General features: G+C 39.9%; 4 protein-coding genes across 13 annotated transcripts; 1 reads left to right on the top strand and 3 right to left on the bottom strand.

The window, feature by feature from the left end:
* The first annotated feature begins 20,395 nt into the window (after window positions 1-20,395).
* Window positions 20,396-47,163, top strand: LOC120717615 (target of Nesh-SH3). 9 transcript variants are annotated; one of them, XM_040005772.1, is made up of 24 exons: window positions 20,396-20,718; window positions 27,159-27,338; window positions 27,449-27,517; window positions 27,609-27,741; window positions 29,499-29,689; window positions 30,144-30,187; window positions 30,932-30,989; window positions 31,943-32,005; window positions 32,199-32,294; window positions 33,885-34,220; window positions 34,263-35,378; window positions 35,803-35,880; window positions 36,276-36,458; window positions 36,997-37,065; window positions 40,876-40,938; window positions 41,932-42,054; window positions 42,405-42,494; window positions 42,598-42,807; window positions 43,229-43,334; window positions 43,913-43,992; window positions 44,535-44,564; window positions 44,664-44,822; window positions 45,415-45,537; window positions 45,622-47,163. In XM_040005772.1, the coding sequence occupies exons 1-24, from the start codon at window positions 20,622-20,624 to the stop codon at window positions 45,735-45,737; spliced, it is 3,813 nt and encodes a 1,270-aa protein (XP_039861706.1). In that variant the 5' UTR covers window positions 20,396-20,621; the 3' UTR covers window positions 45,738-47,163. The 9 variants fall into 9 exon arrangements, with proteins under 9 accessions (XP_039861706.1, XP_039861711.1, XP_039861705.1 ...); XM_040005777.1 differs by having other exon boundaries at window positions 33,885-34,284; window positions 34,411-35,378; XM_040005771.1 differs by having other exon boundaries at window positions 33,885-35,378; window positions 37,000-37,065.
* Window positions 47,164-47,716: 553 nt separating this feature from the next.
* On the bottom strand, window positions 47,717-61,547 carry tfg (trafficking from ER to golgi regulator). The gene is made up of 8 exons (XM_040005808.1): window positions 61,414-61,547; window positions 59,095-59,308; window positions 58,863-58,946; window positions 55,228-55,374; window positions 54,273-54,440; window positions 54,009-54,155; window positions 49,028-49,120; window positions 47,717-48,921 (listed from the first exon to the last, which is right to left on the bottom strand). Exons 2-8 carry the CDS (start codon window positions 59,276-59,278, stop codon window positions 48,530-48,532), a joined length of 1,215 nt encoding a protein of 404 aa, XP_039861742.1. The 5' UTR covers window positions 59,279-59,308; window positions 61,414-61,547; the 3' UTR covers window positions 47,717-48,529.
* A 142-nt stretch (window positions 61,548-61,689) lies between these two features.
* On the bottom strand, window positions 61,690-63,523 carry jagn1a (jagunal homolog 1a). Of its 2 annotated transcripts, none has more exons than XM_040005830.1 (3): window positions 63,400-63,523; window positions 62,798-62,850; window positions 61,690-62,712 (listed from the first exon to the last, which is right to left on the bottom strand). In XM_040005830.1, exons 2-3 carry the CDS (start codon window positions 62,836-62,838, stop codon window positions 62,250-62,252), a joined length of 504 nt encoding a protein of 167 aa, XP_039861764.1. In that variant the 5' UTR covers window positions 62,839-62,850; window positions 63,400-63,523; the 3' UTR covers window positions 61,690-62,249. The 2 variants fall into 2 exon arrangements, with proteins under 2 accessions (XP_039861764.1, XP_039861765.1); XM_040005831.1 differs by lacking the exon at window positions 63,400-63,523 and adding an exon at window positions 63,024-63,387.
* A 1,498-nt stretch (window positions 63,524-65,021) lies between these two features.
* On the bottom strand, window positions 65,022-69,574 carry col8a1a (collagen, type VIII, alpha 1a). Its single transcript, XM_040005792.1, has 2 exons — window positions 69,133-69,574; window positions 65,022-68,379 (listed from the first exon to the last, which is right to left on the bottom strand). Exons 1-2 carry the CDS (start codon window positions 69,419-69,421, stop codon window positions 66,434-66,436), a joined length of 2,235 nt encoding a protein of 744 aa, XP_039861726.1. The 5' UTR covers window positions 69,422-69,574; the 3' UTR covers window positions 65,022-66,433.
* Between the last annotated feature and the right edge of the window lie 1,644 nt (window positions 69,575-71,218).

Raw genomic sequence — 71,218 nt, 5'->3', positions numbered from 1 at the left:
CTGCCTCCTGTAATTGCCCAAGTCTCTTTTGTCTTTTATTGTCTACACCCCCTTGTGAAAAATGACATGATAAAAGGATGTGATAAAGGCATGGTGGCTTGGTGGCACATAAAGTGTCTGCAGAATATATCTGATCTTAACCTTAGACAATTTAACCTTAAGCGAGGCAGAATTACTTTCAGGTTTGTTTTAACAGATTTTCAACTGTCATAACAATTAGATACCATTCATCTGCTTTAACAGTACATGTTAACGTCCAGGCTGAGGGTTTTGCATTAAAAAAAAATAAAAAAAAATAAAGTCTCTCCACTGAAGTTGACACATTGTGGTTTTACTGGGGATTATATGTCTTGACTGGGTTTTGGTTGAGTGCACTGACTTCCTGCTGGCTTGGTAGATAACCAGGAGAAATGCCAGAACATAACACATAATTAAACCGAAGCCAGCACGTGGTTTATGTGGTGGATTATGTTTTTAAAAAAATATTGTGTCTTTTATTATTTCACACAGATTTAGATTGTGGGAGGAAGTCATGGAGTGGTGTATGTATATATTTTTATTTGTGCTGTACATGCTACTAAGTTTCTTTTTTGCTTTTATTTTAACAGCTTCACTGTCTTGGACTGCAGCGGATGACGTTAGGGTGGCTTTCCAGCTCTCAGCACAACTCCAGAGAAGAAGATGAACGACTGCTGCCTCCAGCTGCTGTCCAAGGCAGCTGAGTTGGAGTGCATCTGATGGTGGGATGAGATGCTCTCTGGGGAAGCAGCTGATTTTAAGGATATGAACAACAACAACATAGCCAGCGAGGCAGCCAGTAGGGAAAGCACAAGATGAGAAGGGCCAGGGGTAAGCGACTGAACATTCAAAATTCAAGTGAAAGGATAGAAAACAAGTAAATCGGCGACAAATACCATTGTTCGCTGACATATTAAAAAAAGAAAAATCTAATATTGATCCACAATATACATGGGCGGTCAATACTATAGATGCATGGCCTACTCAAATAAGAGAAAAACTGAAAAAATATTGATGGATTTTACTAGCATCATAGAAATAAAATCATTCTTGTTTATTCCAAATCAGCAGTAACTAGAATGATGCGCCATCAGAAATGAGAGTTGAAGCGTCTTCATATCTTACTAAGAGTTAAAAAAAGCTTGAATGTATATTAAGTACCTGAAGCTAATACACATTTTTATTTGATATGATATATGTGCTGTTATGCGGAATGAATAAAGGCATATATTTCTTTTTTCTCTGCTTGGTTTAGGAAGTGATGAACTCTTTGGCCAACTGCTGATCTTAGCAGTGCTAAAAAAATCTTTTTGCTGTCTGGCCAATATTAAGAGTTGTTTGTGACAGACATATTGAAACCAGATGATCCTGTGCCCAAATACATTTTCCAAGTCTTCAACCAATGTGTGTGTGTGTGTGTGAAATCAAGACATTGCAGCTTGCACACCAACCTGTCAGCTGGAGATAAACAACTCACTCGTGTGATGTATCATGTATAATGTAACACAATATATTTATGTGTGCGACCTCTTCGTGTCCTCATTGTCCTTCATTCACTGATTGCTGAAGGATCTTTCTCTATGGTCTGTTGACACTGCGAGGTCACGGATCCATCTACTGGGAATACAGTGCAAACTTACTGTAAGTAATTGCGTCTGTGTGTGTGTGCGTACATATGTTTGCATGTGTCTGGATATGCTGTGTGCGTAGTTGGCCAGGTGGATTAAAGAATGTTATGAAAAATGTAAAAGACCTGCGAGAGAGAGAAGGGCCAGCTGGGGTGATTGTGGCACTTGGAAGCAGAGACACTTTTTCCAGTCTGCACATTAATCGCCTGCTTACAATTAGACCTAGATGTATTTGCTCTTCTATTCTTCTTCTGTGTGTTCAGAAACTACTAACCATACTAACTCAAAGAATTAAACTTTTATATTAAGTCATTTAGCGACATACCAGGCTAGTACCAGGTTGGAGCCCCTTTTGCCTTTAAAACTGCCTTAATTATTCATGGCACAGATTCAACAAGGTGCTGGAAACATTCCTCACAGATTTTGGTCCATATTGATGTAATAGCATCAGACAGTTGCTGCAGATTCATCAGCTGCACATCCATGATGTGAATCTCCTGTTCCATTAAATCAGTACAGTGACCTCACTGTCATGTTCAATGAATCAGTTTAAAATTATTTGAGCTTTCTGACATGGCATGCCATCCTACTGGAAGTTTAAACGATCATCAGTTGGTGCTAAGATGCCCAAAGCGTGCCAAGAAAATATCTGCCACATCAGTCTGAGCTGTTGATACAAGGCATCTAAATTCTGACTATACCATGTCACAGAAGATATCAAGACTTAACAGACCAAGCAATACTTTTACAGCCTTCTATTGTTAAATTTTGGTGAGCCTGTATAAATTGTAGCCTCAGTTTCCTGTTCTTAGCTGACAGGAGTAAGCATTGGAAACCGTCTCCTGCATACCTCAGTGGTTGTTTGACATAATGCTCCTTGAGGCAACGGTTCTCAGCACTAAATAGCCGGTGGGTGGCGTGGACCCACTTTGTAAATGCGATAACTGGGAAAAAGAGGTGACGTTAGGAGCTTCAATTTTTTTATTAATTTATTTATATTATATATTTATATATATTTTTTTTATTAACCTGTCCTGTCCTGCTTTGTTGTTTGAAACATATTTGCTTTCCCAAGAGGAACACTGAAGACTTTCTGTAGCCTCCTCGTTATTGAAATAGAAAAAGTAAAGGGTGAGAAAAAAGACTGGGGGTGGGGGAAAAAGTCAAGGATGAAGTAAACAGACACACTGGGTCTCCAACTGCTGCTTCTGTAACAAAGTAAACTAAGATGATACACAGAGGTACACTAACAAATATGCAATTTTGCTGTGTGTGTGTGTGTGCGTGTGCGTGTGTGTGTGAGGAAGAGCGAAAGAGGAATCCCTCAAACTTCAAATTGATAATTTAGGTGTATCTACCAAAAATCTGGGACGAGTTTGAATCTCATTGATCTCGACTTATTAAAGGTCAGACGTCAAGTTTGCTGAAAATCTTGTGAATGCGATAACTCAAGAAGGAAGTCGCCTAGGATTTTGAAATTGCTACCATAGGTGTGTCTGCAAGGGGCTGAGGGGTAACATGTATGTTTTACCCTTATGTCCTGCTTGCTACCACACTAGAGACTCTCACAGTGAGCTGAAATGAAACAGATGTCTACACATTAAGAGAATAAAAGGTCCGTGGTTCCTTACTTTTGTGAGGGACAGGATATCACCTGAACATTTTAGACTGAAATCTATCACTTTTACTTTCTAATTTTATTTTACTTTTCATTTTTCCTACAGTTATTGTTTATTTGCATTTCTAATGTGCTGATTCAAATTAGTGAAAAAATGGCCCCATAAACATAATTTTCTTCTGACAGCTGGATCAAAATCATGAGCCACCCCACAACTGGAACCATTTACTGTACATTCTTTCCTTTGTCAAATGTCCTATTTTCACACACAACACATTTTCCACATGACTATCAACGGCACTAAGACTAATTCAGATACGATGAGACGCGTTCTGTTTAACGTTTAAACATCTGTTGCTAGTCTAACTTAGATTTAGATTTACTGAAGTGTTATGTTTAGACCTCTAAGTGACAGAACAGATAATGAAAGTAAGACCTTTGTGTTGTCTGTTGTTATTGTTTATATCATATATTATGCTCTCTGATTTTGAAGATAATCACTATATATTTTCTAAAAAATGTGCGCTTTCAGTGTGTGGTGGCCTAAAAAATAGTGGTTGAATGTGCATAGACTTTTTTTTTTAAATTTAAGGTTTTAAATGTTATTGGAAAGAGTTAAACGTCAGAACCAGGTCTAGAGTTCATCCCAATGGTCTGGCAAATGCTCTAGCAGGTACTACCTGAGGCTGGCTGTTTCAAATCCTTTTTTCAGTGGCTGGAAACTATTTTAATGGGAAACACAGGGATGAATAAAAAAAAGAGTTAAGAGCTAGAATTCTCCTCTTCTCCAGGCCCAATTAGATGTTGGCCTGTTTCTGTCAGAAATCTTTCAGCAGTTTTTCAGGGAAGCATACTTTATGACACCGGCACCACATCTCTCGAGTACAGTCCCCTGAGAGAGCGGGAAAGAAAAAGGTTTAAAGAAATTCACAGTTCAGTTTTCACATATGCTACAGATGACCTGCCAGTCATATTATCCCGTTTGGTAATGAAGTGAAATATTGTGTAAAACTTGCTCCTGGTAAATTGCTGGATAATGTCCTCATTTGTATCAAATTAAACGCAATCAAGCATTAGCATGGTCGTTACAGACCTGGATCTGAATGCTGCCATGGAGAATATCTCCCACATGCTGCACATGCTGTCAGGTTGTCTGCAGTTCATTGCAATCTACTGTACTCCCCTTTACGTAGGGGCCTTTCTGGTGTGTATTTATTCACAGTTCGTTTTGCTGGATACAGTTGTTCATTTTTAGGTGATGTTAGGGTTTGTGCCAGAACTCTCTAATGGTTTTCACTTGTGTTTTTTACAGCAGAAAGTTTTTCTCAAAGGCAAGTGCAAGGACATATGGGAATCTAAATGTTAAAGCTCACTGATTTAGAAGTGCTCATTTACTTTATCCTTATGCTTTAACCTTTATGGATGTTTGATATGGTTTTCAGTGTTTGTGTGACTGAGAATAATGTTTATGTTTCTGTGGCAGGATCATAGACTAAATGGACTGGAATTTTATAGTGCTTTTCTACTATTAGTGACATTCAAAATTTCACACTGTACTTTACAAAAGTCAGTATTTGGTATGACTTCCCTTATTCTTCAACACAATCTCTCTTAGGGAAGTGTTCTTGTAATTTCTGTAATTAGTCTTCAGGAATAGTTCTCGAGATGTCTTGAAGGAGTTTCAAAGATGGATGTTTCTGCCTTTTGTTCTGTTCTCTATCAAGATGATCCCACAGTGCTTCAACAATGTTGAGGTCTTGGTTCTGGGGATGCCAATCCATAACCGATGGTGTTCCACTATGTTTATCTATCCTTCTACACTCTCATTGTCATCCTGAAAAATGAAGCCTTTGCCAATCATTTGTGTATTGTGTATTTTGTTGTACAGTTATTTTATTTTCAACTTTAATTTATATATTTATCTTATTCTTCCCAGTTAAATTTACCCTTCATTCTAATTTGTGTTGTACAGTTATTTCATTTTTAACCTTAATTTATATTTTATTCCTTCCTAGTTAAATTTACCCTTTTAAATTTTTCATATTTATTTCCTATCTTATTCATAGCCTTTTCCTTTTTGTTTTCTTTAGGTCACGAGCAGTTGTCCAAGCATTTCACTACATATCGTACTGTGTATGACTGTGTACGTGACAAATAAAATTTGAATTTGAATTTTGAATCAGACGATTTCCAGATGGGTGAAATCTGATGGTTCTGCATCCATACCATCAGTTTGGACAAGATCTCTAGCATCACTAACTGAAATGCATTACCTCCATCATGTTTTATAGATGGCTGTAGACACTCATTGTTGTACCTTTCTTCTGACCTCCTTCATTCATATTGATGACAATTTCACCCAAAAGTTCAAATTTTGATCCATAAGACCTATTGCTGCTGATTTTCGTTCCAGTTCTTGCGTAATTTGGCGTTCTTCATCTTTTTCTCACTGTTTCCCTTTAGAATAGCTTCTTGACAGCCACCCTTCCACTGAGACCATGTGTGATGAGTATTCAGTGATGAGCAGATAGTAGATCCAATGAAGGTCCAGCTGTATCTCCAAGGTCCCATGTCAAGTCATTGCTGATTTTTTTTGTCCTATTTCCCAAGGACAGGGCTTTTAGATACTGTTCGTCTGTTGTAGATAGTTTTGCCATTTCTTCCTTTGTCCTCCTTTTGTCCAGCTTCCCCAGTTTTTTAAGGACACACTGCACACCCAACTCTTTGACTAAAAGCTCCTGTTTTATCTAAGGAATTGTTCAATTATTACTAAAGAAATGGGAATAAATGAATTCAGTGAATGGGCTGCTAGTAACAAAGTGCCTAAAAATACAATTTAAAAATGTTGAGTTGTCTGCTGTGAGTAGACAGAACACTGGTTCATCTCTTGAGTTAGGTGCCTTTTTTATGAATGATTCATAGGTCTGTGTTGGTTTATCCTGTCTTTCTCCTCTCACCCCAAACCAGTCACAGCAGATGCCTCCCCAAAACCAAGTGCTCTCTCATTTTGTTTTTTGTTTTTTTTGGTGGTTGAGGTTTTCCTCTGAAAATGATCAGGTTCAGAGACTTGACTGAAAATGAGTGAAAAACTACCCAATGACCAAGTAAAACCTCTTCAGAAAACCCAGAGAAATTGTGAACATGTTTAAAAAAATTATATGAAAGTCTGGAAGTTTTGGAAGAAAAATAACAAATAAATGAGGCGTCTCCGTGTTTCCTGTTTTATTTTGAAAGAGTCTGTTCTTTGTTCACTGCATTTAGTTTACTCTCCCCTGTGTTGTCATTATGTTTCATTGTAGTCAGCTGTGTCCCCATGTGTCTCCACTTTCCCTGATCACCTCATGTGTTTATTTAGTCCTCAGCCTTGCTGTGTTCAGTGTCGCGTCGTCTGTGTTCTCACCCACCATGTTTGTATTAATAGTTTTCTGTGGCATCATAGTACCAGTTTCCCAGTTTAGTTATAGTTTAGTTTCGTCACTGTGCTTCTGCCTTGTTTGACCTCCATGTCATCAGCCAAAATAAAGGCTCGCTTTTCGTTTGAACTCAGTTTCGTGTCTTCGCCTGTGTCTGCACCTGAGTCCTCCACACACTTTCCACTCGGTCTGCCACTGTGGATCGTGACAATACTTCAGTTTTAATTACACGTTAAACATACTTTCAAATGCCAAATCTCTTTTCTTTTATATAAGAGTATGCTTTATAATCCTCCCCTTCAGAGCAGAAAACCGACACTGTGAGTCAATGTGAATTTTTACCATTGGAGAAGATTGAAAACATAGTAAACAACACAGACCACTGGCTCATGAGTTTCTCTCTGGCAATTTAAGGATATCCCTCTTCACCAGGAATTCTGCTTCAAGCAACAACTTTGCTTTACTGGCCCATCTTCAGCTGTCTCTTAGATTCACTTCAGATGCTGCTCCTGAGGAAAAACAGAGTGTTTTACTTAGATGCACCACTCTGTACTGATTGGGTTCATCATGGCCAGACCTGTGTCTGCTATGTGTTCTAAACAGTTTAAAGAAGTTGTCCTAATCTGATAGTGTTCACCAAAACTGTGAGGAAAAGATAATGTGATCATAGAAAGTGGCTATAATTAATATTCTTTATGATAAACAAATGATAATGCTGCTTTTTGATTATTGGGTGTACATAGGAAAGCGTTTTCACTTTCTCTTGCATGGTCATGTGTGACTGTGGTTTTTATCTTTATAAAGGTTTCTGGACAAGAATGTGTAGATTATGTAGGTGAAGGCCAAGATTTTTAAAACAGAAACAAGAAGCTTAGCCTGTTTAGCCTGCCAATAGTACTCTGACTGCTCTCACATTTGAGCAAGCTTTGGTAATATGCAGGTAAAAGGTTCATGTAATGTGCAAAAGTGGGCTTGCATTTGCTAAAATCTAATCATAAAAGCTTTGGTTGTCATTAGACAACCTACCCAGCAATTCATATGTTTTCTTCTGCTTATCTTTTCCAGGGTTGGGGTGGGAGCTCAGCTTGTAGGGCGAGAGTTGGGGTAATCTTTGGACAAGTCTGCCGCAGGGCTCATTGGAAACCCGCAGCACAGAATTGCCTGAAATCTGTCGCACTCGGTTTAAATATCTGCTGGCTAAACTGGAAGTCCTGGCATCAGATAATAGAAGATCGATTTTCTAGATTCAGGTATTGCAACTTGATATTTTGTTTCATTAGTTTTTCAGGGTGTACTTAGATGATCGTTTTCTGTGTATCTTTTGTGTATTATATTATTTCACTTCCTCACAACTGATCACTTTTTGGGGACAAGATATGGTGCTCTGATTGGCTGATATTTTTCTCTGTGAGTTAACTGCTGTACAGACTTTCTGGCTAATTCTGACCTTTTGCAATTGCAGTTTCACTTTTGTTGTGTGATTACGTTTCCAATGTGCTCACCTTATATATAATGACGACTTAATGGCCGTCATTTTATATATAAGGCCAAAGCTGTACATCTAAATTTCGAGAAACGGAGCATGCCAGTTTGAAGTTAGCCTCAATACTATGACTAAAATGCATTTTTGTGTTTCATTTTTGTTGCCTCACATTTGGTAATATTAACATCCACAGTCGTTTTTACAAGGTTGGCATTTATTGTTGATTGGCTGATTAAGAAGCAGTAATGTTTTTCCCGTCTCACTCTTCCGTGGTGATTGGGACCAGAAGACTTGTTTTTCAGTCCAAGATTGCCCATTCCGCCCTCACAGCTGCAGAGTTGACAATGACTGAACTGGGAACATTTTTTCAGGTGGAAACATAAAAATAAACCTAGGTCTTATCTATCATGTGACCTCTTGTTTCTTTATTTCTTTCAAATATACAATTCATGTTTCCCATCTGCCACATGGACAGCCTAAACAAGGGCAGTTAGAATAAACTGTGGGAAAAGAGTTTGAAAAGAGAAAACTGGACTTTCAGATCTGATTGTTTTCCTTCATATCTCATGCATTCCAAGACCAAATATGCCTTTGCCTTTGTTTCAACCTGGGCACAGAATCAGTTTTGTCTATTAACTATTGTTTTCTGTGGCTTAAACAATCCAATTCTTTCTATCTTTCTCTCTTCCTTTCCCTCGATCTATCATTCTGTGAATAAATTATAACCTTAACCCTGCCAGTGAACGATGCCGTAACCAGCACTGCTCCTGCGCCAACCCTCAACCCTTTGACATGAAGACAAATGGATTAAACCCTACAGGGACACCTGTGGTAAGTTATATGTATCTCCTGTGAGGTTGAACAAGTACTACTGTGTATCCATTTAGTGTGTCTTACTTCATCATCTGTCGTATGTTGATTTACTCTGGGTTGTATCCAGCTAAATTCTTTATTGGAAGAGCCTCTCTTATTTTTCTGCTTTGCAGTCCAGACAGTTTAGCAGATAAATGGACAGAAAAATGGAAAGAGGGTGCATTTGGTTGTTTGTTTTTTTCCTTAAGGTGTCACAGGCTTTAGTGTAAACTGTGGTTTTCATGTTCTGTTCAGCAATGATTTGATGATGTGGTGTGGAGTGGATAATTATTTTCCACTTCCCCAACCAAAGGCATTTGCTAAAGCTTCCCTTAGTTTGATCCTGTGATTTATTTCTCCTAACTCAAAGCAGCAAAAACAGCACAGAGACAAAAGACGGCTTTAGTATAGTCTTATCACCAAACCCGGAAAAAAAAAAAACTTATTTCAGTTAGAAATTATGTCTCCTTCATCCTTCTCTTTTAAAATTTTTATATATTTTTTATTTGTATTTTGTATCTGTTTCTCTGGTGGGTGAAGCTCTTTTTAGTTCTTTCTTCCCCCCTTTTCCTTTTGATGGCAAGTGAGAAGCTGTAAAATATTTCAAGGTGTCTCCTAACACCGATCATGGTGATGATGTGACTTTGTGATCAAAAAGAACCATTAAAGAACCATTAAAGAACCATTATAACAAAGTCTGCAGAAAGAAAACAATTTCCTGGTTGAGATGGTGGATGCTGAGGATGTTTGAGTCTCTGGCAAAGGTTATCACACAGTGGAGTTCATAAGGATGAAGTGACAATGACACAAGTTTAATCTAAGTTAAATACTTTCACAAATGTAAAGATGGCGTTTTATCAAAGAAATGTCAAACCTAATCCAAGTTTAACATAATAAGATTAAGTCATAAGGACAATATACTCAACTCAATATACTCAAGTGCTGAGCCAAGCTAAAAGGCCACCTCATCTCAGCAAACATTTTTTGTAAGCTTTATTGTATAGATGCATAGGTCTTTGCTGAATCTTTGCAGTAGAAACCCCTGAAACAATAAAAATGAAGTATTTTCAGTTAGAAAAACAACAGCTGAGCAGTTAAAGAACAATGGCTGACAAAGCAACCCAACCATGTTTAATTTACCCAGAATTCAAAGCAAATTTGTTTTATGAAACATAATCAAATACATCTGAATTGAGACGTTTGTTTGAACTCTTCACATTTGTTCTAAGCCGCAGTCTCATCTTTGTGAAATTTATGACTATTTGCAACACAAAAATGCAGTGTTAACTTTCACAAACAATGAAAGATGCAATGAAGCTGTGCAGTCGTGTACTGTGTATATACACATCTAAACAGTTTATTTGTTGATTTCTGAAGGCCTTCTGTTATTGCTCCACTGTGTGCACACCGACCTACTCTGCAGGACTTGTGTATTGTACAGGACCCTCATAGCCCGCCAATGTTCCACCATAAAACATTATTTCATCATGTGTCTTAACTTTAAAACAAAATGTGATGCTGGATTTTTACTCAAAAGACGGCAGAGCTGAGTAGTTTTCAGTGTTCCAAAGCCTGAAAATGATTTTACCATCGTGCGCATCTGCTTTGTGATTTTAAGTCATTTATGTTTTAAATAAAGTGCAACAATTGTCAAAGATGCATCTTGTATGTATAAGTGGGTTGTATTTAAAATTTGGATGGTTAAGAACTGGTGGGGTGATGGAGAATGTCTTGTTATAACACACCTCACTGACTTAAGTTGGATTTTTGTTAATGCATAATTATTATTGTTATATATACAAAGGACAATGTGTTTGTTATTGTCTGCTCTAGTCCCTGATAACTATTAGGAAAATGCACTTATTTACAAATCAAGATCAGTACTGTACCACATATGTGCCACATATCGAACACACAGGTTAATGAAAGTAGCTTTGCTTAGCACAAAAACAGCATGCTAGCACCAGCAGCTATGATGGTCCAAATTATCCTGGAAAAACCATCACCTGTAAGTGAAAGATTTTTGAGAGAAGTCATTATACTCAATGTCTAATGTGATGCCCTACAGAAGATTGAAATTGCTTTGTAGCATCTCATATTGAAATATGATAACTATTTTTTAAAGCTGTAGAGTGATTAGAAAATTTGCTGAAATTGTTGGTCACCGTTGACCATGCTACAGTTGCGTACTGATATTGACTTATCTTGGAAAGCTCTACAGTCATGGCCAAAAGGCAGGAACATCAGTGCCAAAATTAAATTTCATTTATTTGCTAACAAAAGTTTTTGAAACATAAAAAAATCCTCACAAATGTTTTTCATTATATCACAGAAATATGTTAAAAAACCCCAAAACAAATAAAAACGAAAGCAGCAAAATGCACAAAAGGGAAACTTTCTGTCACTGTAAGTTAATTTTCAAAGTACAGCTACAGTCAGGGCCATGACTGTGTCTGTTATATAAATATATTCAATATAGGATTGTTGGGGAGAACAATGAAATTGAATTTACATTAACTATAATTCTGTTAAAGTGTTGTTTTGCTTTTTGCCGTGTTTAAATTTAGTCGAAGTCGTCTTGCACTTTTAATGTAATGCATCTTCACCCTATTTAAGACTGCTCAAAGAATGCCCTGTTCTCACTTACAGGTGCTTCCTTCAAAGTTATAAATAAATAAACACATACATACATAAAGTAATCGTGACGTGGGATTACGAAATTTCTAGATGCTCTGGTACTTTGCAGGCAGTGGGCAGGAGCTATGAACGTAACACTAAGGTAACATTTGCTTATTGAATGATAAACAGTTTACATTTCAGGCGATAGGAAGCATTATTAGCGCTTATTTCATTTTCTTCAATTAATTTCTTCTGCTTTTCATAACAAATCCTGAAACAATTCACATTGTTCCATCATTAATTATGTGAAACCAATAAAATCAATAATGGTCTTTCATGTAGTTGAACCACTTTACATGCAAATACTGATTATAACATTTGGGAGGAAAGCGATTACACAGTGTCCGTAGTGTCTTTAAATGAAAATAAACTATTTGTATGGAGGTCACTGTTGATTGTTGGGAGTGAAAAAACTGTGCAGTAGCGGAGTAGAGCGTGTGTAAAAAGTCAGACTTTTCTGATGCTGACATGTGTGTGTTTGTGATTCTGTGTCAGAGCCAGATTCTCTCTTTAAGACTGTGGATTTGTCTAGTATCCTATCTGCTGTCAGCTCTAAGCTGCAGGCCTGATCCTCCCATGTAATGTGGTTATTTATCTTTCAGATGGAGGATCCATCCTGACAAGCTCTCTCACATACATAAAATACGTGCATGCCTGCACACACACACAGGCAAAGGCACACAAAATGAGAACCACATTGAGCTTTTGATCGCTCTCTTCTGCTCTCTGAGACAAATTTAAAAGTGGATGAATTATGTCTCTTTCTTTTCTCTGTCCTCTAGTTCCTCTAAATCCTTTTGCTTCATCATCTACATCGCTGCTGTCCCCCTTGGCTTTCCAGAAGAAAAAAAAAAAGATTTGCTAATTGCCACATGGCAGTTGGCAGCTACTCTTCCTGTCTGTCAAAAATCATAATGTGGCTGTGCGTCTCATTTTCAAAAATGGAATTTTTAGTCCCAGGTCTGCAGTATAAATGTGAACATTTTAAACATACCACACAAAAACCCTCCTCGTAGATTTCTTTTTATAACTTTAAAAATCTTTTGCAGATGTAGAAGGATGTGTGTTTGCATTTCATCTCTTATGCTGTTTGTTGGTTTACGTCACTTTTTAACATTGAATAGCACAATATTGTTAACAGTCCCTCGTTTCCTATGCATAGACTACACTTTGATGGGCAATACAAATATATTAATTAAACTAATCCTGAGGAAAACACTGCAGCCTCATGGCAGTGGGCATGCAGTACAATATGGTGATTTTTACACATGAAAAAGATATTTGTGTGCACACTGTGGGTGTGTGCGTGAAACTTCAGATGGTTATCCCATAGATTTTTCCGCTTTGCTGTAGAATGCAGAGCCCATTTATCTGCCTGGAAAAGTGGACTTCATGCATGACCGCACATCCTGACTGGCACATAATAAGTTTACAAAAATGTAACAAGGTCCACAGTTGGAGAGGTTCAATAAAAGTATCATTATAGATTTCATATTATAGCAACTTGGTGAGACAGTGATGACAGAAATATCTGATCTTTGTGGGGTGGCAAGAAGTGGAGTATCTGGAAGAATGAGCGTGTCCTTTAATGTGTGCAGTATTTTCATCCTTGAAATGCTCTGACCTGTTATGGGAGTCTGTAACTTAATAAGCCATTCTACTCATGGCATCAACAGGTTGGAAAAAGTGAGTGGAAAAAAAAAAATCTAAATTCTTGTCTTATTCCATACTCAAAATCACAACCAGTCCAAGCGAGGAAGCTTGCACACACTTGACTGAGCTGTGAAAGACCTACTCTTGGCCACGGCAGCAAACATTTTCCGACCGCCTGCACCTACTGGAGGCACAGAACTCGTGGAGGGTGCACAAAAAAGTCAAGATTTTGAAATTTTAATGTGTCACTTTGATATTGGGAAGAATTTGGTGAGGACTTCTGTGAGTGGTTTTCCACCAGTTTAAATGTGATCTGTTTTCATGGAGTATGGTGACCAATGTCCTGTGGATAAGAAATTTGAATTTTTTTCCCAAGTGTAATCAAGCTTGTGTAAACTGACAGACAAAAACTGATCTTTGCTTTGTACAACTGCTGTTTTGTTTTCTTTTTTTTGCACCCATTACTGACACAGGTTTTCCAGCTGTGTGGCGCATGTTGGCAGATCTGAATGATGATGTGCTGAAAAGCCGTAAAATGAAAGAAAGAAGTGATGAATCTGTGATGATAAAAGCAGCAAGGGGACAGTGTGACTTAGTTGAGAAAGGAATGTGGAATAAAAGGCACCAAAATAAGAAAAAAGGGCTGCACAGTGGCTCATGACAGTGTGCGGCAGAGAAAATGTCTGATTTTATTTTTTCCTCACCACAAAAATAATTCAGGAACCACAGGGATCCTCTGAACCCGGAGTATTTATTACTGCTGGAAATGGTAAATGGGCTGGTTCTTCTCATACATGCACTTTTTTTTCTGCAGTCAAAATCTTTCTATCTCAATGTTTTGGTAGCAGCTCAGGGTTATAATGACATTCATAATTATTACAGAGTAATTATGAACATCAACTAAATAAGTTAAGAACTTAAACATATAACCACCTCCTTCAAAACAATGTTGTAACATACATCCGTGTAATTTGGGGGTCTTGTACAAGTCCTCATATTTTCAGTCTCATGTTTTACACACCAGGATTAAATCCTTCTTCCACTTAGTGCTATTTTGGCCAGCTGTGCCATTTAACTTCAGTATTTAATTTGAAATAACCTCAAATTTACGGCACAAAAGTCAAGTTAAAAAATAATGAATAAATATTAAGCTACAATACATTTCCCAACCTTTTGGAGCCACGGCAAATATTTCACAGTAGAAAAATCGTACGGCACACCACCAAACAAAAATGTCACAAAAAGCCTATTGATAATTTTTCCCCACGCACCAGGTATTTGTCCACAGTATACCTTTTTTGCTTTCTTCTGACCACTACTCATGCTAGGGCCTTTATCTGGGTCGGAATTTTCTCCAGGACCCAGGTCAGACTGACCAGTTTTGTCTTTTCAAATAGTTTTCTATTGCTATTACACTCTGCATCCTCAGCATGACTATTATGTAGTTGCTTCTTCCTCTTCTTCTGTTTTATTGGCAGTTGGCAACCCATTTAATTAGAGCAGGTAGTTGTACTGCCCTCTAGTGGAAGAGAATGTAATTGTTCTGACCGTTACTCACGCTGATCGCTTAGATTACTAATCAGGTGGAACCAGATAATCTTCCACGGCACAGTGGTTGGGAAACACTGGGAAGAAAGGCTACTCTGTTACGTTTATTGAGATCAACAGCAGACTTTAAGAGTTTCAGAGTCAATAAGTATATGAAAATGACTTGGCTCTGTAACATGTTTTACAGCATCATGTACTGTAGGTCGCAACGAGTGACAGTCTTGTTAGAATTCATCTTTTTATGGAGGAGTGTGACTGCTTTTTTTCATTAGAGCATTGGTTGCAAAGCTAACAAACATAACTGTTTTTATATGTGCAAAACATTTCTTCAGAAATACTAACTGCAGGATTTGGCAGGCAGCAGTAGCGATGCATTACTGCAAATCAACAGTTTAAAATAAGGAGATGCAGATTGGGAAATGTAGGGAATTATGATGCCAAGTGGTTGACACTCAGGAGGAACAGAGCTAGGATTTTTCTTTTTTTTGTGAGTCTCCTGTAAAATCTGACGCTCTGAACCATTTATCTTTTATTTAGTTAACAGTAGTTTTCACTCTGAATCGCTGCTGCTTAGTGTTTCAATAAAAAGTTGTAACAGAACAGCTCAGAACATCTACCCCACCGTAGTGTGATTCGTACTGTGAGTCCTGAAAGTGAAAGTCCATTTCTATTGTTGTTTGTGCTGTAAACTGTTTCAAGAATGCCGCACAAAAAATTAGTTCCATCCAGCAAAATGCGCTCTGCCAAAGGGTTTACATACAAATATTGTTTATAAGCTTTGACTGTAATATTCATTCTGTTGCATTGCAACTCCTGAAAATATGAATTAGGTCAGTTGGTGACCACATATATTTCCTCTAGTGATAGAAACCAGACTGCATTCAACAAGGCAAGTGGGATGATGGAAACCAGAGAAATTGGTGGTGTTACAAGGCAGTGAGAACATTGGGTAAAAAGTTGAAAAAAAAAGGCTCTTTTTTGGATAAGATATTTATGAGAGGTGTGAAAAGAAAACTGAGGAAATATAAGCGTATAAGAATAAAAGTTGTTGTTGGTTGTGGTGGGGGTAAAGATGAAGTAGTAAATAAATCAATAGCATGGTGTAAATGGTGTAAATGCTTTAACCGAAGTATTGTACTCTTTGAGGTACTTGCATTTTTCTATTTACATTTCTTGACGTTTTTACTTTGACTCCATGACCTGAGAAACAGGGACTGTTTTGTAAGGCCACAATAATACGCTGCTCAATATTAAGTTTACCTCTTTTTAAGCTTATTGCTGCAATGCTTCACAACAGTCCCAGTTTCTCATTTGGACTCTTGGAAAAATGATTTATCTATGCCTGCTTTAGAGGGATTTATTATTCCGTTTTTACTCTATTACATTTATTTGACAGCTATAAATGCTAGGTATTTGTTGAAGCTGGGGCTGCACTAACCTTATGCTGTGCCTTGCAGGCAGTTGTGTTTGCCGTGACCATTTTAACTGGAAGGATTACCGCCAGTCAAACAGAAGAAGAACCCAAAACTGCACTTTGCTGGAAAAAAAAAGCTGTTCCAAGACTGGACAGACCTGCTGCAGACAGAGTGGAACTAACCTTATTTTGTTGATTTGGTATTAGTACAAGCAAAAGCATGGCTCGATATCAAAAACAATCACACTCACTTAGAAAAACAATCTAAGCTTGTCAGTGACAAAAAAAAGCACATTGACTTTGATGCATACAGTTGCCTGTGGGATTAACTCACAGCTGTTTTGCAGTTGCTGGTTATAGCGCTCATTGTTGGACAACATCCAGACATTTGTCCATGTAAATAAGCTGCATACAAAAGGGTAGAAAATAAAATATGTGATTTTTCTGGTTATGTAATGGAGGTAATGCACTTTTGGATGTGGATGTATATTAACCAGAGTATTTTTATACCCCACCGTACTCAGAGTAGTGGCAATACACTCCCGAGCTGCTTTTTTGGTTATGTTAATTTGCTCAGTAGTTGCCTGGCTGTTTTTTTTTCCATATTTGGTCCGTGGATATTCCTGTATGAACCCGCATTTACGCTGGCATTGTAAAAGGGAAAATGGCAAAGCTTTCATATTAACTTGATTTGTGGGTTTTAGATCAGAGGGGCCCAAGTTAGAAATCAAATTCTTTTGACCTGCTTAAGAAAGTTTCTTTTAATGCTCTTTTATGAATCAATCAATAATTTATTTGGTCTTTATCTGTCATGTTTCCATTCATCCGACAGAAAAGCAGTTTAAGGAAACTGGTTACACCCAGTCTTCTTAACTTTTTTAATTAAATTTTCACTAGTAGCCTATGATTCATTTTTGGTTTAATGGATTCTGACGTGATGAAGGCCAAAGCTATCTGTTCAGGGACTTCCACAGAAGAAACACCTCCTCTGGTAAGCAATAGCATTTCCCGTCTCGTGTGATGACATGTGGGATGGGATGGAGTGCAGTGTATTGGAGGGTGGAGATGTTTAAATACACACGCACATAAACACGCATGTGCTAGCAGATGTGTGAGCCTTGCACAAACAGTCTGTGTCTGTGTCTGTCTGTGAGGGCCGATATTCTTGGCTGACCAGAAATACGACGGGCTCAAGGAAACGCAGTCGAGCATGCACACAAACAGATGCAAAAACTAAACGCTGTGACTGTAAAGAGTGGTGATTTCAAAGAAAGCCCATGATGCAACGCTGTCACCATGTGTTAGTGATGCACAGGAAAATCATGTCCAAATGTATGACACATGGTTGCCAAAGGCAGTTGTTTTTTTTGTTTTTTTTTGTCAGCTGGTCTGTGCTGCACATGACTTGCAAAGAATGTATTTATAGAAAGGATGACGGCGTTGTTTCCAGCAAATGTAAAAGCCTTATTCTGTACGCTCACAACTTGTCGAATTTGGATGCACATTACGTCAACTTGTAGAGACTTAAGTGTGTGTATGTGTGACTAAGTGACATATTGGGGATTTAACTGGAACACACTCAGGCTGTGGAGACCTGCTGCTTGTAATCCCACATTTATTTTCACATTTAAACCACCAGTGTGGAACTTTTGTCTCCCCCTTCTGGTAGTGAGAGTATTTACACTAACACTGTCAACACATGACAAACTAAAGCCACACGCATGGTAATCCCTGTTTGGCCTATTTGTTGATTGGGTTTCTTGGTTTGATGGTAACCATTCTGCTGAATGCTGTGTTTCAATGTAACTAAAGCATTTTTTATGTGTTAAAGCTTTATGGCTGTATTGCTAGCCATATAGCTTAGCCATGGGTAATTAACACCGCCTAAAAAAATCATTGGCTACCCTCTGCCACCCCTTGGAGGCTGCTTCCAACCACTTTACGCTCCGTTGTGTGTTTTTTCTTGTTTTGTATATATTCCTCTTGTCTGTCTGTCTGTCTGTTTAACATTTGGCATGGTGCACCCATAATTTCATTGTACATGTACAATGATAATAAAGGGCTTTTCTTCTATTCTTCTTCTTCTATTCCTAAGTCAGGTAGTAGCCTACTTCCATTGTGGTTCATCTCTTGAACTCCACTCATGCAAACCACCCATTGCTGCATGTTAATGTCAACTCTGGTACTCTGTAACATACAGATAGATGTGTAAGTAAGTAAGTAAACTTTATTTATATAGCACCTTTCACAAACATATGTCACAAAGTGCTTTACAAGGTAAAAACATAATACAGTCATAAAATACACCATGAAAACCCTGGTCTAATTAAAAGCTTTTCGAAATAAAAATGTCTTTAGCTGCTTTTTGAAGGTCTCCACTGAGTCCAAACCCCGTAGAAATAGGGGAAGTGCATTCCACAATCTGGGTGCAACAGCTCGGAAAGATCGGTCCCCTCGGGTTTTAAAGCGAGTGTGGGGGACCACTAAAAGGTTTTGGTTTGCTGACCTCAGGTTACGAGTGGAGGTGTGTGTATTGAATCAGATCAGCAATGTAGGGGGGTGCCTGTCTCTGTAATGCTCTAAAAGTTAAAACTAGAATTTTAAAATGGAACCTGAATCTGATTGGTAGCCAGTGCAGCGACTTTAAAACAGGGGTCATATGAGCACCCTTGTTCGAGTGGGTCAGTAGCCTCGCTGCAGAGTTTTGAACAACCTGTAGGCGGGCTAGCCCTTTCATGTTTAGACAAGTAAACAGGCTGTTACAGTAGTCAAGTCTTGTAGAGATGAAAGCATGTATTATCATCTCGAGTTCACTTGTTGACACGATGGATCTAAGTTTAGAAATGTTCCTCAGGTGAAAAAAGCAGGTTCTTACTGTCTGATTTAAATGTGCACTACCTTGTGGTGACAGACATACTCAACATTGTTTGCGCGTGTATGGCCATTTATAGTTCTTTTTTCCATTGACAATCTTTACACAGATAATGTGATTGTATTTATAGAAGAAGATAGAAACAGACGCAAGGATCTTTTTTTGGAAACAACAAAAGTGCATTGGATGAGATGATGCACCTGATGGAATCGATCTTCTCAATTTGATTCCAATAGATTACCTATTCTGATTTCTGCTTGATTTGAGCACCTGACAATCTCTTCGTTCTCTACAGACCTATGCTGTTTGTATTCTCTTTTTGAGACTCTAGGTCAGGGGTCCCCAATCCCGGTCCACGAGGGCCAGTGTCCCTGCAGGTTTTAGATGTGTCCATGATCCATCACAGCTGATTTAAATGGATAAATTACCTTCTCAACATGTCTTGAAGTTCTTCAGAGGCCTGGTAATGAACTAAATATGTGATTCAGGTGTGTTGACCCAGGGTGAGATCTAAAACCTGCAGGGACACCGGCCCTCGCGGACTGGGATTGGGGACCCCTGCTCTAGGTCAGCAGTCAGAGAGGATAAAACTGTATGATATACGGAGTACATTTCAGCTGGAGTATTGCATAGAAGCTGAAACAGCTTCATCCTCAAGTTTTAATGTGACTCAGCTCAACTTTGCTGCACAGGATAGGGATACAAAATATTCAATGTTCATGCAGAGTTTATTTTAAAAAAAGATCTTTAACTAAGTGTTTGAGTTGCCCTCAAACATTTAGTTGCCCATTTTCCCCCTGGTCAAAGGTGACAGAAATTAAACAAAATCTAGGGTCTCGCAAAATTCAAATCCAAAGATTATTGCTCAGACAAAAATCTGATTAGACAAAAATTGGGTTTGACAATATGAATAAAAAGATTTTTAAACTTTCATGTAAATGTCATATTTGGGCCAATGACACTCTTAGAGGTCCTGAAAAGATTTACAGTGACGAGGTAACAAATGGAGAAATGGGGACACAACATAATGATCTAAGAAAAGAAAACAAGGCTGTGGAGGGTGGGTGGCTTGGAGAAAACCTCTCCATTTGCAGGGAAAGAGTGTGAAAACGAGAGAGTGCGGTGGAAAGGAGAGATGGGGCAGCAGGAGGAGAGTGGGTGGGTCTTGCTCCATCTGTCCCCTCCCTCTGATCCAGAGGTATAGATGGTGCAGGAGCAGCCTGCTGCATCCAGAAGTCCAGTCTAGGGAACAGCACTAGTCCCGAGAACCAGAAGCTCAGACAAGTATCCAGCCACTCGGACACGTCTAGCCTGATTCCTGCAGCAGACACTTCACTCAACCATCTGTTGCCAAATCAGTGAAAGCATTTATTTGACTCACTCGTGGTGTGAGATCTCTGAGATCATTCAGATCACTGCAGATCTGAGAGCCGACATCAGCAGATGATGAAGATGCAGCAGCACTCGCACATCTTTCTAGCCCTTATCCTTGCAGTCTTCATCTTTAGGATAGCTCTGTCTGGTCCCTCTGTGGTCAGAGGTAGGTGGTCTTTGCATTTGTCTTACTGTCATGTGCTTAAAAATCAGCGACGGGGGAAACTACTGATTGCATGACAAGTGAGGTATTTGTTACATATTTTAATGAGTGATCATTGTGGTTTTCTTCATTGTAGTTCTCCTTCTATAGTTTAAGATCCATGCAAGTGAAAATGAATGTAACTCTTTCTGTGTTAGTTGGACTGTTGTCTTTTTCCAATTGCATGCTGAGAAAGGATTAGAAAGACAATTTGATTTTGTTAGGAAGATGGATATTTGTTTCAAGGATGAATGACAGAAAGACTCATAACAGTACTGAGTCAACCTCTTACTGCATATCACCCTAAGTGATAAATACTCCTGTTTAAAGTGCCATGATAGTTCTCAAATAACAATTAAAGAAATTAACAAAAATGGGTGAAGCTGATAAGTGATAAATTAGACAAGAGTTTTAAAATGCTGTTTAACCCTTGCTCTAAATTGGGAACATAAATCAACCTGTCTCTCTAATGTCACCCTGTCATGCAAACTAATTAGATGCTGTGTGAACCTTTTTTAGGCCTGTGGTTTGTCCACATTCTTGATTTAATGAGCCCAAGTTTGGGGTCGAGGGTTACACTTGTAGAAAAACTGTTCCTGAATTCATGCCCAACAAGCAGATCTCAATAGTGCAGAAATTGGCCAGTTACTTGCACACATTGTCTCTGGCAAAAGATTTTTTTAAAATTAAATTTTTCTCATTAGAGGATTGTTACCAGCCTCCCTGAAAACACCACTTAAAATTAAATACATACAGACTCTTCAGATTTAAAAAACCTGCTGACCGAAAAATATTTTTGCTAAAGTGCCTCCACTCTGACATCTACAAAAATCAGTTTGAGGTCTCCAACTCATCAACACCACCCCGTGTATTGAGTCTTATGTCTGATTTGAGTCTTGCAACATTCTTGGAAAAACACGCAAATGTTTTACATGTTATGTAATTATCCAGAAACCAAAGTACACACACAAAGTAAAGCAAACTTTGAGACCGTGCTTCATAGCCTTGATGTATTTTGTGACTAAAACTTGGGTGCCCTTTAAAGATTTGGATGGTACTAAAAGTGATTTGGGGTGAGAGGGCTGGAGTTGGTGAAAATAAAGGCTGCTTCCAGTGTGTAATCTGCTCACTGAAGTTGGCTTACAGACAAATCTCAGTGTGCAGCTTTGGCAGCTAGATGAAAGGGGCTGTGTGTGTTGATGCTATGGGAACAGAGGGGTAAATGTCTGTATCGTTCTACTTGGACCAAAGATAAAACCTGGTTTGCTGAAAAATTAGTTTGCTTTATTGTCTGACAGATAGAGCAAAATATATGGATGTCAGTCTACTTTCCAGTGCTTTTAATTCTTAGTTATGCATTTGTGCTCTTAAACATTTTTCCCATCTGTATCTGAATGAGTTAAATCTAATGCTAAAATTATTTACCACTATCCCACTTGAAGACAATATATTGTATAGGATGCTAACTGCAGCTGTGCCAGACCAAACATGGCCTCGTGCAATGTGGAGATTAATGAGAGAGAAATATGGCAGGAGAGAGGAAAGTGGACGAGATTAGAGGAGAAGGCAGATGAATTCAAAGCACTTTAGGAAGTTAAAAAGAGGATCAGGTTGATGGAAAGATGGCTATTGAGTCATGCAGGATGGCAGAGATGGAGAAAAGGCGGTGAAGGACGAGATGGAGCAACGCCATAGGAACAAGGGAAAACAGCTGTTCCTTGCAGTTGAATCTGACATGGGGGGATATTAAATGTGAGCGCGGCGAGACCTGCATGGAAGCCAAAGTTGGGGTAAAAAGCAGGAGTCAAATTCCAGGCACAATTATCTGCTGCTAGGCTGCAAGGTACGGTCTCCTGCTGAATTACAGTAGATATTCTCTGGGCTGAATTATCCTGGTCTGGAGTGGTTCTCATTAGAGCCATTATAGGTCAGTTTTTCAAACACCTGCTGCTTTGGCTGGCACGGGGCTCTGAGAAATGTTAACACTCCATTTTGTTACATGAAAGTGACTGTTATACCAAGCTCCATAAAACATCTGTCTGTCCTCACAGGAAGAGGAAGCCAAGTCTCTCTATGTCTTTACTTCCAGGACAGAAATCTGAGAGGCCAAAATACTCTACACCAGATCAGAGGATACTGGGAAGGATATCATGTTTGTCTATATAGTTAACGCGGGCTTCAGAGCAATAATCACAAGCATTGTACTGAAATTTGGTTAGCTGTGGTATTCGGCTGCTCTGACTCAAGACAAACTAACATGAAACCACTGTTCTGTGTCACTTCCATCCACCAACACTACTTCAAACAAAGACAGCAACATTTCTTTTCCATTGCATTTTGAAAACAAAACAAGCCTCGCAGCCTCCTTCAGATTTGTTTTTATGGGGAGGTTGTGTTGGGTTTTGCATCTGTATTTATCATCCATTGGTTCTCAAATCAGCATGAGTGGAAAAGTCAGTCTATTTGTTCTCATTTAGTACAATCTACTACATCAAGAGAGGGCTGCTCATGGTGAAGATTTGTGGTTTGATAATGTCAGACATTTAATCATAATATTTTAAAGCCAACCAGCCATATGTTATGCAGATCCATGTTGCAATGTTTAATTTTAATGACCAAACATAAAAATATCATGTTGCACTCAGGTTGAAGCTTAAGAGAGCAACTGACAACCCAATTAACCTACTCTCTTCACTGCAGGATCATCCATCAGTGATCCAACACGGCCTCTCTGCAGAGCCAAGATTAAGTTTCCCATTTGAGGGTGTTTCTCTATATCCAGCCAGCAGGATTACGTTGTCTTGATATCGGTCCAGGGTGACTACGAGATGAATTGTTTGTTGTGTGATGTGGCAAAGTTTATTGCATAATCCGACAAGTTTATAGGCCAACTCCCAGTGTTATGATTGATGTGCTTATACAGTATTCAGTGATGAATGGGCTTCACCCCCCAGTGCGTGTTTGTGTGTGTGTGCAACATACAGATGAAACTGATTAAAACAGGTTGGCATAGTAGCAGCTTTTTTTAATCAGTTTTCTTTCATTCTTTTTGCAACTATGACATTTTCTCTTCTTCTCAGCATTGATCGTTATCGTTTTCAGACTCCTATCCTTCCTCAGAACATGGATTTTTCTTTTTAACCCTTTAAAGCCAGTTGGAGCGGGCACGCTCCGTTTTGCGTAACTATTTTTAAATCCCGGTAGCACTGCAACCACGTAAGCTTGCGCAATAATTTTTTTTGCATATGAAACCGGAGGAGTTGTACTTACATCTTATGCCATCAGCTTGTCCTAAGTCACAGTTTCCTTCCACATATAGCTTTGCAAAAACTGCATAAAAAGCACTTGCAGCAACAAAGACATAATATTCCAGAAACATGCTTTGCCGATCTGATCAGCTGTTTGTAACACTTCCTATGTCCATCACATGTCCGCCATGACCTGCGCGAAACCGGAAGTGGCACCATTTTGCGGAAATGTAGTTTTTTACCATCAGGGCCTTGTGAGCCTATACTGGTGTTTTTAAAAGTTATGTTTGACTTCATGGCTTTCTGTGCTGTTTCTGGGATGCTTAGGACTCATATTGCACTGCTGGAAATAGTTTATTTGGATGCTTATGCTGTTTTTTTGCAAATTTGCATTATAATATTTATTTTCGTTTTTCCTGCAGTATATAAAAATTGGTGTATTTCAAAAATAAAACCATGAAGACACTTAAAATAAATTTCCTGTGGTGGGAAACTATTTTGTGCAACTTTTTTGTATTTACAGTTTTGAGGGATAAGCCTCTTAAATTTCTCTAACTAGAAATATATGTTAAAAAAACAAAAACGATTTTCAATTTTTTTGTAGTTTATTGCACTTTTTTGCAATTTATGTAATTACTATGCACTTAATGCATACATATTATTAAAATTTGGGCTATAATGGTTGTATTGATGTATATAAACTTGAAATGCTCCCAAAAATGGCACCACAACATGTAAAAATATAATATAAGCTCTGGTGGACTTGGTTCTATGGTAGGTCTTAAAGGGTTAATATCACAAGCTTTTCTTCAACGTTTCCTTAAGTCTTTCTGCCATGATCTCCACCATACTCCTAGCTGGTGTAGCATGCTCTGCGTGTGTTGGTCTGCTCCTTCAGCTAAGGCAAACTAATCATTGCTCGCTGAAGTGAAATACCTACTGGCGTACCAGCACAGAAATGATACTTTAACACTCTAGGATATTGCCAAGAGATTTACTCAGTGCTGGATTAATCAACATCGGGTTAACTTATATGGCAAAAGGTTCATGTTCATACAAAAGTCCCACTCTCCAGCTTTAACATGGACCGATTATGTGACTCTTATTATTGATCCCCTGGGCAGAGCTGCAAAAGCTCCTCCAGCACGCTTATGTAACAGGTCACAGATCTAAACAGGAAAAAATGAATTTGTTGTTTTGGTTCCCTTTTTTGACCCTCCTTTTGGCCTGTTCAGTACTCCGTCCTTGGTTATTAGGGGTGAGATTTTAATTTCAGCTCTGAACTCTTCTAGGTGCATGTGAGAACACTAATGTCTCACACTGTTTGACATTAAATGGTCCATAACTTGCCAGCTCTTTGTGTGATGATGGTTTGCTCTGATTTAAGAGAAGCACAGGTAATGATGGTCTTGTGAGTGGCTGTCCTGTGTCCTGCCCCCCTCTACTTTATTCGGGCTACACCCTTGCCTAAATCAAAACAAGTATTTTACAGCAGCAAACGTAAAAGTAAAAGTTACATTTCATGTGTAAAAACAGCTTGAACATCAGTGCTTTTCCTTTTCACTGTACTTGATTTATTGTCAGCACTTTGACTGGATTCATTCCTAAACCTTAATTCATTTTTCTCTGGAAATACAGATAAGCCTTAACAGTGTGTAAGCGTTGCATGGGCCAGATGACCGGGCTTTGGGCAGGTTGTCATGGGGCAGATTCGATGTTTGCTTGTTCTGGAGTTTAAAACGTGTTGCCAGAAGTTTCCTAATATTTTATGCACTCTGAGCCCATCTCCCCCGCGCCAGTTTCTTGTTTTTATCGGAAATACTGATGTGAGAATCGAAACAAATGCAGATTTTATAGGAAACACATCGCTGGAAAAGCATAAGGGTATTTTTCAAATCCAGGGCTTCCCCCTCTTTCACTGTCAGTGTCTGTTTTGGCGTTTGGCTGCTTCCTGGCAGTATTCCTCCTGCAAAGTTCCACTATTTCATTTAACTGAAATATGAGCCAAGGACATGTGCTGTGGAGACTATGATACAAGTCGTAATCCAAGTAGAAAGCCCATTGTTTTAAACCTTGTAGACTATGAGCAATTTAGTGCATGTAAGCTCATTTGTGAGATCCACTGCAAAGAAATATTTAAAGATGCAGAGGATGACGTCACTGAATTAAAGCAGACTGACAGTCTTTCCATCATTACTGCTCACAGCGCATTATCCAAGTGTGCACTGGTGTTTTTGCTTTACATGTGCATCAGGCAAGGGTCAGTCACACTCCTGGAGCAGCTGCACTTGTCTCAGTTCTCTGATGTTTATTAGTATTCCTATTGTAAATTGGCTAATTGTTAGCATTCCTAGTTATTGGCTAGTGTGACGGGCCACATGACAGAGGCAAATAATGAGAAAAGGTAAACAAACTTTTCCACATATTGTGTTTGAAGACACGGAGAGTTCCTTTTTCCTTGACTTTATGATGAGGCCAACTTTTTCATGAATTTATGACACCATTTAATATAGATAAGCAGATTGTTTTAAAGCCAACACAGATCATTTTCCATGGGACGTGTCAACGCTGAAGGTTTCTTCTAGGTCACCATGAAAATACAGCCATGGTGTGCATTCTGGGGAAGCTCTCTTCCTCTCTAGTGCCTGTTCTCATCTAGCATTTGTCCTATCTGACTGGGACTGTATTCTTTGTGTTTGTGTTTGCCAGTTTTCAAATCAAGACAAGAATGTTCCAGCTTTGCTGATCTTTTTTTTGATATCTGAAATGATCAAAGATTGGATATGCACTGCTGTTTTTAAAAGCTGCTTCAGAGCACTTCAAAGTCCTTGATCACTGCAACAAGCTGCAGTATATACAGTTTATGATGTTTGTAGTTTGCAGAAAACAATAATGTTCTTATCAATTTGGAAAGCAAGCAGACATGTGCCTGCTTATGAAATCACAACTATTGTCTTGTACCTCAGTTGAACTTCAACCAGACAAATCTCTGCTTTTACTGTACTTGCTACTTTGTTGCTTTTGAAGTAGTGGACAGCAGAAAAGTCTGAGAAGGTGTAGGTACTGAAAATGACAGTTTTTGTACCTCTGCAGAAAAAAGAAAGAAACAAAAGAAAATGTAAAAGAAAATACATAAATCTGATGCTGCTTCCTCAGTGAGACGCCAAAACATGAAAGTCCGCATCAGCACCACAGGAGACACCATTGTGATGAAGTTTTTGCGTCCCAACACTGACACCAGGCTGGAGGGATACATCCTGGGATACGGCGGCAGCATGTTCTCCAAACAGTTCATTCAGCTGCCAGAAGATGGAAAACCATATGAGACAGAGTTTGGTAAGAAAGCCTGGTGATGTGCCCTGCAGGACCAGGTGTTCATCAATACATTGTGTTTGCTGCTGAGGCTCAGAGGAAATATAACCTGCAGTTTGTTCTTCTGCTTTTAGATGCTGAGCCCAAGTACCTTATAGCTGTCCAGCCTATTCCTGCTAACGAGGTGAAGAAGCAGTGCACAGGTATGTCTGCTTAAAGCAAAGGAAGTTATCACCAATGTGACTTGCTGAAAGTGTTTTTTGCACATTTAGTAAGATGCAAACCTTTTCTCAGGTAAAGTGGAATTGCAGAAGCCGCTGCACCTGGTCATTGGGTCGGTGACGCCAACCTCAGTTCTTCTGTCCTGGGGGACACTGCTGAAAACCCCTTATGAAGGCAACGTCATGAATGACTGTCTGGAGGATGGGTGAGCTTAAATGTGTCATTGCGCAAAGCAGGCTTTTCTTTAAAAAATGAGACAGAACCATTGTGACTTTGGTAATATAAACACAATATAATGTTAATATCTTATCATTTAGTCTGTTTTTTTTAATTTTGGCAGTTTGGCAACACTATAACCAGGGCTGAACATAAGTGGTCCGCAGGTGCGCATTCGCTGTCAAAATAAAAGACGCGCACCAGATAAGAAGTTGGAACGCGCGTTTGCATACATAAGATGTTCTGGAGGAGGACAGACATTTGTTCAGAACTCTTAAAGATGTCGAAGAAGCAAGCTCCATAAGCAATTACTTTGGTGTTCCTCCACCGCAAAAGAAGCGTGTATTCTCGGAATTTACCGATCTTATGTACGGAAACGCGCGTTCCAACTTCTTATCTGGTGGTGCGTCTTTTATTTTGACAGCGAATGTGCACCTGCAGACCACTTATGTGCCGCCCTGATTATAACTATGTCAAATGAACTGTTTTTTAATATAAAAAAAGTTTTGCTAAATTTGTTTAAGAATAATTTAAGAGAACCTTCATTATGTATGGGGCTATATGGAGTTTGTTGCTGTTTTTATTGTTTTTTAAGGTTTGTGGTGAATTTTTGAATGTTTATATCATATAGACATCAGATATATCCATATTTGGGAGGTATTAGTTGGAGTGATTTTAAAAATGTGTTATGTTTGCCAGCTCAGAGGTTTTGAAGTCACAGAAGCAAATTGGAGTATTCAATTGAGCTTTGTGCAGTTATTGCTATCAATCCCACTGACCCAGCTCCTCAGAAGTGAATGAGGACATCTGTTATTCTAAGGATATGTTATGCACCTGTCCCTTTTACTGCTTGCAATATATTACTGCTTACCAGTGGCATAACTGTCACTGCAGCCAAACTAGACTAAATGCTTGTACTTTTTTCCTAAAGTACCAGTCTAGGGTTTTGAGATTTTTTTGTACCAATGCTGTACTGTTGTTACGATGAGCTCAGTAACAGCTGGTGGAATAAATCTTTCTCTGTCCAATCTCTATCCTCACACACACACCTTTGCTGCAGAGAGTCTGGAATAAGTGCATAAACAGTAAATGAGTCCCTGAAGCCTCTCGTGTTACTTAGCAGTGGATCCAGGGCAGCCTGTGCACACAGGTGTTTAGGAGTCAACCCACACAACAGTGTGACACAGATTGTGTTTGATGAAGTACTGCTTTTTTTTAAAGTGACGGTTCTGTTGTTTGCAACAAATCTTCCAGTGGTTAAATATTATTTTCATATGTATGTCTTATATAAAGATTAATAACCATGTGTTTGTTGGTTCTGTTAAAGGAAAGGAAAGAAACTAAGTTGTGCCACAGACTCAAGTCAAGTCAAATCACGACCTCACTGTGCAGTTCAGATGATGGCAGCGATACACAGCAATAAATTTGATTGAACCATTTTCAGAGGGATTTCTGATTTTGACTCCATCTTTTAAGAAGATGGGTTCAAGGCGCCCCATGTAGCCAAGGGAAATCCAAGAGAAATGGAAACGTGGCATGGAAAGATTCATTTGTCACTTTGCTTAATGAAATGGAATTAATTGACAGCATCGTTAGCACGCGAGGTTTCGCTAAAAAGAAAATGAAAAAATATTACAACAGTAGCATCGTATTCTCCTTGTACTTCTTGCATCATGCCTCCAGATGTGATCATTAGTGGATGCATTGTGTGTGAGTTGTTCTGTTTGTTCTGTGTCTTGTTCTCAGACACTACACAGTGCGTTACCGTGAGAAGAACAGGAAGTGGAACTACCAGACCTGTCCAACAAGCGATACAGTCATTGACAAACTGAAGCCAAACACAGTCTATGAGTTTGGTGTCCAGCCAAATTCTAAGGATGGCACCGGTGTGTGGAGCAGGCCGGTTGTTCACAACATCAGCATGCCAGGAGTCGAAGGCAAGTTTGACTTCTTTGCTTAGCCATATTATCACCTTCTGTAGCAAATACCTCGAATCTGACTACAATTATTTTAACATCTTAATAAAAACATGGATTGACAGGTAGTGCTAGGAAAAAGGTAGAAATTTCTGGGACAAATGCTACAACTCATTTTCGTATAAGAACAGAGTCATAAGAATCTGGTTGTCTCGTTGTCTGAGAGCAGGTTAAAGACAATTCAGCATTCAGTCTGACATGTGCAATCCCAAAATCTGCTCTGTTAAAGACTAGAGGACTTCAGGGCTGCAGTGCATGTGTAGACAGGGCTTCAGTCTTTACCGATTATGTGAGCATGACAAGGCTACAGTGCAGTACTGCATTTCCAGTTACTGAATCGAACCATTTTTTTTTCTTTCACATTGTTTCTTCCACTGAAGTCACTTATTTACTGATTCTTCTCTTGTGTTTCTAGAGAAGGTCATCAGGAAAATCTTTAGGCCTCCAGTCAGCCCTGCGGTATGTAATGGACACAGCCAGTTTGTTATTGAAACAAACCTAAATATTCAGTGTTTTATTCTATTTTTATGTGGATACACGTGCTACTAGAGGTCGAATAGGCTCAGTATTGCAGTAAACAAGTGTGTGTAATGAAATGGCACAGGTATACTTCCATTTATCAAAGAAAACAAAAAGGAACTGGTTGTGCATTTGGAACGGGCAATCTGCTTTAGAGTCCTTGTACACTTTGGTGAGCTTATGCTATTCTCAGGGTTGTTTGCCTCATTAATTTTCCATCCAACTGCTGAATGGAAACGGCATTGATGCAGCCAGGACTGAGAGAGCAGTCAAGCCAAAGAGAGCAGTCTGCAGCTACAGCTAACTTGAGTGGGGATTAAAAAAAAAGGGAGATGAGTTGGAGGCACAAGGGAGGAGGGATAATAATGCTGAAAAGAGTTCAGAAAAGAAAAGTGGCACAAATTTTCTAACAGCGCGGCTCTGCTCTATCATGCCAATCTCACAAAACAGCACAGCTGTTGAGATTTAGCCTCAGGACTTGCCCTTAAAGGAAAGCTTTGAATAACAAGAGTCTCACTAGGGACTTTACCAACTTGACATGGTGTAAAGAGGCTATAGGTTATAGGTTATGCAACAAAGGAAAAGACATGGTACAGCCCAAATACTAATTCTTTTCACCTGTTATGATAGTCATAGACTAACACCCACTTTTTCTTCATGTCTTTTTTGCCTTTCAATCATCAGAAACCTGTACCTTCAGGTCCCCATTCCTTGCCCTCATTTCCTCACCTCACTTCCTCAGGTAAGCAAACAGAGAGACACTGCTGAGTTGAATTTGATGCAGAAGGCAGAATCTACTGCTGCTTAGAGATCTCTGTTTGAATTCCTTTCCACTGACCCCTACCTTAAGATTTAACACTGGAAATATTAATAAAGCCATAATTTATTGTTCTGCGGACAGGATTTCCCCATATACCTCCAGCTTCTAAAATAATTTTACTTAGCTGGGCATGCAAAGTACAGTTTTTAACAGTACTCAGCACTGTATTCCAAACATCTACAAGAACTTTCCACGGATTTTCCATCTTTTCTAGCTCTTCTTTCTCTTCAAGTAATGCCTGAGTGACTCAATAAAGTTATGAAGAATTTTCTGTGGGGGTGATATCATCCGTTGGACTCCTTTTTTTATGTTCCTTAAAGTGATTTGTCTTTAATGTGATTATATGTTTGAGGTTGTTGTCATACCACAGCATGAATTAATCTCTCTGATAATAAACAAGATACTCAAATGCTTAACACAATTCCACTGAACGCAGTCTAAAAAGATTAGTTTTGATTTGGTAAATCAATTAACTGTACTTTCTACAGCAATTATGATGGTGTGGAGTGTTGTAATGTTAGGCGGTGTACAGTAATGTCAAAGGGTTGCTATTCACTTCTACATTTTAAAAGACGGTAAAGAGCATTAATACGACAGAGGGATGAAATGTCAGTATTGCATTTACAAATTGTTTCTGTTGACACCAAAATCAATTAATGCACATTTGAATTATTTCCTAATTGTTTAATATTGGAGGATTAAACCAGCACCAAACATTTTTGTGTAAAACATTTAGTGAACTGACTCTTTCAAAACACATTTTGCTGTTCTTAAATGACTGACTAATCATGATCATTTACCGCTTTTCAGAAGTGAAAATTAGGCCATTGTAATTTTTCTCTCCTTGACTTTAATCTCTGCTTTGTCCTTGTCAGTCCAAAACAAGACCAGGGGCAGACTGCCCCTCTCCAGGAACATAGCCACACAGACGACTCTTGGTAATGATTTTTCTGACCTAAAACTGAGTTCAGAGGTCAGAAAGATCTCTGGACCTCATGTCTGACACTGACTTCTCTATCGCTGTCGTGAAAGCTAATTTTTATTATACAAACAATATTGCCCTGCACATTCTACAGGTTGTAGACCCATACCTTTTCTCTTGGTTATACTAACATACACTATTTTTCTTAGCGCCAACCACAACCACAACCAAAACCTCAACTACTACTAAGGAAACCCTGTCTACTCCTGGACCTGCACCTGCTGTGATCAACAAACAGCCAATTGGTAAACAGAGAATCATGGTTCTTTTTGAAAAGCTTCATGGCTCTCATTTCAGCTGTGTAAAATGATGGACGGAATTGCACTAGTTGCATGAGCAGCTGTCTGGGCTGCAATAATGTGGGTGATCTTGGATGCATGGGATTTTAGGAAAACAACAAAGCTTGCAGAGATTGTTGATGATGTTCTCAGGGTTCAGTTGTTGAAAGTTAGTTGAACAAGTCTGCAAGCCAAAACGATTTTATATTCCTGAGATATTAGTGACTTTTAATGAGCTCTGAGAACCTCATTAACTGCTGCTCATTCAAAAAATTGATTTCAGTCATATCATACATATTCCAAATTATATCTCAGATATATCCACTGTATTTTTTAAAAAGTTTTTTGTATTTCCATGTCTAGCATTTTTTTTGTTGGTATGTTAAACTCTTTATTTTTATTTCAGGATTCACAGTGTGGTTATTACCATTTTTGGATGATTAGAGGCTTTTGCTTTTAATGCAGTGGAGTTGGTGGCAGTGGAAATCTGCATGAATAAACTGCATGATGGAATTTTTTCTCTTCTTCCAACAGGAACTTCAACAAACTATGTTATTCCTTTTTCTTCCCTGTATTTCACTGTCGTCTGTTCCCTCTGTTTTACATTTATGTTCTCAAACACAGGGATATGCAGAAACGCAGTGCTGGAAATGTATTTTGAAACCATGAAGGTAGACACTGAAACACAAAATGGGATATAGTCAGTTCCTCAAGTAAATGGAGATCATTCCAAACTTTTGGCCGTGTACGCCACCATAGTTTAAAATTGGATAAAATTGATCTGTTACTGAAGTTGTAGCTTTAATTCAAGGGGCTAACTATAATTCGAAATTACATCCATTTTCTACACAGCTCCCTGTGTTTTCAGGATATGCTAGATGTTAATGGGAGCAGTACAGACCAAAAGAGTAGAGACTTTGGTGCATGATCAAATCAACTGTTTTTTGTTGTTTGTTTTGTTTAAATCCATGAATCAAAGCTGAACGGCATTAACATCACTGTTTCTGCTGAGATCCACTGAGGTGGTCTATAGATATAAAGTTGTGAAAATGGAAAACTTTAAAACAATACTATTGTTTTCCTCGTTTCCTTCTCTTCTTTTTTGACTTCCTCTTTTTCTTCATTCTCGCTCATTGATGGGAACATCTCATTAGATTGAACAACCAGGTTAGAATGGTCTATCAAACTTCCACACTAAGTCATCATAACCAGTGAATTTAGATGCTCATCACACTTAACCACAATAGCCTTTCCTGTCATAACACATAATACCTGCACAAGCTCTATCTGCCATTGAAATTGCACTTGGCCTATGAGACAAACATAGAGCAGTGTTGCTTGTTTTCTTTTTTTTTTTCAATAATTGCTCTGAGTAGCACATCAGTTGGTCTAAACTGTTGGCTCTCTTGCTTTTATGTCTTTCCTGGATGATGAAAAAAATATATATGTATATTTTTTTTTTTACATTTTGTAAATGGAACAGAAGATTATTTTTGAAATTTTACAGTACACAACTGTGGCTTCATGGGCATCTTTTCTTTTTCTCACATAACCCAGGAGGAGGAGACCTCTCCAGATCTGAGGTCCCATTAACTCCCAAGCTCCATCCTTTACTACATATAACAACCACCATGGCACCTGTGCCAGTAGTCCAGGCAAATGTGGAGAATCATGGAGGGCACGTACAACCTCAACCTAACTTGAAGCTCCAGCAACAGTATTCAGGACTACCAAAGCCCAAACCCCAACAGCCTCAAATGAAGCCCAGAGTTAATGCTCAACGTCTCCCAAAGCCCCATGACCAAACTGTGACACAACCCCACACAACACCCCAAATCAAAGTCCAAACCACATCAAAACTCCACATAACACCCCAGTCTATAATTCAGATCCAACCACTACCCCACACAACACCCCAATTAAAAGTCCAAACCAAACCACAACCCCACACAACACCCCAGTCCAAAATTCAAATGAAACCACAACCCCACACAACACCCCAATTAAAGGTCCAAACCAAACTACAACTCCACACAACACCCCAGTCCAAAATTCAAATGAAACCACAACCCCACACAACACTCCAGCAGAAAGTCCCGATCCAACTACAACCCCACACAACAGCCCGTACTAAGCTCCATGCACAGCCAAAACCCCTATCAACAGCCCAGCCTATATTTCAAACAAAACCTCAACTGCAAATCCAAACAACATTCCAGCCCAAACTCCACACCCAACCTCAACAACACCTGGCAGTATCCCAGCCTACAGAGCATACCCACCCCCTTTCACTGCCTCAGACAAAACCAAAACCCCAATCACATCTTCAAACCACACCACATCTTGAATCAGAACCACAGCCTCAGTCAACACCCTACACCAAACACCAGGCCCAACCACTAGCACAAGAGGAACATAAGACCCAGACACAGCCTCAGAGACAAGATCAACTAAGTTCCCAAACCACTCCTGTGCCATCTATTCAATCCACTTATCCAATACCCCAGCACATTCCCTATACCAAGAAAAGACCGCTAAAGACTCAAACTCAACCTCAACCTCATCCACAAAATAAATCTCCAAATCCACCACATAAACCAAAGACACCACAACAACAGCCAGGTGTAAGTACCAGGCGCAAGTCTGGAATCCAACCAGCATCAAAACCAAGCATAATTTCTTCCCATTCCAGACCCTCAACACAACCCGAGCCCAAGAACCAAACTAAGCCCCAACCACTCTCTCAACCAAAAAGGCAGCCCAAGCTTCACCCATCAACTCAACTTCCAAAAAGTCATTCAAAGCCAATAATTAGGGATAAGCAAAACTCTCCACCAAAAATTCTGCCACAGTTAAAATCACAACCTCCAAAAAATACCCAGGACCATGTTGTACCTCAACCCATTACCAAGCCACAGTTTCCATCAAAGGCCCAGTCACAACCCCAACTTCCATCTAAGCCCCAACCTAAACCTCAAGCTGGGCTTCAGCCTCACTCCAGGACCTACTCTGATCCCACCAAGGTCACCTCAAAGCAGGCAGTCCCTACGGGTAAAGACCCTACTTTTCAATCCACAATTTGTAATCCGCAATTTAAGCATTAAAACCTTAGCTATTAATTGTTATTATTTAATTTTTAATGGGGGCGGAATTAGTTTATGAAGAAACTGTTTTAAAGAAAGAGTTCTACATCTCTTATCTCAGAAGTAGCTAGAATGTATCTTTTAGTAAGTTACATATTTTGATAGTAATCCATACCTTAGTTAAACCCAAGAGGATAACTGCATGACATGTGTATGAGTTAATTCTTAATTATCGTGATCACAACTTTTGTCAATGCATTCATTTTGAAACCAACAACTGGCAAATAGTAGTAGGGTAAGCCCCCTGTAAAAAAAAACTAAAAAACTAAAAAACTAAAACTATGTTCACATGCATCTTATACCAGATATAAAGTGAGTTTTCTTTCACACAGCTCCTAGTCCACAAGAAGAGGGCAAGCCTCTACCAAGACCTGCCCTGGCTACAGAGAAGGCTGGTAGATACAATCATGGTAAACACCATGACAAGTTTGTCCCATTACCATCTCTGCTTTTTTGTCAAGCCACACAGAGAATGGTGCTTTGAGTTGTATTTCAAACCATTTGACGATGTCACTGCTTCCCCATCTCCATCTCCATCCAATCACCCCACACACCCTGTCCTGTTGTTGTTCCTGTCTCCATGTGTGGCTCCATCTTCAGTGCAGCACACTTCACCTCACCCCTGCCCATTCGCAAACAAATTAGTCTGGCTAGCTTTCGATCTCATTTATGGCGCTCTGTCATTTCATCCAGTGTCTGCTCCTCTGCATTCTTTTTCACGTACATGCTTTACCATTTATCCCATCTAGGTCAAGCCTTCCAGCTCCCAACTAACTAACTTCCAGTTGCCTCTCTACTCATCTAGGTCCTGGTGTTCTCGGGTCGTCTGAAGTTCCTCGTTCTCCCATTAGCTCATCTGTTCCTACAGCAGGAAGAAACACCACCCTGCGTCGCACAGGGGTTCCTTCTCATTCCACTAATCATGTTGCCAGACCATTCTCACAATCCAGGACAGTCACTTCCTCTCACAGTTCCAGCACACCTGGCGGTAATGGAATACTCACTTTCCCTTCACTTATTTCTTTTTCCAAGCAGCTACCTCAGGTTATTACCTTCTCTTAGCACGCTTACACACACTACAGCTACAGAAGAAGATAAACAAACTCATGACTAGTGATTTTAGCTACACGATATGTGGTGAGAGCATACCGTAGTCAATCAATTTTGTCCTCTCCACATTCTGCCACATGTGCTTGGTGTGTATTTAACACTTTTACCACGAGCAGCAATGGCGTCTATGGTGTAAGGATCGTTAACATGATTTACAGTCCCTCTCGCTGGCCAGGTGGGAAGTCTGGCCTCAGCACTGGCCAGGACACATCACATTTTACGCCACCAATGCCAAGACAAGTGCTGTGCCGACAGCACAGCCACCACAGTCCTTCTTTCTCTTCTGTATCTCTTTTTCTTTTAAACATACGCTCCTGTTCACTACCCAGATATCTCGCCTTTCTTCTTATTTGGTACTGGTATGTTTTTCCTCAGTGGCACAAAACATTATATAACAGACCTTTCTCTCCCTCCAGCAGCCAGTGGGGCGCATCATAGGGGCAATGCTCTTCCTAGACGTATCGTGTGGCCCAAAGAAAAATCTGGTAAAGACAAACCAAGATAATCGCCTTCCAGTGTTCCTAACTCACTAACCTCAGAGGCACTGTCACGCCCCATCCCACTTCATCACACTGATCTGTGCTTTTTGTCACAATGCACTTCCGCTCTGTGACTTTCAGCTTATCCGTCAATGTGACAGTGTTTCCTGGTCATGGTCTGTGTTGTCTGATGTGTCCAGTCCCAGAGGCTTTCACTTGACTGAGACTGAAGCCACACATTATGAAATCTATTATACAACTGTCTTCATATTACCAAGTCTAAAGCACATATGGACTGGTTTATGTTAGGCTGAGAGTGCTAGCTGGGAAAGGTGAATGTGGGTTGCCCCTTTTTTTGGTGATTCACATTGTTTCCATTCTGCCAGGCAAGCTCAGTTAATTAGAATAATTGAATCCATCTCAAATAGTAATGCAAACCACGTCTGGACCGCATGTATTAATGGTGGCGCTCTGCTCACTCCTTGTTGTTGGGAGTTGTGTAGAGCAGTTCAATGCTTCAGTCCCATGTCACAGCTGTTATGTGTTATTTCTGGAAACTTGGACAGTTTCAGAGGTCTTCAAGGAGTCGCAAGGCTCTCTGGAAGCAACTCTACAAAAAAAGGAACATTTATTTTGCCTGCCGCCCTGCTCATCTAAGCAGAAATCTCCCACTAACTTTGTTTAAAGGACAGCATCTACACATAGTTCACCTTCCTGCCTTTATAAAGTAACGAAGTTGTTCATGTTGATATCAAAAGCTTTGCATACTACACTAGCAGCTGGTACAGAGTGTGTGCTTTTAATGAAACTAAGAATTAGAGCGTGTCCACAATAGCTTTATAGAGCCGAGTTTCACACTGGCACTTAAACTTGAAATTGTTTTTGAAAGCTGTGCTTATAGTTGGATGCACGTGTCCGTTATTGAATCACATCCATGAAACACATGAAATCTGAGTGTGTGTTGCAAAAGTAATAACCCCGGTGTTGTGAGACGCTGGTATGTATTTCACTGGGAATATTTGTCTGGCCTGACCGTAAATCTTGGTGTTTTGGTTGCATATATTTTCACATTCTAACCCCAAAGAAGATGAAGTTATCTGACAGAAACCAGCGCTCACACCGCTGCTGCTGTTTTAAATCACAGATCTGAGTCAGATGTTTTTGGCATATTGCAGGCTCAATGTGGTGTTTTAGTGGTTTTATTGTGAAACATCAAACCAAACTCACCTGCTGTAGAAACTGTAGAGCAGCTCTCATCATGTCATATACTTTGTAGACATATTGTTGACTTTCCACTTTACACCTTGATGGCTCATTTCTTGTTCAGTTAACCATGACAGCGCTGTCAGAGCTGTCAGTTCTTCATATTACACATACCCAATCGACATAGTTTGTGATTTTATGGGCTATTTTTGGTAATAGTTGGACAACAATAGTCATTGTTAAAACAAAATATGCCCTCTTTCAATTCCAAGATTTTATGTGTCTGGAAAAATCTGGTACAAGCCAATTTCTAATAGTCCTGAAATACAATCTCAGATGAACAACAACACATGGCATATTACACTGTGTCATTATTAATTTAACAGAAACTATGCCAAAATTTAGAAGCAGTTTGCGAAATACTAACTGCATAATTTAGTAGCTTGCAGAATCACCTTTAGCAGTAGTATGTTGCTGTAGGAAGTAATCATTTCCTCTATGACTTGTAAGTTGTAGAAGTTTGTCCTGCTCTTCTTTACAACATTACTTCAGTCCATTGGAGTTTGCAGGTATTGGTTTATAAGGAGGTTGAGGTCTGGACTTTGACTAGGTCATTGCAACACCCTGATTCTTTTCTTTTCAACTATTTTTGTTGTAGATTTCCTGCTGTGTTCGGTATCATTGTCCTGTTGCATGAACCAGTTTTGCCCAAGCTTTAACTGTTGGACAGGTGGCCTCATATTTGACTCTAGAATACTTTGGTATGCAGAGGAGTCCAGGTGTGGCTGCAAAACAAGTCCAAATCATCACCCCTCCACCACCATGCCTGACAGTTCATATCAGCTGTTTGTGCTGCCATGTGTTCTTTTTGGAGAGTTATTTTCTGCCAACCTTTCTGACCCAGTCACATTTGTTCAGTCTTTTTCTAATTGTACTATCATGGACTTTAACATTTAACATGTTAACCAAGACCTGTAGAGGTGCTCAGCTCTTTGGTTTTTTGTAGTTTATCTAAGCATTGCACAGTGCCCTTGCGCTGTATTTGCTGAGACATCCACTCCTCGGAAGATTGGCCAGTGTCTTCAATCTTTTCTACTACTGAATAATTTTTCTCCTTGTAGAATAACGTAATTCACGTTATTTGGAAATGGCCTTATAATCCAGCCTGCAAACCACTGCTGCTTTTATAGAGGCGCACATATGCTTATGATCAGTTAATCAAGTGAATATGATTAGCAGCACCGGGCTGCCACTGGCCCTCTTAATTCCTATGGAACCAGTAAGGGTGTACTTAGTTTTTCACACACTAGGTTTTGTTAAATAAATCATGACATGATCTAATATGTCATATGTTGTTGTACTGAAATAACATTAAAACTTGCTGAGGACCAGATTAGTTTTCATTATGTCCTTATATGTGAAATCTTAGAATTGATGACGGTGTACTTTCTTTTTACCATGGCTGTACACTACATGTGAGTCAGATGTCCTCCTAGATTATATTTTCAGTGTTAATCATATTGATTCAGTTTGTTTTGCCTGACATCGCTGATTCATACTGACCATGGAGAAGTCAACTCCAGACAAACCCAAATTAAATGTTTTTTTGGCATCTTTATATAGACAATTATTTTTTATCTTGTTGCCAGAGCGACCATTAATGAATGTCCAAGATAAGAGATGACAAATGGCTCTGGAAATGAAACACAAACTTTAAAGCAGGTTTTCTTTAAAGAAGTCAAATATGAAACGTGTAAAGGCATTTTTATGTGTCAAGCCTCCCAGAGTTTCTCTACCTCCTCTGTGATAAAACGACATTAATTAAGGATGATTTTGCTTTTTGCAAAAGCATAAAGTCAGAGCAGAATCTTCCTGATAAGAAAACTGAGTTTGACAGTTTGTAGCTGAGGTGTTTTCATTACAGAACCTTGCACTTCTTTGTGATCACTTATCCAAAACCACAAAAGCCAGTTCATTTCTCGTGTTCATTTAAGCAAGTTAAGACTGAAATGATGTGATACTGATTTCACTGTTTGGTCCGATTGTTACTATTATTATTATTTATTTATTTTGCATTCTTTGTGGAACATTTTTATGGTCAAATCCCAAACATTTTTCTAGTGGAAATGAGTCAAAAAATGCTTCATTACCCCAGAATTTGGCCTGCCTTGGTTTAAGTATTGGCTTTATTTTTTTGTTTCTTCACTTCTCAGTTCTGTAGATTTTAGGATGAGTGGTTCAAACTTTTATTTCCAGTTTTCACATCGACTTTACATGAGCTACAGGTTGTGGTACTCCTCTGTGGCAGGATTTTACCAAGAAGCTTTTGGGCACGTCACATGCAACCTGTCTGGCTGCTGCATTGTTGCTTTTATTATGTTTATGTTGTATTATGTGTCTTTTTATTTTCTTTTAGTGCAAGTATTTCTGCGTACGTCTGCTCTGATCCATCTCCCCTTTGAAATTTGACATTCTTCATTATTTTTGCACTCTTACATTAATCAACACTTGTTTTCAGTTTAGTGTCTGTTCTCCAGTGCTGACCACATTCTGCTTTGCTTTTCTTGTGAATTTTATTCTGAAAGAGACTCTGTTTCCCACAATTCCTTGCAGTTCAGCGTCCCTCTGTTTCTGGCAACAAGAAGACCAACCTGGTGGCAAAGCCTAGCAGTCATGGTGAGGGCAACAGATGAGTGAATGCAACTGCACCTCACCCACATTCAGAGTCTCCCGAGTGTTAAAGGAGAGTTTGAAAAAAAAAGTAATGCAATTCAAGTTTAAGTACCAGTTTGTCATAGATAAACAAGCTGATGTTTTTCTAACATATCAAGTTTTGAGTTAGTGAGGGAGAGGTTCTGGAAGACCGTTTCGTCCAGTCTTTATGTCTTTATGCTGCGTTTCATGCTGAGCAGACAGATATCAGTCTTTTTATCTGTCAGTACGAACATCTCCAAATCTGTTTCCAAAGATATCCAAACTATTGCTTTAAACTTCTTGCAGAGTGCCAAAGTTTGAAGTATTCTTAACTGCTACATCTCCTGCACGAGCATCACTTGCTATCCTCTCTTCCCTGTAAAATAATCTTATTCAGTGTCTGTGTAATGCTTTCAAAACGAAATTTTAATAGGCTTGCAAGTGTGAAAGCATTTTTTTTAAATACACCTTTTCCTGCTACACCCACCATATATTCAACTTAAATTCATGATTTTTATTTTTTATTTTTCCGAGTCAGTCACAGCTGTTCTGCTTTCATGTCCTTCACAGTTTGAGAACCACCATCTTAAGCCATCTATTATATTACTAACGCACAAAACTGCAATTATTCTGTATTTATCTCACCTTTTACATCTCAGCTGTCTCCCTGCTTAGTTTCTCTCACCGTTTTCATATAAATGCACTTATGAGCATTAAGTAAGTGTTTTTGTGTGCATGTGAGCGCATCTGGGCACCCTCGGTCTCAGCAGTATGCATTCTGGCACCGCTCTTTCCCCTTTAAAGAACACTAGAGAGATTACTCGACGATCAATCTCTGATCTTTCAGCAGCCAGGAAAAGGCCACTGAGTTGCTCGGTGAGGATGGCCAGAGCAGATGGATTGCAACTGTGTGTGACTGTGAGTCAGACAATGAGGGAGAAGAACTGAACTCTCCTCCTGCTGTTCTGTCCTCAGATAAACCCATGGACCTGAAACAAGGAGAAAAGGCGTCTGTCCTGAAGCCGTTCCCGCTGGTCACAGCCAGACCCAAGCAAGAGCCCAAACAGCAGACGACCACCACAGCCCCTGCGCTAAACAGTACGAGCAGCACATTTTTGCAGTGTTTCTTCTGAGGAACATGATCACATGCATGCTAAATCACCTCCCTGTAAAAGGATAAAGACTGAATGAGTTTTGCAGACATTGCGTTAACAAAGACAATGCGTCGGTGATGCAGCTGGCAGATGTGTATAGTGGGGAGATAAAGAGAAAAGCAAACTTAAAAAGCACCAAGAAGCAGACAAAGAGTCTGAATGCAGGCCAGAGCAGGTGCTGGGCTAGCTGGTCACTGACCTGGGCCAAAGCTGTAAAACTAAAAGAGGGAGAGCTGCCAGGGACTCCTGGCTCATCAAACTAACCCCATCTCCTCTAAACTGTTTCCTTTCCAGCCAGCCGTTTTGACATATATGAAAACTCCTCCATATTCAGGCCCCTGCCTAAGTCAGAGGTAGACAGCATGGGCAACCCGCGCTTTATAGGTAAGATTTTAAAGTATCAATGATTTAATCAGTTCTTTAGCAGCACCAATTAGGGTCTTAATGTGACATGAATAAAATTAATTCTTAACATACCCACATACAGCTCCCCACGTCATCTACAAGACGGATAAGCCGCCAGAAGAGCCGTGCTCTATCACCTCCTCCCTCGCTTACTTCCCCGATGAGGAAGGCAGCGATCAGAATGTGACCGGTCCTCCCCGCCTACCTCCATCCAACGTCACTGTGGTCACCGTGGAGGGTTGCCCGTCCTTTGTCATTCTTGACTGGCAGAAAACCGACAACGAAACCAGAGGTATGCAGAGAAAAGGCTGACATTTCCGAATGGACGGAGATTGAAACTGCCTCCCGGTGGCCTGAGTTGTATGAGGTGGCTGGATTTCATTATACTTGTTTGCAAGTCTTGATTAAGAGTTTAGACTATATTGTAATCTCTTTTTATTAACCACGTGTGGCCTTGTGGATATTAACCTAGCTCGTTCTATAAAATATTAAGATGGTTTCTTAAGCTGTCTTATAAACCGAGTGCAACAAGTGAATCCAAGGTCTGCGCCCAGTGACACATCACGACAACAAAAACACGTGTTCTGCCTCCGGTTCTCATGTGTCTCTTATTAAGATATGTCACTGTTTTCGGGACGATTTCATAAATAGATCCAGGTGAAATGTTTTAATAAAAAGCACTATGTGAGTTCTCCCTTTCCTCTTTTTCTCAGAGTATGAAGTTGTGTCCACCACCACAGGCCCGAATGGAAGGCAGACGTCAGTATTGACAACCAACCAGACCCACACAGCCGTGGAGAATCTCAAACCAGAGAGCAGGTCCGCACCCCACAGACGTCCTGATATTATCCTTAATCTCGTTTGAGATCGAACACCACATTTGTTCATATAAATCTGTAGATGAACAAATACAGCCCGGCTGAACTAAAATGCCTGACTGCATTAATAAAGTTCACCGCTGATGGAACTAAGAGAGGCGTATTAAATTGCACTGAAGTGCTCCGAGTTTGCGTCACTTAAAGTTAATTCCAGATTCTTCTGAACTCTTGCGCTCGTGCAGTGAGTCACATTCGGTTTTGCTCACACAAAATGGCCAAAGTGACACCAAAAAAAAAACAAGACAAAAAACTGAGGAAATGTGGGTGGAGTGGGTCACTGAGTTTTCAATTAGATCTCAGCATCTGGAGTCTCAAGGCTCACCAGAACCCTCCCTGGGGCTGGGTTTGCTACATGAACAATTGCCAGCACATCTGAGCGCACCACGTGGAAGAACCATCAGCTCTGTGTGTGTTATTCTAAGTGTGAACCCACACTCAGCTGTCAAACACTGCTGTTTATTTTCATCTTTCAGCGTATAATTATTATTATTATTGCCCTTAATATGTATTTCTTTTCAGTTATGAATTCACAGTAACACCGAGGAATGAGCTGGGAACGGGACCCTCCTCCGATCCTGTAACTTTTAGCACAGAGTCAGGCAAGTTTTACAGACCATCTAATGCAGGTCAAATCCACCATAAACCCCCACAGAAGAAACTCATTATTTGCATGTAAATGCCACTGTACATGTTACATTCCAGGCTGTGATTAGCATTAATTCTCTTGTACTATTAGGCGGTTGCTAGTCTAATCATTTCAGCATGGCACTGGGGAGCAAGCTGATTAAGGATCAAATCTTGAGGCTTGTCAAGCTCACCAGATGTCCTCTGAGGCTCATTTCTAACACATCATGCACCTGGTGATCACAGCATTAAGCTGAATTTGCTCCATTCATTAAGCAGCTGAAATGTGTCCTCGCGTTGATCAGCTCTTATGTTTTTAATTCAAAATGACAACACAGAGGGCTGAGTGGTTAGCTTAATTGGCCTCCTGCTCTTGTGCAATCAAAGCCCATCCTGTTGGGGTTGTACACTGTAAATAATATGCTAGACACTCTGAGGCAAGTCTGGATTTGACTGCCTGTTATATCTGAAATGTCTTAATGATGTTGTTCATTACAACTTTCCCTCCTGTCTGCAGCGGACCCTCGAGTGAGCGAGTATGTTTCAGGTGATTTGTTTTCCCCCTCTCTTCACAATACTTTAGCCAGCTCGACAAGTCAGGAATCAGTATTTCAGATTCTCTTGATATTCTGAACAAACCCCACAGGCAAAGATGCCATCTGGACTCAGTTTCCGTTTAAAGCTGATGCCCACTCTGAATGCAATGGAAAGCAGTTCGTGAAGAGAACCTGGTACCGAAAGTTTGTGGGCATCCAGCTCTGCAACTCCTTAAGATACAAGATCTACCTGAGCGAGACTCTCAATGGTAATTACGCAAACAAATCAGTGAACAGGAATGACACAAATCACATTACAAATCACTTGCAAACACAATGTTATCCTTAACCGGCTTGACTGGACAGCAGTACAGCCTTTTCTTTATCGTAAAAAGCATAAAATTGGCCTCAACATGTAATTATTGATTTTTTTTAATGAGTCTGTTAATAAATTTGAAGCAGTAGATTAGATTAGTTTAAAAGTTGATGCATGGAAATGAAACGTTTCCTCATAATTCTAAGAGGACATTGACCTGGCAGCTGCACAGGAGCTGCTTGTATGTCTGTGTAATGAGAAAAGGTAAACCAAAACTGATTAAAAAAAAAAACAGCAATAAATGTGAAACAAGAAATGGAAATAATGTAAAAGAAAGTAGCACGCTTCATATCCAAGAAAACATGAAAAAGCTCAAAAGATTTCATTCTGCAAAGCATCTTAGCATCGCACACCATTCAAACACCAAAGAAGAGAACGATGGTTCACATGCTTCTCTTGGGTCTTTCTTTCAAATTCATTTGCAATGAACTGGGAGTTAACTCGTTATGCGGTAACTAAACAATGACTTCCATTCTCCACTGCAGGGAAGTTTTACAACATAGGGGATCAGACGGGATACGGCGAGGACCACTGTCAGTTTGTGGATTCTTTCTTGGATGGCAAGACTGGCAGCCATTTTCTGGCTGACCAGCTTCCAAGCAGACAAGGTATTTTGGTTAGCTGTAAACAACCGCTGATTATTTAATGCCTTTAATTTAGCAGAGTCTCATCTTTCCTCCGTTTGTTGCCAGGCTTCTACAGAGCGCTGAGACAAGAGCCCGTTTCCTTTGGAGAGATCGGAGGAAAGTCGCACGCGACTTACGTAGGCTGGTATGAGTGTGGCACTCCCATACCTGGAAAGTGGTAAGAACCCACAGGACTGTCCAGGAGGATGGACTAAGTAGTGAGGAAGAAGATGGACATCAAAGACGCCTGAGTGATCCTGAAGGGAGGTGGGCTTTTCTTACGTGGACTCTGTAGACGGCGCTTTAAAATCACACCTCTGTCCTGGACGTGGACTTCTACAGAACTATTAGGCGTCACAAAACTCTCTAGAGTGCATTTCTTGATCAAAAATGTCCCTAGGGACAAAGGAATGCAGAAGTTGGAGTGATCCAAAATGTTGAACATACAATTAATCACAAGAGAAAATGTTGGGAAGCTGGCTCCCAAAGTGTAATAACTTGATATAAAGTATGATAATATTTATCAAGAATATTGAATTGTGTGTGCTGGGGCTTTTGAGATAAACTAAAATACAGTATTTGTATTGAGCGCCCGCACTGGTCATGTGTATACAGACAGGTGCCAATCATATGTTCATTGTACAGGTTGACTGTAAAATACACAAACACAGAGATGCAGAAGTGACCTTCTGCTGGCCCTAAGGGATTATTAACAGTTGCAGTTTGCACAGTATTAAACATCCGCTCATATATGTATATGGTGTCCAATACAGTTTATTAAGTGTCCGACAGATGGTGGCACATTTCAGGTAAAAGAGAATAATCAGTGGTTCAGGCCAGCATTTCTATGGGAGCATTTAGAAATGAGACTTGATGCCATTAATGTCGGCTTGTCCTGTATTTTACAGAGTGAAAATATAATAGTGGAAACTGCACAAGTAGAATGTGTTCTCTTGTTATAGCTCTGCAAAAGGTTAAAATATATTGTGGCCTATATGGCTACAGTGATGTAATGCATTGTATATAATTCCAGCAATTGATCGTGTTTTATTCTTATTGGCAAACAGACGGAGAAAGTTGGGATAGTTAGGGATATTATCTCCCTCGGGCACCACAGACTGACTGGTGTGTGTGTGTAATGGCATTAAAAAGGACTTTAGATTCGCAATTAAACCATTAACTCATAATGAGAGTGTTCAAGTAAGGTCAAAGGTATAAGAGCGGAAGTTGTTTAGTCGTAGACGTAAATGTATCCTGGGGTCTCACCCCCTGCTGGCTAACAGAAAAAAGTGCAGCCTAAAAGCACTAACACTTTGGCTTCACTTTCAGACGCGTACAGTCTTTACTTAGCACAAAAAAGTAATATAAAGGAGAAACTTCTGACCTGTTACTTTCAAGCACCTTTAAATCCTGCAAATCAACAGGTTATTTGACAATTTAAGGTTATGTGAACAGTTAACTACACCGTAACAGGTTGTAACAAGTCATTGCCTCTCAACCGGAGAAGACTAAGGTAAAGTTACCAGTCCTATCGGGAAATGGTCTGGTGTAATATATATGTTACATACATCTATGTATCTTTGTAATAAATGTGCAAACCAATGAAAACAGTTGTTTCTTTTTGCAGACTTGATGAATTTCAGAAGGGACTGGCAGTGATCTTGCCAGCCCTCTTTCAGTAAGAAAGCAACCCATTGCAACATCAGCTTTGCACACATGAGCACGCTTGGCATCATTGCTGTAACAGAGGCAGACACAAAACCCTAACACTGTGCTATCAATAACTGGGGATCATTTACAGTGGACAAAGACATCTAGAAAGCAATCTGTCTGGCACGCACCAGGTGGTGAGAAATATTACACACCCTTGTCTAAATGTTATTAGCTCGGTGCGCTCAGTCACTCGCTGAGACAGTTTGACATGAAAGGCTAACCACATCCCACATGCAGGAAAATGAAATGGGAATACCAGCATTACCACAGGTTTCCAAATCCGGGCAGGGGAGAAGAATAAGAGATGAGCCAAACTTAACAGAGACATGAACTCATAAAAACCTCAGAGAGTCAGTGTGTTGAAGAAAAGACTGCAAGACATCACAGGACCAAAAGTACCACAACCAAAACATTAAAAAAAAAAAAAAAAAAAGGGGGGGACTCCAAATGGGTCTCAATCATTTATTAGGTCAGAGAAATAAATGTTACAGTTTATACATAAACAACTAATCTCACTGAAGGAGCAATTTGATTTGATATTAGTAAAAACCAGTGATAAGAGAAAGAAAGGAATAGCTAGCTTTACTGGAGGTGATATTAGAAGCTAAACAAAAAAAAAAAAAAAAAAAGTCCTCTTCATGACACAGGGATCTATACCTCCCATAGGCCATCACTTAGCTAGTGCTCCCCACCATCACTGACACATCATTAATACCGACACGGTGGTGAAATTGATCAAAAAGAATAAAATAAAACATGACTAAGGGGTAACTTTTCATCGAGATAGTGTTTTATGAACGCATCTATGCTGAGGAAATTCAAGACAAAGACTTTTGCTGTAAATGCAGCCTGAATGCTGATCTTTCTCTCGAAATGAAGAGTTACCATGGAAAGGACAAACAGTTTGTGCAACGGCCTGTTTTGGTTTTCCATGTGTGTGCATACAGACTGGTTACATTTTTTTACCATGGCAGACACAAGAGGGCCGAGCAGACGACGGAACTGGAGGGAAAAGACGGGAAAAATAACACGAGGAGCATACACCGGGGCCAGAACAGAGTGGTGTGTTGGAGCGACAGCGTACAAACACTAACCATCAGACTCGGGATGGGGGTGCTTTTTTAATTTTGGATTTGATAATTGTACAAGGGTAGGGGAAGAGGGAAGGTGCAGGGCAGTAAACCAGATTTCTGCACCCACTTCAAACAGTTGGAGCCACATATAGGATGGTGATGGGATCAGTAACATCTGCCATCTTATTTTACCGGTACCCAGGTCCCGGTTGAGTGTAGCCCTGGCCATAAGGGGGGCGGTTTCGGGCATAAGGGTTGGCAGCTCCAGGTGGAGGGGTGACAGTGTTGCCTGGAGGCGGGGTATATCCTGGGCGGGGCTGGAACCCTGAGCCGGGCTGGGAGTTGGGCGGCATGGTGTAGTTAGCAGGTTGGGAGGCCTGGGAGGTGTAGTTTTGTGGTGGGAATGCTCCTGGTGGGTACTGCTGGGTGCCCTGAGGTGGATGGGTCTGCTGCTGCTGCCCACCCTGGAATCCTGCTGCTGGCGCTGCACCAGGAGCTGGAGCCTGCGAGGAGGGAGGAGCATAGTTCTGGAACTGCTGCGGCGGCTGTGGAGGGGCTCCGGGCTGAGGGTTGTATCCAGCTGCAAGAGGGGAGAGAGAATCCTTAATTCTCTCCAGACATAAAAGAAATCGGCTACACAGAACAGCAGCTACCCGTTTATCTGCTAGCATCACTTTTAATCTTACCAGGGTACTGCATACCGTACTGCTGCTGAGGTGGGGCACCTGGCTGCTGAGGAGGGTATCCACCTGGAGCTTGGTATTGCTGGTACACTTGACCTGAAAAGGTGGGGATGATCATGATCAGTGCCAAAGAATTTAATTTTGTCCAACAGCAATATGACCACTGCCTATTGGATTTGTATCCTCATCACCAGCAAGCGTGGAGAAAATATTGGACTAAACAGTGATGTTTAACCTTTATACTACGAACACTGCAAGCTGGCTTTCAAATCAGCTTCATGGTTTTTTAAGAGTATCTTTTCAACAGCTAATTTTGGTGTAATAGTGTAATTCTAACCACCATTATCACCAGGCTACCTCCACAGACATTTGGGAGGATTAAAGATTACGATAGACCTCAGATAATTGGATGCAGTTACAACAGCTCGAAAGCCCCTTGGTTGCATCTACACTTGGCTTTTTTTGTTTTGTTTTTGAGAGCCAATATTATCTGATCCACCCCAGACACACGTGGGACTATCTTCACGGAAACACCTGTGCATTGGGATAGAATAACACACAACTCCTTTAATGAAAACAGCTGGAACCACTTTGATAGAAGTATCTGTTGTTAATCTCCCACAGAGACTGCTCTGTGGCACATTACAGTAAAATCTGTCTTCGAGCGAGAGAGAAAGATGCACGTGCAGGAGCAGGCATAAAATAAATAAATAAATGAATAACACTGCAGGCTTGGAGACATAACCCTGGATTTTTTGCAAGAAAGAAGACACGTCTGTGTTTGCAGACAGTGACTTCATGGGTTTGCACCGCCTACGGACAAATGAGGAGAATGATCAAGTCTAAAGGTCCAATCATCCCAATACTTTACTTTAAATAGTAATTCTTACGAGCCTTAACCTGAGCATCGTCATGCTACACCCTTTAATGCAGTCAGTAATCAGGAGTATATCTTTCATGACAGGGAAAGGTCTTCTTGTTATTGTTACTTTCATTTGCTCATTACATTTTCCATCGAATGCCTTAGAGTTCAGCAAATGTGCAAAAACTTGGCGAACAACTGTTCTCTCCCTTAACAAGGCCTAAATACTACTCCCAAATCTTTGGCCTGGCAAATAAGTAGGGTGACGACGCATGAAAAGCACAGCGAGAGAAGGCATAATGAAAGAGGGCTGGGTTCACTGGATTATTAAGTGCTGGTAAAAACTGGTGCTTATTTTCCACAGTTCTTAGAGAATCTACACCAAAGGAAAGCTCAAAGGAGATTTTAAGCACCTATCAGATTGTTCTGTACTGTCTGCATTCAAAAGTAAATCCATATATAACGACATGCTCCAGGCGAATTACTCCACAAAAAACACATTCCATACAGTACAAAGTAATGTCTGCTGGAATATTCAGCCTGAAAACTTTGGACTGGTTTGGGAGACACCTGACAGCTAAATGCTTAGAAAGACTAACTCTTTGATGTCTCTGTATAAACACCTCAGTGGTGTGGCAACCATGTGTTATCTTCTTACATGAATATTACATGTGTGGCGAGTCACGTGTGTGAAATTGGCTTCTCCTGTTCTCCTCGCCTGTAATCCATCATCAGAGTTATGTAACAGAGATGGAAAGATGCACGGCTGTCTGACCTCTCCAAGAGGTCAACCATCAGGGGTGAAAGATGTGATAGGTAGGCTGAAGAATTACTTTCACTTTGGCTGCAGGCCTGCTGACCTCTCCACTTGTCTTTAAGAGGAATAATGAGGTCCTATTTTTAAATAAACATTTCACATCGAACACACATCTGCCCATCTGATTAAGAGTCTCGTGTAACTGTTCTGAGTCACTGTTACATGCGCACGTGTTTACAGTTTCTTTCTTTCTTGCAAAGATGTAAAAGATTTTTGCCAAGTGTCCATCAAAGGATAGCGTAAAATCTTTACCATCTGCTTATGGATCTTGTTAGCAGAATTCTTATGGTAACAAGTAACCTAGGCTTGCATTAAAAGTGAGCTTGAGGCTACTTTTAAAAAAAAAGGCCACACATGCTCAGTTGGCATCTAGTCTCACAGATCACCGTTTTACAAACTCTTGTGCATTGACAGGCTGCTCTGATTTGCCTTGAGGCTTTTATACTAGTCTGCAACCGAGGACAGGAATAACGTGAGGGAAAGGGTTGACCGAAGGAAAAGAAGATGCCAACCTGCAGCATGCAGGTCATAAAGACAGGGTTTGGAAGATCATTTCTGCAGCTATTAAGAAGTTATTCTTTACTGATCTGTGGGAGCTTTCTACCTGCACAGCAAAGTTAGAGTGAATCATGGTTAAAGTTTGCTCAACTACGTGTGACGTGGTGAATGAATCTCTTATAACTACCTACATCCAGCATATAGCTACACAACATCTAAAACGTTTTTGTTTGATGCACCCACACATTAGGCCTTCAGTGACACAACAATACACTAAAGCCCCCTCATTACGTTTGCTTTGGTTAATAGCAGATTACTCATAGTATGTATGGAAGATTCTGACTTTAAAATGTTTGAACCAAACTAGAAACGGAGAACGACTTCAAAGGAAAAAGTCGTGGCTTGTTCTGAAACCAACACCTTTCGTTTACTTTGAACAACTGAGTGTCTTCTCTCCATGCTACTGGTGACCACAGCTACATATTGGCGACCAAAGCACTTGACTCCTCTCTTAATCTTCCTTTGACAAAAGGACAAAAAAAAAGAAAATCCTGATCTTTCTGTTCGGTCTTCTGAATAAAACATAGTGTGCTGCTGCTGCTGGCTAACCATCCCCACTCTTTCTCTTTTGGACCAGCTAAACTCTTATTATGTCCTCTGGATAGGTTCTGGTGCTCTAACCAGGCCAAACCGCAAACCACCAGCTAAATGGAAGTCATACAACTCGTGTGCTGATCTTCAGCATAGCAGGTGTGGTCAGGAGTCTGTGGAGTCACTGCTCAGAGTGAAAGTTACAGCTCTCACAGGGTGCAACGTGAGGCTATTTCGTTGCTCCACTGGCCTGCACATCCAGCTGAGCCAAACCACAAGCTAAAAAACAACCCAGCACAGTCACAGCAATAAGTGAAACGATACAAAATGCTTCACCTCTGTGGCTGCACCTGTCTGGCTGCCTTTTATAACAAAAAAAACAGGCCAGAAAGTGTTAGCTGAAAAGTTTGAATATGGAGTGAGAATGAGAACAAGACAGATTGGCATGTAAAACCAAATCCCCCTGAGAGCTTGATGCTAGAATGTAGTTCTGTTAACAAAATACTTCCCCCCCCCAAACAAACTGCCTGGTATGTTTTGTTCATTTGTCTTTATCAAGGATGATTCAGAGTTAAAGACTGCACCAGCTACGATAAGGCGCGCTGAAAGATGAATATTAATTACATGGGGATGCTCATGGTTACACTGTGTTTAAAATTAAACTAAATGTTAATTAGTCATTATAAAAAATATGCTATTTCAACTGCAGAATGGGTCTGATTGCCAAAAAAAACAAGGTCAGAGTAAATGCAATAATCAGTAATATGGGAAATGGAAAAAATGTATTATATGTCAATGTGAGGCACAGTACAGTCAACCTATGCAATGAAATCAGTGGGGCTCATTCACTAATGTGAGTGCAAAAAAAGATATAATAGTGTTATAGCCCCTATATTGCTTGTATAGGGCAAACAATAGTGATGCCCTATACAAGGTGTGCTTTCATTCTTGCTCAAGATCAGCTACATATGCATTACATGTGTGTAATCCAGCTCCAGCCCAGCCCTGAAACAGATAAGTGGTTAGGAGCTTCAGGCTGCAATAACTGGGCTAGTGAATGCTCCATCACCTGAGACAGTTAAAGCGCTTTTATCAAAGTACGACTTTAAACTGATCCATGATCACAAACGTGCACCAAGTGTCAAGAAAGTTTGTGGTTTCCATTTAGCCTGAACTGGTGACATGTAGGCAAAACCGTTGCTTATTAGAAGATGTTTAAAGAAAACAGCACATTAAAGGCTTTTCTTGGCTAAATATATTTCTTTTTTTATGTGCCTGTTTTTTGGTTTGTGTTGGAAAACTGTTAAATATGACAGAAATTAAATTACTTGTCATTTGTGCCTGCAGTGTACGTTGCTCCACTGTTGGATGTTATTCTAATCACCCACACAGCAGGGCCTCTGACACTCTGTGCTCTGAGGTAATTTTTGCTTTGTACAAACAAATTTGTGAAAGGAAAAGACTGATGAATTCCACATTTGTGTGTGAAACGCTCCTACACGCCATTTAAAGACAAATTTGTGCACACACACACACTGTGAATGAGGCCCAGTGTGCTCTTTTAAATTCAATCATATTTCTCTCCATTTGATCTGTTCTGATCCAAACAATCTTCCTCAATTCCATAAATTTCCACTAGCTCTGGTCTACTGTGTTTCTCTGGCAGGATGAAAGCTAAAAGCTTAGTGAGCTGCAATGGCAGCAGTAACAGCTGGTGCATCCTTCCTACTCTACATCTTTACTTATTGGTAGATTACACACACATAACTCAAATCAGTGAAGGTAGATTGAAAAATATTGTATTTAAACAAAGCAGTTAAAACACAATGTACATAATAAACTGACAACTGTGTGCATTTCCTTTAGCTTGGAAAACCTGCTATATCCTTTCTTCAGTTTCATTTTTTAGTCAGAACTACTCTTTGGAAAAGAAATACTCCTGGATGAGCTTTTGTCAACATATTAGCTCAGCAGGCAGTCGCATTTTTGTAAGGCTACTTTGGTGGCAAATTTGGAAAAACATTCTGTTTAACAGCACCACTGTAAAAAGTAATTGCTTAATCTGCCACACTGCAGGGCCTTTGACACCCCTGTGCTTATAAAGACATTATGTAACTGTGCTTACTTTTTTGGAGGACACATATCTCTGTCCAAGGATCTGTATGCTTTTTTTATTTGTGTATTTTCTACAGTAAGTGCGTGTGCACACATCTCACCATCCATGCCCGCTGGGGGTCCCTGCTGCACTCCAGCATATGGAGCCTGTGGCTGAGGGGGCACTCCTGGCTGAGGCGCTGCAGATGAGGAAGAAGCAATGCTGTCAGGGGTTCCTGAACGTTCCTCTGCTGCAACTGCTGGGGGAGCTGTACAAACGGCACACAAATGCACAGACGATCAGAAGAGACACAGATGCCTGATACAGAAACTAGACAATTAAATGAAATCAATTTTCAAAGATAGCATTTGCACTTCGGCTCTACCTGGGGCCTGGTCCTCGCTCAGGCCAAAAGAGGAGATGACATTCTTGTTGACCTCATCCTGGTTTTTTAATGGATCAAAGGCCGACATACTGGCTGCACTGACTGGAGTGGCCTGTTTCACTGTGGGGTCAGCTGTCACAACTTTTCCTTCACGCCCATCCACTGATTCTGGAAAGGGAAGAGGAAATGTGATGCTAAGACAACATTTTAGCTTGTTAAGATGCCATGGAGACAAAAGTGTAATAAAACGAATAAGGGTCTGGGTGTTTCTGACAAACTGCAAGTTTTCCAGATTACCCTTTTATATTTAACTCAGTTGATCCTTAAAGGCCCAAAACTATATGAGCATATTTGTTAAGAAGTAATGAGAAATATTTTAAAAACTTTTAATGTTGCAGCTTACAATATCAAAGCTTTGGTCGCAGCTATGATTAGTCGGAGAGACCTTGTTTTTGCTCAACATGTGCGCATATGTGGGCGCGATTGACCACACTCGGGCTGGACTGATCTAGCATGTAACAAATTTAGAGTCAAACTGCAGACAAATATTTGTTTAAAAAAAATAATTAAAAAAAGTGTTCAATTAATCCAACAGTTACGGACTCCAGTAAACCGTCTCAGTTTGGTGCCAATGTCTTTGCGGGATACAGCTCTTATAACTCCAACTACAATACTGTGGACTATGAACCACTTTTATTAGTTAAGGAGGTCACGCAGTCCACATTACCAAGATTATAGTGAGTCCCAGAGATCTAAAAGTAGAAACTATAACAAAAAGAATCACAGAACCACCCGGTTGTAGAGTTGCTAACGACTCAGTGAGTTGTTCATAATATGAATTCGTGTACATGTTTAATTGTTTTTTCTATGACTACACTATACTGCATTTGGCAATAGGCTTATATTATATAACAAGCTTATATATAGTCTATTGTGTGTGAGTGAGTGTGCTTACCACTGTCTGGGGCTGTAGCAGCCAGACCAGGCTCTGTCGGGGGCTCCAGGGTATCAAGGAGGTTGTTGACTTTATTCCTGAGCTCAATGAGCTCCCTGCGCAGGTACTTTACCTGACTGGACTCCAAAGGCCGCGGCTGACCATTAACTGCAGATAATAAGATGAAGAAATCAGAAAACGATAATTTATTTTGGTAATAAAGCAGATTAAAATCTTAGCACTTTTAAACTACAAAACTCCCACCGACTTTGTTAACTACCGAAACTGCATCTTATTCATTGTGATATCTTACTGTCTAGAACTCCTTGGTCATATAAATCATGGTTTGGATGATAATCGAGAGTAGAATATCTGGGTCAGAATGGACTCTAATGCAGCAGCTGAATCAAACAGCATTGGCTCACACTCTCAGAAACACCAAAGTTCCTCCAGACTTATTAATAAAACTGTTTATAAGGATTGACGCCTGACAATAAACTCATGTGGTGAACTTCACATTATGCACTGGACAGAAAATCACAATGGAAATAAATAATTAAAAAATGCCTGGCAGCTAAGAGGCCAGTCAAAATAGCTCAACACATAATGGTAAATTTAAAACTATCTGACTTCTGCACTCCAGTTGTTTGGAAGCCAATAAGGTATCTGCATGTTATGAGTGATGATCTTTTGGCTCCATAATCTAAATACCTGGGATTACTGGGATCATCTATCACATGGTTACTTCCACAAAGCCATTCACAACGGCTGCTGAGCTGAGCAGGAATCGCTGTCACCCCACCCTGACAGCCAAGCATTTAACTAAGAATAGAGCCGGGTTGTTGGCAATAAACTGAAACCTGCTAATCTGCAGGAAACATGTGACAAACCTCTTCAAAATAGTCAACTCTATATGCCCTGTACCACATCTTCTCACTGACCAAAGAGTGAAATTTCCACTGCAAAAGGAATGAACTGGACGTCGCTCCACATTCCTCTCTCACACAAGTTTCTCTGTCTGACTGAATAATGCTGAACAGAGACGGATGGGCTCATGAGGCACTGTGCTGAGACGCAGGCCGTCATGCGATTCCAGCTCCTCTCCCTGCCTCTGAATATCAACACATGTTGGACGGTGTAATTTCCACGTGAGGTCAAGACATGCGATTACGAGCCAGGGCTCTGTTTTGATTTGTAGGAACTTAAACAACTTTTTCTCTTTTTTTTGAGAAGAAAAAGAAACCCTTTCTGCTTCCAGCCTAATTATAGAGGCTACAGCAGGAGTGACTGAGAGCAGAGCACAGGAAACAACATCATGTTGTTAATACAGTTTAGACAGTAGAGAATGTGTGCTGATGCACTTCTAATGTTGTGAAAGAGTTTTTTAATGACAGATTTGATGCTGGTTTGCTATGGTTACGAGTCACACTTTTTCGCAGCTGTAAACACCCCAAAGTTTGACTTAAAGTAAGCTTAAGGTGGTACCCAATCATAACTATTCCAACATGTTCATTGGATATTTAACACACTTCAGTTCACATCGCTACTGAAAACTTACTGACTTTTCATTGCCCTGGAGCAACTTTTTCACAAAAAGTACTTATCGCAAAAACATATAGACAGTACTGCTACACAGTCCACTCAGATGAGACATGCCTTCCTGTCTACAATTCAGTGAGCAAGCACGCAGTTGACACTGAAGCACAATCAGGTTCTCCAAGCTTCAAATATTTGTTGGTTGTTACGGTCCAATCTCCAGAGCCCAGAAACAGTATTGGTATGCTGTTTCTAAACTGACAAAACTCCAACACTATTTAGTTACAGCCAGGAAAGACAATCCTCTAAAACACAAGCCAAACACTGGACACAGTGTTGTGTTAACAGAATAACAAAACACCCGTACTGTAAAAATGCCTCCCCAGAAAGTTTGATTAGTGAAAGAATCAACTTAAAATTTCACAGGCTCAGAATATTTCTTCTCTTACCTCCTAACATTAATATACAGCTTTGCTGTGACTGAAAGAAAAATAAATCTGAAAATGTGGCATATCTGATCATATACATTTCAGTCAGCAAGGATTATCAATACACTTCAGTATAAGCAAAAGTGTACCTTTTTTCCTTAGACATAAGAATAATTAACTGATGGCCTATTTTAAAAAATGCATTTTTATTTGTAGTGTTTCATTATGGATTTAAAAACATTTTTTTCCATGCATTCATCGATTTCTACTACTAATCTGAGTTAACGGTCTAAGACCTCTCTATCCAGTTCTTCAAGGGGGCACTGTGGTGTTCTCAAGCAAAGCAAGGGCCATCATCTCTTCAGCATGTCCTAGGATCTTCTACCAGTTGGGCATGCTGGAAACACCTCAGAGGCATCCTAAAAAGAGACTGAGCCCCTCACCCCACCACTAAGGGAGGGAACCCATTTTGAACACTTCTATCTGCAGTCTCATCCTTTCAATCACCATCCAAAGCAAGTGGCAATAGTGGAGGGTGGGAATATAGATCGACTATTACGATTGTAAAATATTAAATATTACAAATAAAATGTATAATTTAAATCTTAAGCCTCCTATTAACCACAAACCTGTAAACAATGAGGCTAAAACGTGTACGGCAAAAGCATGGTCGACACAGCCAGGCTTTCTTAAACCTAAAACTCTGATCCTTCTGCTTCAGAGAGGAATAACAGCTAAATCATACTCTGAGCTTGATGTTTGGGAAAAAAATAATTAGGAAAATTACAATGCACACAGCTGATTTGAAATTTAGAACTCTGAACATAACCTGCTTAAGGTTATGTGTTCAGCATATTTACTATAGTGATATATTATAGCAAAATAGCCAAGGGCCCTGTGATAGGCTGGCAACATGTCCAGGGTGAGCCCTGCCTGTTGCCTGCTTGTAGCACTGCACTGAAAAAGGGATGGATGGATGTAGCCAAGTTAAAACAAAAAGAGAAAAGAAAGAATAAACTCACAAACAAAACAAACTCGCCTAAGCCCATTAATCTCAATGTTGAGTACACCTCTTTGATCAAAGTCCACTTTTTTACCATTTCACTTATCTTAATCATACTTTGGGAAAACTAACATACTAAGTCCTAAAAAAATCCCAGAAATTTCATCACAATGTTTTTACTACTGACAGCAACAAGGCCCGAATAACATGTTAGGGTGAGGCATATTGGCTAGTCAGGTAACTGATTATTCAACGAGTTACACCTGCTGAGCTACTGAATGACTGTGGAATTATCTGGGCGGGGCAATGGTTTAGCCCAACAGGTTGAGGTGGCGACGCATAAGCTATAAGGTCTTTGCAGAGGCTCTGGTTCGAACCTGCTCCAAGCTATTTTCTGTCCAGAATAACTGGTACAAAATACACACATCTACTACCTGTCATAGTTTTGTTTGTTAAATCGGTGCTAAGAAACAGCGATTCCAAAACAAATTAGTCAGAAGGGAGTGTAGATCATTTTCATTTGGACAGTAACGAGCTGAGGTTTGCTGTGTGGAAAAATAAGCTAGACTGCCCTCCAGTGACTGGCTGCTGTAACAGCTGAAGTAAGAGACTAAACATCTACAGCCTTGAATTCGTCAAGGCAAAAAACACGCATATAGTCCATAAGAAGAAATGTGTTAATTTCTTACCAAACAAAGTCAGTTTGAGTATTCTACTACACTGGATGGCGAATGAGAGGTCAGAGCTGTCAAAAATGGTAATGAGGTCATCATCTGTAAACAGGAAATGGGGACAAAAGATGATTAGCTGTACAGCAAATTGTCACTTTCAAAGAAAATATGCTGAGATTACCATCATGAAGTACACTTGTTACCAGAGGATGACCGGACCCTCACAGGCCTTTTCTGTGTCCTGACTCACCTTCATCCTTGTATTTGATAGTGACCTCGTCGTTACTCTGCAGCTTTCCCCTGAAGACACGCTGCATCATGAGCACCAGCTCATCATAGGTAATGTCTTCATTATGGATGGGAATGCGTCGGATGTCGTCACCCAACTGGGCTTTGATGATCAGCTTCCCGCTCAGGTCCAGCTGGCCGTTCATGGTGCCGTCTGACCTCTTCTGCTCCCAGCACTTGACAAAGGTAGAAGAGAGGTGTTCACACTTTCAGTGCAGCCCTGAACTCTTCTAGGCATTACCCAACAGGGAGTGACACACAGTCACACTGAACACTGGCCACTCTTTAACCTTCCAGCTCCTTAGTACAAAGTAGGGTTGTATAATTACTCAAATTTGATTTGCAATTACGATTTATTCTACAGTTTTTAGTGATTATCAAAGGCTAATTCAGATAAAATAATTATTGCGCCACATTATATTTTTATTTCCTTTTAACCCTCTTAAATGATTCTCTGCTGGGAAACTATCCAGAAACTTCCCAAACTGCATGTGTAAACAGAGCTGGCGTGAAAAGCAAAACATATCACACACCAAGGCAGTTTATTTGCATTAATTTTTATGATCTCTTCTCTGCAGGGTTCAAATGGAAATTTATTGAAAATGCTAGGATAGCAGGAGCAGGCTAAAAACAGTAACATGGAAAAATGTGTCATAACATTTTTTTTTTTAACTTTGTGAACATAAGAGCGCAAAAACTACTTAGGAGGTATGCATACTGCAGTGCCAGGGCACCACTAGTCAGCAAAATGGCATTCACAGCAACATGTATGTCTAGCTTATAGAACAGAATATATAATTATTAGTTAAGCCCTTTTTAAAACTAGGTCAGAATAAGTAGGTCAACAGTATAGCGCTTTTTCAAGTCACAACCAGTCATCCACCCATTCACACACTGGTGATGGCCACAGCCACCCTGGGGCGTACTGACAGAGGTGAGGCTGCCAGACACTGGGCCCTTTGATCACCACCAGTAGGCAACGGGCAAAGTGTCTTGCCCAAGGACTCGAACCGGCAACCTTCCGATTACAAGGCGAACTCCCAACTCTTGAGCCACGATCGAGCCATAACAGCTGCTGTGAGAACAGTCCTATGATTACATTAATATGCCGAAATTAACAGCTTGTCTTCACTGTCACAAAGCTCTCTTAATGTTGACTGAGGCCTTTTTGAAATTACACACAGAACAGGAGCGCTCCTCCCTTGACTTAAATGAAAACCATGTCACTCCAGAGTCTAAGGGTCAAACATCTTCATGTGAGGTGGCACCGGCTATAGAATAACAGACCTCCTTGTAGACTTTGACCCAAAATATCATCTCTTCTGATAGGAGAAAAAAGCTTTCAAAGACATTTGGCGAATCATATAAATGATTACAAAGTAATCGCAAATTAAAACCCATTTTACTCATATCATTCCGGTAAAACAGATATTTCTTTGGGGGGAGGGGGGTATGTAATAAGAGGCCTGCACTCATTAAACAAGGTGGGGTTTACACACTGTGTTAAGTTAACGTAAACCTCATCGTTCGTGTACAGTCACGAGTTGGATTAACTCTGACGTTATCTCCTGATGTTGTAAGCTCAGCAATATACTCTTTCTGTCCGGGCCAGATGAGTAATTGGCTGGATGCTAGGGATTGGGTGGTAGCTAACGTTTAGCGTACAGTAACATTTAATGAGTACGACTGGGGAAAAAATTAAACCGAAACGGAGTCTATCAAGTTAATTTCTAGAGCTCTGGAAACAAATCTTAAAATATCACAGAAGCGAAAGTAAAACTTTTATATAACGGCAAAAGTCGCAGTTATCTATCAGTGGCCCATCAACAAACAGGACTGACTGCTAACGCTTATTAGGCCGTTTCACCACTGCCATTGCAGTGTTTACTGTATACGTTACGTACACTTAAAAAAAATGAATAATCTGTTTAATTTCCTGATGTATATCTGAAAAAGCTGGAATAATAACACTTAGCTTTTCCTATATGACAATGAGTCGTCAACAAGCCGTTTCCTGTGTAACTTATAACAGCTCTACCTATAATAGAGCTAGGTAAGAAGGTATAAACTGATAATTTCCCTACTTCACCTTACATAGACTCGATCAGATCATTAATTGACGAATCTTTTGTTAAACAACTCCCTCTGTATCAGTCTCGACACCTGTTTGGACGAGCTAGTGTAGCGTTAGCTCCCTGCGTAGCTAGCTAGCACCACAACAGTCCGTAATAGAAACTGCTTTGTAGTTAAATTATAACATAACTCGAAGTAATGTTTATACCTGAACCAGACGACTTGACCACGATGTATTTCACGGGTTTCCCCAAACCGTGAAAATCTAATCTATTAGCTAGCCTAGCTAGACCCGGGCAGCAGCATCAGGAAGTGTCCTCCAGACTGTCAACGTCAACCAGTACGTGGCATTCAGTGTGCGCAGCCGCAGACCGACTGGAACAAAGTGCGTTGAGAGCCTTCACAGAATTTCAGCCATCACCTTGAGCAGCGTTTATTTATTTACCTTTTGAACACCGGATAGCTAAGCACGCACAGAGTCTGCAGTAAAGCGAAGCTGGTGTTCTCGTGCTGCAACAGAATATCTTAAAAACAGCAGTGCATGCAGATACCGTGAACGCGCCCATTACAAAAACCAAACAAGAAAATATCATAAGAGGTAGACTTAACATACTGAACAAATAAACACATGGCAAAGCATATTGTTTAACAGTTTGTAAGTGTGTGTGTATGAATAATTGCTTCAATACTGTAAGTATGAACATTACATTTTCTTTAAATCATAGGAAGACTTTTTTTTGAGAGAGACACCAACATTATTCTTTTTTCTTTGATTGGAGAAGGGCTGAAGTCACAGTGACTGGACTCCATTTTTATCGCTGGTGCTTTGGATCCCAATCCCAACCAAACTGTGTGTGCAAGAAATCAATCTGCTGCTTTAAATAAATAAGTTTATTGAAATGAACAATCATTAGCTTTAAATGAAAATCAGGGATGCAGGATGAATCATATTACATAATCATGAAGACTAAGGAGACATAACTCATGTATTAAAAAAAAACCCACAAGTTTTGTCCATTCACAGCTTAAAAAAAAACAACTCCATTATTTGTTTTTCTTCTCCTGAGTAGCATCAAACCATGAATCCAGCAGTTTTTTCATGTAGTACAACTGCCAGCCGTGCACTTGAGCAGCAACCACTATAACGATGTATGCAGCAGTCACTGCAGAGCAGCCAAAAATGAAGCGGAAGGCTTTTCCTTGACGGAAGAGCTGCTTTGCTACAGGAAACATCTCCATGCCACCATATATAAGAGGTGCAAAAGAGAACAGCCCTGCACTGATCATTGACAGGACCAGGTAGCTGATGTTGTTCTTTGGGAGGGACAGGCTGCTGAAGAGCAGAGGGAAGATGCTGAGCAGATAGGGGTACTCCCACTGGTACGGCATGGACACAGTGTCCTGTGACACAATGTTGAAGTGGCTGACGGTCACTTGCGCCGCCACCAGCAGCCAGATGAGAAAGTGGACCACGTTTAACTTCCGTATCTCTAACTTCAAGGAAGCGCTGCAAAAGAGAAAAACAGACCATCAGACTGCAACTCAGAGTCAATGTTCATATTTATTGACAAATGCCAAAAATAGATACTTGCTTCATCTGGTACTGTGGGGCCATCCTTAGCTTGTTTTTCATGTTTGGAGAAACCTGTTAATGCACAAGACAAATAATGTAACACGCAAATGACAGCAACCAAAGAGCAGACACTCCTAAAAAAATGGTGATTTCATCAAGTTTCATTGGAATATTTAAAATCCAGAAGACAATCAGGGTATTAAAAGGCATTTAATATTTAAAGCTGCAAAAGGACAGTTTCTTACATTCGAAAGCTGGAACTAACTGGTCAACCAGGCAATGTGACAGATTTAACCTGCCAATGTCCCAGTGTGCGAATAATCAGCCTGGTAAATGCAAGGACACCGTGAGGAGAAAGATAATAGAGGATACAGATTCACCGATAGTCATAATAAACGTCACCGTTTCCCAGCTCTCACAACATGATGCAAACAGCGATTTAAACAGAAAACGGCCGTTTTCGCGCAGACTAGTTGGGCTGGGATTTGAAGCATTAGCTGCTACTGGCTAACCTAGTTTAGCGTTTACTTTGGACAGATACGTTTTGTACGTTAGTCTAGCATTTTTATTTATTTATTTGTTATCACCAGTAACGATAGTAGCAGAGTGAACTTGGCTTACCGATGATGCTTACACCTGACTTCTTCAACGTTTGGCCGAGCCCCTTGTTTAAATTTCTATCCAAAGGAGATGTGCTGAGTGAACATCAACGACAGCTTTAAGCATGCGCACTGACGACTGACAGCCCTCGGCAGCATCAGCATCTTCTTTTCACGTCACAATCAATAGTTCTGTTATCTGATACTCTTTATTTGGTAGTATTGATTAAGTTAATTAAGTTGATTAAGCATGATTGTCGCACTCAACAGGGCTAAAATACCAATTTATAATGTTTTTCTGCAAAAACGAAAAAGATGCTGACTTTAAGAAATTTGAATACATGTAAAATTTTCAGATAATTTTGTTACATAAGTACAATTGAAAACGTAAAATTGAATGGAAATTGGTCAAATGAAATGTACTTGATTAGTATACGTTCATGTAATTCATTTTAAGTATATAATGATTGATTATCTAAATATAAATTATCTAATATAAATGAAAATAAATATTTACATACTGGAAACCTGTCTAGAGCGTAACCTGTCTCTGCGGGTTTTTTTGTGTTTGTTTTATTGTTTTTAAGTCACACTATTAGATCGAAATTCAGTGCTACAAAGCATACTTAATATCGATGTTGATTTTCAGGCAACAGTTCTTGATGAATACACTTTAGGCATCCTGATATATGCATGGCTACATTTAGTAAATTATATTGATATGATGTAAAGTTTATTAAACCATGAGGGTCAAGTGGGTCAAATATGTTAAGCCTATAAAACCAGATCTCATGGAGATGGTAAGTAAATGGCAGTGTGATTTTTTTTTTTTACACTCATATTTCTCTTCAAACTTTGATCTCTTCCAAAAAAATACACATTTTCAGGATAGACAAAGGATATGACACTCTTGTTGTTCATTTGTCCTTTTAAATATAAACTGCTTTCTGAAAACAAAGAATTAAGAAATATTTCACCACCTATGTTGTCTTAGGTTAATGAATAAATACTGCTACTATGGCTAGTGCTTACTGCTATTCACCTGCTTTGCATAATGGAATATTATCAAGTTGGTGGATTTAACATTATTTAACAGGAGTTTAATGAGATATGTGTGACAATCCTATCAATTTTTTTTTTTACAAAGGAGTCTTCCAGTGCTTTCTTATTGTTTGCTCTTTAAATGTGCTATAACAGCTTTAGTCAAATGGGTTTCAGTGAAGCTCAAGATTATATCTGTGGCAATTCTTTTAATCAAACCATTTTTATTTAGAAAAACATCACAGACAATAACAACAAACTTGAAACATTGATACACATAATTTGATTACAATGACAATATTGGCACCAAAGTCATTATCATTTCCCGTGTTTGTTTGTTTTTTTGCTGTTTATTGCATGCAAGTCATCAGCAGTAAAAATTACAATAACAACAACAATAATAATAAATTAATGACATAACTGTTGTTAATCAATTGCCGCAGCATTCAACACTTGCTTTAAGTCCATTAATGAATACAGAAAAACATGTAAAGGAAACACACTGCAGATACAGGAAACTTAATTTGGTCATCGCTCTTCACATCTATAAACTGTTTTCCACATATTATGCCATCTTATTTGTAATTATACTCATACAATAATAATATGGCCTGCAAAACAGTCAAAGAATATAATCAGTTCATTTTTATGTAAAAGCAGTAAATAAAAATATTAACGGGTAACACTGGTTTTGACTTTAAAGGAGGACTCGGCGACTTGCAGTTCGGAGACTTGTTACCTATCAATGGGATTGGCTGTGGAGTATTGTTTTGCACTATAAACCATCTGTAAACATGCAACTTTGTGTTTGTTTTCACGTAACACTGACATATAATTCAACTGTTTAGTTGGTGATAAAGAATTTTTGTTAAGTGTAAAACGTTAGGATGATAATGTACCAATATTTATTAGAGTATACTGAGTGGTTTTAATAGATCAGAGCAAAACTGTGTCCTATTTCCAATTCTAATACAGCACAATAACCACAAACCTACCTCAGAAAAATAAAACATAAAACTTATGATACATTCTTAAAATTTAAACCTCACTCAAGACCAATAATCAGCCAGCAACACACTCAGGTTATTGACTTAATTTTGACAATCTATGCGTTGTGTAGCGTCTTTCTAAAGAAGAGTACACTAACTGCTGTTTCAGCTCACCAACCAGTACCAGTCGTCCCTTATACATACAATTCCTTCACTCAAGTCTTGTTCTTAACAGAACATTAGACTTAAAATGATCTTTACCCCCAGGTTTAGTCCTCTGCAACCCAATGTAGATACCAACACAAATAGAAATATATTTATCTAAAAAATAAACAAACAAAAATAAAACATGGCAATGTGCAGACTGCTGGAATGCAAACTTCATTGCTCCAATCTGAACTCTCATTTGAAAGAGATTTTTTTTTCATACTTATTGTTATCACTAGAGAAAAGTCATTGATTATACAAATATATGCATGCAAAAAAATATATTTCCTGTTGAAATGAATGCTATCTTACTATTTTATACTTTCACATTATATGTTGCCACATGGGGTAGCTGCCAATTTTAAAGACATACAGGGACCAAATTTGACACAGCTGCAACAGTGTGACTATCATTATACCATCTCTTTTTTACCCTCATTTACTTATACTTCCCTTCTATGTTTATACTAATAACTTCCACTCTTAAAATATGCGCATGAAAGTACCTTCGTAGCCATTTCTAAATTCTGTTTTTTTCTTCTTCTTTTTTTACATTCTTTTATACCATCCAGTGCTGTAAAAGAAAGATTTTTGCTCTCCCAATTAAACCATCTCTTTGGCTTCGTACAGATTTAATTTGCCAGATTTAATATCTTCTTTAAAATATTTTATCTTGTCTTGTCTGTTGACGACACTATTTGCTTGCTGACTTTGCATTAAAAGTACGCTTAGTGTAAGGTAATCTGTGTTTTCTGTCATACAAAAATATGCTCTTATGTTCTTCTTACCAAAGCCTCTCTCTCTCTGCAGTTTGTGGTTTTACATTGGATATAACAAGTACCCAGTGAAGGAGGAATGCACATACTGTCCAGCATAAAGTCCTGAAGCCTGATCTGAGGGCAGCTGAATATACACAGTGTCCCCTAGCTGTAGAGGTAATACTGCACTCCCTGATGCTTGGTCTAGGAAACCCTTTTTGTATTCATCATATGTATACATTACAGGCTCATTGTTTCTCATTAAAGCGACCCAAACATTAGTTCCTTTGCAATGAATGTGGTAGGCAAAGTAATAAATACCAGGTACTTCACAAGTGAAAATTCCTGTCTGGGGGTTGTAGTTTTGGCGACCATTGTACAAAAGCTTGTCAAAGATGACTGGAGTGCCGACAGGTGGAAATGGAGTCATTGCTGTAGCTGTGAATGCTGGCATTTCCAGCCCACTGGGACCCATTACTTCTGCCCCATTGCCTCCATACTTGCCCTTCTTGCCATAACTTCCAGCTTTAACACCGTCTAGTCTTGGGCCCATCTCAGAAAGCACTCCTGCCATTTCAGGTGACACACTAGGTATTCCAGGTGGACCTGGTGGTCCAGGAGGGCCAGGCAGACCTCGTTGCCCAGGGAGTCCTGATGGGCCTTCTTTTCCTGGGGGTCCTATGGGACCAGGTAGACCTGGACCTCCTTCAACTGCAATGCCTGGTGGACCAGGAGGACCATAATCTCCTTTTGGTCCTTGAAGACCAGGGGGCCCAGTTGGTCCTGCTGCACCATCCATTCCTGGGATTCCTTTAGGGCCTTGGGGCCCCACTTCACCTGGTTCACCTCTTTCTCCTTTGGGACCAGGAGGTCCCGAAGAACCAGGAACACCAGGTAGACCTTCAGGTCCAATGTCTCCTTTGGCACCAATTGGTCCTGGTGGGCCTCTTGGTCCTGGCTCTCCCTGGTCTCCTGGCAGGCCATCCTTTCCAGGTAACCCTTGAGGACCAGGCTCACCCTGGGCTCCATCAAAACCTTTAGGTCCTTCTTCTCCACAATCTCCTTTAGGACCAGGTGCACCCATAGGCCCCGGGGGTCCAGTAGGGCCTGGATGACCTTCAGGACCTTTTGGTCCAGAAGGTCCAGGCGTACCAGGTAGACCGCTGTAACCCTTATCTCCTTTTGGTCCAGGTGATCCAGGTGGCCCACTCATACCTTTATCACCCTTTGGTCCTGGGAGTCCCGGTTTACCAAATCCTGGCAATCCTGGCTTTCCTGGCAAACCTGGTGGTCCTGGAAGACCTTTCACACCTGGCATGCCTGGTTGTCCTGGTAGACCATTTTGACCTGGCTTCCCTTGACCAGGTAGACCTGCTGGGCCAGGCTGTCCTTTTTCACCTGGTGGTCCAGCTGGCCCTTGATGTCCTGGATGTCCCTTTTCCCCTGGTGGTCCCTGTGGTCCTGGTGTGCCATTCAATCCAGGTTTACCAAAACCAGGCAATCCTCTTGGACCAGCAGGCCCAGGGAGCCCTGGAAGCCCTTTGTGTCCAGGTGGTCCTGGCAACCCCATCCCTTTGTCTCCTTTGGGTCCCGGCAGTCCTGGTAAACCTGGAAGACCTTTGTGACCTGGCTCACCTTTGGGCCCCATTTGACCTGGTAAACCTTGAACACCTGGTTTACCTATTCCTGGAAGTCCAGGTGGTCCTGGGGATCCTTGAGGCCCTGGCTGTCCTGGTGGTCCTTCTTCACCCCTAGGGCCCATTTCTCCTTGAGGGCCAACAATACCAGTTCCTCCAGGTTTTCCAGGAAGCCCAGGAAAACCTGGTTTCCCAACTCCTGGAATTCCCGGTGGACCAGGAGGTCCAGGCCGTCCTGCAGGTCCTGGCAACCCATTCCCTGGAGGCCCAAGAGGTCCTGAAGGTCCCTCTGGTCCAGGTGGCCCAGGTGGCCCAGCAGGGCCTGGCTCTCCTTGGGGAATTCCCTCAGCACCACTAGGAATTGTCTGGCCTGTGAGAAATTAGTACATTATTCACACAGAAATAATAAATCTAAAAATTCACAGACACATATTGTTTATAAAGTTTTAAAATGACACATACAAATGAATATTTGTTTCAATTTCTTTAGTTTAATATAAAAACGCCAATGATGACAGGTTGGCAGATATAAAATAGTATTTTTGCAGCAACAAGTTGATTCCCAAAGGCCTGAAAACTTGGTGTGGTGCGCAGTGTGTCCCTTAAAGTTTTGAGGAAACCGGAAAAGTGAAGGACAAAAAGGTAAAAAGGTCTGATATCATCTTGACAGAGAACAGATCAAAAGGAAGCCAACATATACAGAAGAGCTTTAAATGTCCTTCAAGAATCCTGGAGAACTATTCCTGCAGATTACGTAGAGAAATTACAAGAAATCTTTTTTGAGAGAGTTGAGGCTATGTTGAAAAATAAAGGAGGCCAAATACTGACTTCCACCCTCTTTATAAATGTACAAACTCTGTTTTTGCCTTATATAGTGTATTTCGATTCATGATTGTACATGCTTCAATAAACTGCTGCATCTATTTCCATTTTTATAGCAAAATGTAAAGAAATGAGGGGTGACTCAAGACCTTTTCATAGTACCGTGTAACTAAGTACTTATATTATAAACTTAAGAGACATCTGTTTACTGGTCATTCTTTAGCTCGATAGTAGAGGTTCAAAATCCACATGTATGTATTGCTAAAGTTGGTGGTATAGGTCTTTAAAACTGTTTTCTTACCTTTGTCTTTGCCACCATTGTAGCTTCCCCCCTTATGAGCATTTTCCTTTCCCTTGTGCATGGGGATTGGTGGGAGCTCCTTGCTGTAATGGGGATACTGCATATAGGGCATGTCTTTGCCTAGGTACTGCTGCTGAGGAAAGCCACCTTTGCCCATGCCAATATGTTGGATATGCTGCATCGGTTGGTATGGCTGAGGATGCTGCTTGTGACCGTAGTATGCTCCTCCACTCACAAAGGTAAGAACTACAAGCTGTAGCAGGAAGAGGGGGGCAAGGAGGGGAGGCATGGCCAAGGCCTGTATGGTGGATACAGAAGACAAGATTTGATGAAGCTCCAGATGTTTTTTCCAATTTTTTTTTTTTTTTTGATGGTATGCAGATAAGTATTTCTTGCAATATCATGAAGCTCAAGTGGGTAGCTCTATCTGCAAAGTGGAGGCAGTGTACAACCACACTCTGTCTCCCTCTGCTGGATATACAAAGGGACAATAGACTTGCCCCTGATGTGAGTCTCAGTACCTCAGATATAACATTGTTACTGGTGTACAAAAAGTTTGAGTTTTTAATTTTTTTTCAGGATGATCTCGATAAGTAGAAAGACAATAGATTAAGGAAGTGAGCTTGGCAAAAAGCTAGGTTATTTTATTCCTTTTGCAGCTCAGCAGTTAGAAGCCAAGCCTAACATTAAAAAAGTGATTAGGTTTGACAATTTTACTTAGGATATTCTAGAAAAGCACAATCATTATTATGACCCTCTAGAAACATTTTTTTCATTAAACGAAAAATGATAATTGCCTTCAATGTCCTAATATTACAACTGATCTTCAAATCTCTCATTTTTACCCTCCTAGAAGAAATCTTTTACATTAGCAAACATGTTTTATGAAGAAAAAAGCACAAATTAAATATAACAATCAAATGGAAAATTTTAAGATGATATATGTCCTTTGATTCATAAAAATGCTTAATATGATTTTAATATGATTTTCTAAATATTTTTCTTTGATACCCCTTCACTTGTGCTTTTTTGCAGTTTCAATTTGACACTCAAATTTACAATTTTTACATAAAAACCACATATTTTAAAAAAAAAAAGTATTGATACAAGTTGTCTGGATTTCTGCAGCAAAAAAATCTCAGTTTTTCTCAGAGTTCATGTCCTGGAAACGATCATAATTAAGCAGTAACACAGCAGTACCTTGGATATTTGCAGAGGTGACATGTGCAATACTATAACATTATTATTATTACTATTATTATTATTGTGATGATGATGGAGATTTATACAGCCTGAATGAACTAGAAGATTGTTAAGAGGAAGTAACACTTGAGCGAACATTTATTTTTTATCTTGTTTTTAGAAGTGGGTGAAGTATTTCTGCCACCTGTAAGCTAACTCACTGGTATGCAGTGAGTTGGCACTCACTGGCTGAAAATTCTCAATAATCGTGCAAAAATGGCAGAGAGAAAGATTCTGCCACCTGTGTTTGGCATAAGTAGACTACAAGATCCACATAAAACAAGGTGTGGCCTCCAACCTGGTGTAATAGCAAAGCATGTAATAGGAATCCAAACACTAGACCCGTGTGTCTATTACATGTGTTGCCGTTATATCGGGTTTTGTCCTCTCAGACTGAGTGTGCTGAGGTAGGATCTGTTCATTTTACATTCAGATCCAATAAGTACATCTGTCAGCAAATAAAGTTGAAGCCCAACTGTGCAGCTTTTACTACCTTTTAATGTGCTTCAGTATATCCATTTTTTCAACCTTAAACTGCTTTAAACAGATAACTAAAAACAAAGCAAGTAAAAGCAACTTTTCTTGGTGCTGCTCCTCTGAGTATATACTTATTACTTATTACTGATTTAGTCTTTCTTAAAAGTATCTTTTTCATCTCAGACTGAGTCCTCTTCCCTACTCCATGCACAGCTTCAAACACAGTCCTGGTCCAAATTTTATTACAGCCAACTCATCTCTAGCTTCACATCCTAAACCACATCCTTTATGTCCTCTTCATCACCGGCACTTTGGATCTTTCCTGCATTCTGACCTTTTCTCAGCTGTCTGGTGATTTTGACATGGC

This window comes from Simochromis diagramma, unplaced genomic scaffold (assembly GCF_900408965.1).
Source record: "Simochromis diagramma unplaced genomic scaffold, fSimDia1.1 OVJJ01000501.1, whole genome shotgun sequence".
NCBI lineage: Eukaryota > Metazoa > Chordata > Actinopteri > Cichliformes > Cichlidae > Simochromis > Simochromis diagramma.
This window is presented reverse-complemented; position numbering and strand designations above follow the sequence as displayed.

Excerpts from the sequence above, each read along its gene's own strand:
- LOC120717615 (XM_040005770.1), top strand. The coding sequence starts at position 20,622 with ATGATGAAGATGCAGCAGCACTCGCACATCTTTCTAGCCCTTATCCTT. Across the intron at positions 27,339-27,448 it reads ACCATATGAGACAGAGTTTG|ATGCTGAGCCCAAGTACCTT; the intron begins GTAAGAAAGCCT and ends TTCTGCTTTTAG. Across the intron at positions 42,055-42,404 it reads CACAGCCCCTGCGCTAAACA|CCAGCCGTTTTGACATATAT; the intron begins GTACGAGCAGCA and ends TTTCCTTTCCAG.
- jagn1a (XM_040005830.1), bottom strand. The coding sequence starts at position 62,838 with ATGAAAAACAAGCTAAGGATGGCCCCACAGTACCAGATGAA. Across the intron at positions 62,713-62,797 it reads GCCCCACAGTACCAGATGAA|CGCTTCCTTGAAGTTAGAGA; the intron begins GCAAGTATCTAT and ends TCTCTTTTGCAG.
- tfg (XM_040005808.1), bottom strand. The coding sequence starts at position 59,278 with ATGAACGGCCAGCTGGACCTGAGCGGGAAGCTGATCATCAAAGCCCAG. Across the intron at positions 54,441-55,227 it reads TGCTACAGCCCCAGACAGTG|AATCAGTGGATGGGCGTGAA; the intron begins GTAAGCACACTC and ends TTCCCTTTCCAG. Across the intron at positions 54,156-54,272 it reads GAGCGAGGACCAGGCCCCAG|CTCCCCCAGCAGTTGCAGCA; the intron begins GTAGAGCCGAAG and ends CCGTTTGTACAG.
- col8a1a (XM_040005792.1), bottom strand. The coding sequence starts at position 69,421 with ATGCCTCCCCTCCTTGCCCCCCTCTTCCTGCTACAGCTTGTAGTTCTT. Across the intron at positions 68,380-69,132 it reads CAATGGTGGCAAAGACAAAG|GCCAGACAATTCCTAGTGGT; the intron begins GTAAGAAAACAG and ends AATTTCTCACAG.